At 36.8% G+C, this 69,677-nt stretch overlaps 9 protein-coding genes across 16 annotated transcripts; 5 read left to right on the top strand and 4 right to left on the bottom strand.

The window, feature by feature from the left end:
* Positions 1-4,603: 4,603 nt before the first annotated feature.
* On the bottom strand, positions 4,604-7,356 carry LOC120249978 (p-coumarate 3-hydroxylase). The gene is made up of 3 exons (XM_039258698.1): positions 6,810-7,356; positions 5,501-5,895; positions 4,604-5,390 (listed from the first exon to the last, which is right to left on the bottom strand). Exons 1-3 carry the CDS (start codon positions 7,306-7,308, stop codon positions 4,743-4,745), a joined length of 1,542 nt encoding a protein of 513 aa, XP_039114632.1. The 5' UTR covers positions 7,309-7,356; the 3' UTR covers positions 4,604-4,742.
* A 1,001-nt stretch (positions 7,357-8,357) lies between these two features.
* Positions 8,358-12,350, bottom strand: LOC120249456 (cytokinin hydroxylase-like). Its single transcript, XM_039257965.1, has 7 exons — positions 11,949-12,350; positions 11,498-11,697; positions 10,584-11,177; positions 10,097-10,247; positions 9,701-9,904; positions 9,251-9,417; positions 8,358-8,829 (listed from the first exon to the last, which is right to left on the bottom strand). The coding sequence occupies exons 1-7, from the start codon at positions 12,259-12,261 to the stop codon at positions 8,719-8,721; spliced, it is 1,740 nt and encodes a 579-aa protein (XP_039113899.1). The 5' UTR covers positions 12,262-12,350; the 3' UTR covers positions 8,358-8,718.
* Positions 12,351-12,699: 349 nt separating this feature from the next.
* On the bottom strand, positions 12,700-14,983 carry LOC120249457 (WAT1-related protein At5g07050-like). Of its 2 annotated transcripts, none has more exons than XM_039257966.1 (7): positions 14,649-14,983; positions 14,505-14,567; positions 14,295-14,411; positions 13,899-14,196; positions 13,446-13,607; positions 13,196-13,347; positions 12,700-13,106 (listed from the first exon to the last, which is right to left on the bottom strand). In XM_039257966.1, the coding sequence occupies exons 1-7, from the start codon at positions 14,834-14,836 to the stop codon at positions 12,872-12,874; spliced, it is 1,215 nt and encodes a 404-aa protein (XP_039113900.1). In that variant the 5' UTR covers positions 14,837-14,983; the 3' UTR covers positions 12,700-12,871. The 2 variants fall into 2 exon arrangements, with proteins under 2 accessions (XP_039113900.1, XP_039113901.1); XM_039257967.1 differs by having other exon boundaries at positions 13,899-14,178; positions 14,649-14,982.
* A 6,257-nt stretch (positions 14,984-21,240) lies between these two features.
* On the top strand, positions 21,241-27,645 carry LOC120250185 (protein DGS1, mitochondrial). The gene is made up of 14 exons (XM_039258978.1): positions 21,241-21,520; positions 21,987-22,101; positions 22,210-22,413; positions 22,702-22,839; positions 22,987-23,154; positions 23,918-24,112; positions 24,632-24,732; positions 25,760-25,849; positions 26,097-26,169; positions 26,240-26,268; positions 26,371-26,494; positions 26,629-26,739; positions 27,249-27,349; positions 27,433-27,645. Exons 1-14 carry the CDS (start codon positions 21,288-21,290, stop codon positions 27,551-27,553), a joined length of 1,803 nt encoding a protein of 600 aa, XP_039114912.1. The 5' UTR covers positions 21,241-21,287; the 3' UTR covers positions 27,554-27,645.
* A 498-nt stretch (positions 27,646-28,143) lies between these two features.
* Positions 28,144-37,103, top strand: LOC120249887 (protein FLX-like 3). Of its 6 annotated transcripts, XM_039258584.1 has the most exons (10): positions 28,144-28,281; positions 29,571-30,111; positions 30,208-30,353; positions 30,841-30,920; positions 31,025-31,155; positions 34,859-34,926; positions 35,008-35,085; positions 35,544-35,798; positions 36,601-36,739; positions 36,843-37,103. In XM_039258584.1, exons 2-5 carry the CDS (start codon positions 29,582-29,584, stop codon positions 31,109-31,111), a joined length of 843 nt encoding a protein of 280 aa, XP_039114518.1. In that variant the 5' UTR covers positions 28,144-28,281; positions 29,571-29,581; the 3' UTR covers positions 31,112-31,155; positions 34,859-34,926; positions 35,008-35,085; positions 35,544-35,798; positions 36,601-36,739; positions 36,843-37,103. The 6 variants fall into 6 exon arrangements, with proteins under 6 accessions (XP_039114518.1, XP_039114517.1, XP_039114516.1 ...); XM_039258583.1 differs by lacking the exon at positions 34,859-34,926; XM_039258582.1 differs by having other exon boundaries at positions 34,859-35,085.
* Positions 37,104-37,211: 108 nt separating this feature from the next.
* LOC120249888 (putative RING-H2 finger protein ATL69) lies at positions 37,212-38,135 on the bottom strand. The gene has a single exon (XM_039258586.1). The coding sequence runs from the start codon at positions 37,872-37,874 to the stop codon at positions 37,311-37,313; it is 564 nt and encodes a 187-aa protein (XP_039114520.1). The 5' UTR covers positions 37,875-38,135; the 3' UTR covers positions 37,212-37,310.
* Positions 38,136-39,723: 1,588 nt separating this feature from the next.
* Positions 39,724-42,780, top strand: LOC120249920 (cAMP-regulated phosphoprotein 21-like). 2 transcript variants are annotated; one of them, XM_039258631.1, is made up of 4 exons: positions 39,724-40,000; positions 41,502-42,114; positions 42,196-42,463; positions 42,531-42,780. In XM_039258631.1, the coding sequence occupies exons 1-4, from the start codon at positions 39,874-39,876 to the stop codon at positions 42,579-42,581; spliced, it is 1,059 nt and encodes a 352-aa protein (XP_039114565.1). In that variant the 5' UTR covers positions 39,724-39,873; the 3' UTR covers positions 42,582-42,780. The 2 variants fall into 2 exon arrangements, with proteins under 2 accessions (XP_039114565.1, XP_039114564.1); XM_039258630.1 differs by having other exon boundaries at positions 39,725-40,000; positions 41,570-42,114.
* Positions 42,781-54,506: 11,726 nt separating this feature from the next.
* LOC120249363 (agmatine hydroxycinnamoyltransferase 1-like) lies at positions 54,507-54,887 on the top strand. Its single transcript, XM_039257855.1, has one exon. The coding sequence runs from the start codon at positions 54,507-54,509 to the stop codon at positions 54,885-54,887; it is 381 nt and encodes a 126-aa protein (XP_039113789.1).
* Positions 54,888-55,210: 323 nt separating this feature from the next.
* LOC120249362 (tryptamine hydroxycinnamoyltransferase 2-like) lies at positions 55,211-55,816 on the top strand. The gene has a single exon (XM_039257854.1). The coding sequence runs from the start codon at positions 55,211-55,213 to the stop codon at positions 55,814-55,816; it is 606 nt and encodes a 201-aa protein (XP_039113788.1).
* Positions 55,817-69,677: the final 13,861 nt, after the last annotated feature.

The following is a 69,677-nucleotide window of genomic DNA, read 5'->3' as shown; positions in this document are numbered from 1 at the left end:
GGTTTTCTTCCTACCCCAGTACCATTCAATCCGCCCTTCCCAGATATGGTTCAGATCATGCTCCCATATGTCTTGATTTTGGCTCCCACACACCGAGACCTCGCATTTTTCGTTTTGAAAAAACCTGGTACACCAATGACCAATTAAGTTCCTTCATTCATGATTGGTGGTGTGAACCTAACCTTGAGGGCTGTGGCGCCTTTATCATCTCAAAAAAACTCATTCATCTTAAATCTCACCTCAAGGTTTGGGCCTCTGAAAATTTTGGTTCCATCTCTGTCCACAAAAATGCTCTGCTCTTAGAAATTAACTCTCTAGATTCCACAAGTGAGAGCAGAACACTGACTAATTCCGAAACTTTTCGAATTACCCAGTTGCGTCAGGATTTCTCTACCACCCTCAGAAATGAGGAAATCTATTGGCGACAACGATCCAGAATAACTTGGCTCAAAGATGACGATTCTAATACCAAATTCTTTCATACTGTTGCTAATGGAAGACGTAACAAGAATTTCATCCCTAGAATTCGCATAAATGATTCTTGGGTCGTTGGAAACCAGAATCTTGGTATTCACTTTTCGAATCATTTTGGTCTCCTGTTTGGAACTGCTAGATCCTCCCGTTTCATTATGGACTGGCAACACTTGTTCAACTTTAGAGATACAGTTGATCTCTCCACTTTGGACTTACCATTTTCCATGATCGAACTCAAACAGGCGGTTTTTGACCTGAACGCTGACAAAGCCCCAGGTCCTGATGGTTTCCCCATCTTTTTCTTTCAAAAGCACTGGGATCTAGTTAATGACTCCTTGTTTTCCCTTTGTAATGACTTCTTTGATGGGAGGGCTAACCTAGAGCGTATCAATTGGATTCATATCGCTCTAGTTGCTAAAATCAATTCTCCTGCAATCCTCTCTGATTATCGCCCCATCAGCCTCATCAATTCTCCCTGTAAAATCTTATCCAAAATCCTTGCTAATAGGGCTGAGTTACGTGATAAGTTCATCTGGTTGATGACTGCATGATCGGCATTTATTAAAGGGAGATGTATTGCAGACAACATTGTCGCTGCCCAGGGAACTTATTTTCCATCTTCAAAAGCGCAAGGTGCTTGGTTATGCTTTTAAAGTTGACTTTGCCAAAGCTTTTGACTCCCTTGATTGGAATTTCCTCTTTGACATTCTTGCGGCCCGCGGATTTAGTCCCCGCTGGATTTCCTGGATCTCTACCATCCTTCACACTTCCAAAGCTCGCGTGATTGTTAATGGAGAACCTCATGGTTTCATCCGCTGCAAACGTGGTTTACGTCAAGGAGATCCCCTCTCCCCCCTCCTCTTTGCTCTGGCAGCTGACACTCTTAGTGCAATGTTCTCACACGCACTACGGAATAGAATTCTTGTGGGTATTCCCATTGATTTACTTGACAGCATCTGTCACCTTCAATATGCTGATGATCTCATCATTTTCTCAGCTGGAGGCCAAGAGGACCTTCTTGTTATTAAGTTTATTCTCTACCTTTATGAAGGCGCCTCTGGTCTTACCATTAACTTTGACAAGAGCTGTCTCTACTCAACCAATTATGGATACCAACCCAACGCAACCTCGGCTTCTATTCTTAATTGCGCTAGGAATTGCCTTCCTATCACCTACCTTGGTGTCCCTATCTCCGGTAGGCGTCCCTTGCGCAATGATTGGACAAATTTAATCTCGAAGATCAGAACCAAACTTTCTTCCTGGAAAGCCATTTACCTTTCTCTTGGTGGTCGGCTGACCCTGCTCAACTCGGTTCTTTCATCAATTCCCACCTACTGGATGTCTGTCTTCAAATTACCATCCTGGGTAATTAAGGAGATAGATAAAATCCGTAGAGATTTTCTTTGGAAGGGTCCAGATCTTGGTTCCAAAGGTCTCCGACTTGTTGTTTGGAACAGAATTTGTCGACCTCGTAGTATGGGTGGATGGGGTATTCTTAACCTTCACTCCTTCAACAATGCTCTTCTAGCCAAATGGTGGTGGAAAATCTTCACTGGACAACAAGGCTGTTGGTCAAAAATCATTCATTTAAATTACCTGAGTAGAGGTCCCCCTGGACCTCTATTTCATTCTCCACCAAGGAATAAATCTTTTTTCTGGGCTGGCATCATCCCCATCCTACCCGCGTTTAGAGCTTGCACTTCTAAATCCATTCTCAATGGTGCCTCTACCTTTCTCTGGTTTGACAACTGGCTTAATGGCCGTGCGCCAAAAGACATTTGGCCTGACCTTTTCAATATCTGCCTAGCACCCTGGATTACTGTTCGACATCTTCTTCTGAACCTCTCCTCCCTTGATTCTGTTTTTAGTGAGGTTTCTTCGGATGCTCTTCAACCTCTATTACAATCACTTCCCCGATTGTTCTTCTCCCCAAGAAGATAGGAGCACTTGGACCTTGGAAAGTAAAGGCAACTTCTCGGTTCGTTCTTTCTACAAATTCCTTATCGATGGTGGTTTGCGCTCTCCTCTCTACCCTTCCTTCTGGAAAGTGGACTGTCCCAGCAAGATCACTCTCTTTTGTTGGCTTGCTAGCGACAATAAAATTCTTACTCTTACCAATCTTGCTAAGAAAGGCTGTAACTCCCTCATTGGGACGGACACTTGCGTTTTGTGTTTTAAAGACTCAGAAACTGTGGATCATCTTCTAATTCATTGTGATTTTACCTCGAGAATTTGGGCTTTTTTCATGAGTACTCTTAACCTACACTCACTCCCTTACTCTACTGAGCAGATTTGGTCCACTTGGATTCCTTCTCTAGATGTGTGTGTGCGCACTTTCTGGGACCTTATTACCAGAGCAATTTTCTGGAATATTTGGCTGGAAAGGAACAATCGTATCTTTAATCGTACCTACATTTCCACCGTATCAATTATTTTTAATATTTCTCGTATGTTATTTAATTGGTGCTCTGCAGCTAAAGACTCGACTCAACAAGTTTCCAGTGATTCCATTCAGTCTGTCAAGCGCTCCCTCGACTTCTTGAGCACCAGAACTGCAGACCTCGCCAGCGGCTCGACACAACTTCATCGTAGTAAGTGACTCTCCTAGGTCCTGCTGAGCTGACCTCTGCTGTCTCTTGATGGTCTTCGTCTCCTCAGCTCCTGGTCGTGGGTGTCCCTTGATGGTCTTCGTCTCCTCAGCTCCTGGTCGTGGGTGTCCCTTGATGGTCTTCGTCTCCTCAGCTCCTGGTCGTGGGTGTTTCTTTTGGTGTTTGTTTTCGATTGTTTTTTTATTTTCATTTGGTTGTGGACTATCACACCTCTGGTGTAGTGTCCTCTTTATGCTGTACCCCCTTGTTCTTCTTTCTGTTTAGTCTGTCTGAGTTGTCTGCTGTTGTTTTCTGTTCGCTTTTCAATAAATCTGTGGTTTATCCACTTTTTATCAAAAAAACAAATAATAGCGTTTAAAAAATCATCTAATGTATTTTGGATAAGTGTAGAGTTTTGTTGAAATATTTAAATTTTATTATAATATTCTGTTGAATTTTTGTAATAAATATGGACAAGGCACTTCGAAGTCTTGAACTCTGACTTGGAAAGTCCTATTATAACTCATATTTATATATATATATATATATATATATGCATTTCAGTATTTATAAAATATACAAATAATTTTAATTTTTTGTTAAACCCACATGTTTTCTTTTCGACCATTAACTGGCACTAGGGCTGGTCTAAGCATAGGTGCCTAAGGTCTAGGCCCATAATATTTTACAGGCATCAATTTTTATTTTCTTAAATCGTATTTAAAAAATATTTATTTACTATTATTTTATCTACAAAATTAAAATCCCACAATTTTCTAAAGCCCTACAATTCATTTTTTAAATTATATTTAAAATTTTTTATTTTTTATTATCTTATTCAATAGTTATAATTTTAATAATTTTAAGTATTTTTAAATTATAAAACTTAATTTATAATAATGCTAACATACAATAAATTTGAGTTATATGGCCCACAATTTTATAAAGCCTCACAATTTATGTTTTCCTTTCAAAAAAATTATATGTATCATTTCATTTACTATTATCTTATCCACACAATTATAATCTTAAAAATTTTGATTTTTTTTTAACTATAAAACTTAATCTATGATAATATCAATATTCAATAAATTTAGCTTTATAATATAGCCCACCAAAATTTGTAAGCCCCACAATTAATATTTTATTTTTTAAAAATTTATTTAAAATTTTTATTTACTATTATCCTATCAACATCATATTATGTGTGGCAAATAATTAAATAAAAAAATAGAAGAAGGATATCAAATATCTAGTTTTTTTTCCAGATCAATATTATTATTATTTTTTTTATTATTATATAATTTATTATTTGATAAAAATAATTTTTAAAAAAATATATCATAATTTTGGCTAGAAGTCCTAGCCTGTACACCATTTTCACTCCCTTGATTGGCACAGTTAGCAGGGAAACTTTGTTTGGTTTAGATTCTTAGCACAATTAAATTGATGACCACAAATAATCAGAAGAAAACTACAGTTAAAACACAATTAATAACTAAAAAGAACTACAACATTAAAAAAAGGAAAAGCAAAATATATAAAGTAAAACAACATCTCTTCTTATATATGACAATTAAAAACAAGGACCAACGTTGAGAGAAAAATAAAATAAAAGGCCAAAACAGAAGAACAAGACAAAGAGCCCAGCCCAGGCAGACAAGAGACCAAGAACACCGATCACATTTCCACAGGCACACGCTTATACAAGTCCACACAGTCCAACCTTGGCGTGGCCACGGCCTGTAATGGCGTATGCATGAAGGTCACCATTCCAGGGTTCTCCGTCATGTCCACATCCTCCGGCTTCATCCCCTCCGGCAAGTCCCACTTAAACTGGTGCAAGAGATGACCAAGCATTGACTCAACAAGGTAGATCCCAAGCTGCGCACCAGGGCACACTCGGCGCCCTGCGCCAAAAGGCAACACTCTGAAATCATGTCCCTTGATATCAATATCCTCTTCTTGAAACCTCTCAGGCCGGAACTCAAGTGGTTCTTTCCAGACCTGTGGGTCACGAGCAATGGCCCAGACATTAACATGGACATTGGAACCTTTGGGGATGTCATAGCCGGCAAGCTTAACGTTGGTGTTGGCTTTGTGAGGGAGCATGAGAGGGGTTGGTGGGTGCAGCCGGAGAGCTTCTTTAACCAGGCAGTTGAGATAAGGCAGGTTGGCGAAGTCTGCTTCTGTTATGATTCTATCACGTCCTACTACACGATCAAGCTCTTCTTGAGCTTTTTGTTGAACTCTTGGGTGCTTAACCAGTTCCGCCATTGCCCATTCTACTGTTATTACAGTTGTGTCCATTCCAGCTGTGATCATGTCCTGTTATGTTATGTAATTAATTATTAGATTAAAATATATAAATGTAATGATTAATGAATGTAGAAATTAAGAGATCGATGTGTAGGTAGGTAGCTAGGTATGTTACGTACCCAAAGAAGGCCAATGATGGTGTCTTCGCTGAGATCATATTTGGACTGGAGAGTGAGCAAGGCGTCGACGAAGTGTTGCTTGGCGCCGGACTGGGCGCGGGCGCGGGTGTGCTCGGCCATGATGGTTTTGGTTAGACGGTCACGGCGAGCACCGTGCTTGGCTATGGCGCCCTCGTTCAAGGGGAACATCCAGCGGAGCCATGGCACGTACTCACCCAGAGACAGTGAAGCACCGAGCTTGAGCCCGTTTTGGACGATGGCTTTGAACTCAACTCCTTGCTCGTCCATTACTCCAGCTGAGTTCATGAATCGCTTCCCGAATGCCAGTCTTGTTATGTTGTTAAATGCCACGCCAGCGAGATGGTCTTTTACTACTAAGCTTTTGCCTTGTTTCTCTGTGTTACAGATGGAGGTTTAATTAATCTCTTGATTAAGATATTAATATCGTTAATAAATAGATTTAAAGGGACGATTTTATTATTCTCATGTCCATTAGTATGGCCTTATGGGCCTATATTGATATGTAGATCTACATTTTTAACTAGAATTTAAAAAGCCCTATGCGCATTTATAATTGGTTTTTTTTTTTAATTAGTAGAAACAATTAAACAAATCCTTAATTTATATGTACATATATACTTTTATAAAAGTAGCAGGCGTTTATATAACAAGGGACTATAAACATTAAATAAATAATATTTACATAGTATTTTGTTATATATATATATACAGTACCACTGATATTAAGGATGCCCATTCACCATTTATTGTAATAATATATGGCACTAGCAGTCGTGGTTACAAATCCTTAATATTGTTAATTATATTTAAAATAAAGAATTTATATTTTAATTAAATTTAAATATTTCTTAAAAATCTTTAATTTATATAGCTATTTGATAATTAAGTTTCACCATATAGGTTGGCGGAAACCAATCAACCAACCGTTGGTTGTGATAACATGCATCTCGTTGAAAAACAATTAAATAATGAGGTATGAGCTTTTATTTTCTTACAAATTGTGACTAGTGACCACCATATTAGATTTTAAATCTAAACTAATATAAATATATTTACACACATTTTTATTCTAATCTAAACTTACCAAACACTGCCTAACTAATCAAAATAAAATAAGGCAACTCATACATAACTAACGGACAATACTTGGTCTATACATAGCAACAATTCAAGTGTAAACGCATGTCAGACATGTCAAATATCAATCATTACCCACAAGAAAAAAATCAATCAAATCAATCAATTAATTAATTAATTAATAGAGAAAAATCAAAGCATGAAAGAATACCAGGAAGAGTGCATTCTCTGAAGATAGACTCAACCATGGCGGTGACCTCATCCTCCCTGATCGGCCGGAGAGCCTCCAACCTCTTCGGAGCAAACAGCTCCAAATTACACACCTTCCTCACCGTCACATAGTGCGGCCCATAGTCCGCCCAGATCAAGTCCTTCCCGTCCCTGCTAAACCTCGCCGCCGATCGGCTCCGTGGTCGATCGGCGAGCTGCTGGTCGTTGTCTTTGAGAACCTCCTTCGCCAGCTCCGAGCTCGAGACCACTACATTCAACGTCGTCCCAAACCACACAGACATGATCGGACCGTAAGTTCCAGCCCATTCGGAGAAGCAGCGGAATCTCACCGGCTTTATGTCGTATAAGTTTCCGACCACTGGACGGGGAGGAGGTCCCGGTGGGAGTCTTGGGCGGCGCCGGAGGTATATTAAGAGAGCAGTGATGATGGCGATTAGGGTTATGGATAGTGGAATTAGGGGAAGGTTGGTGGTATCCATTTGATTTTGGAGAGGGAATTGGAGAAGAAGATGGAGTGGGAGAGATGGGATGGGATATTAATATTAATAATGAAAAGAAGCTATTGGTATTTCGTAGTAGGTGTGAGAAAAGTTGAATGGGTTTGAGCTGTGAGATATGGAACAGGGGAGGAGGTACAACGACTAATGAAAAATAGACGCGTGGATGTATGGCATGGTGTGTTCGAGTCTTGTACGGTAGGTGAGCGTAGCTGATCTTAGGGGTTATTAGTTTCTTGGTCTTTGTTGTGGTTGAAGATGGTGAGTGTTTTGTGGCTATTATTATTATTATTATTATTATTGGCTATTATTATTATTATTATTATTATTATTATTATTGGGTTAATATGTAGTTTTTTTGGAATTATATTTTTAATGAATGTTTTGGGAGAGAAAAAGGGTTGAAAAAATGATGTCAATAGTATGGCAAACATACTACTTCGCCTGACTTATTGCTGCTTAATTATAATATTCCCTCTAATGATAAATTTGTTTATTTAAAATAATAATGATAATAAATGGTCAAGCTTAATAGAAAGAGTGGAATGAAAGCAACTTTGTGGAATGGAAACTTTCAATTTTCATGCCTTGTGAACCACCTGATTGGGTGGTTTCAACCACACCCACCAACTTTCCCATGGAAAAAAAAAATCTAAGTGCTCGAAGATGAGGAACTCTGGTTTCTTTCATGCGTAGCTTGTTATCTAATGATTTGCATAGAAATAAAATTCACATATGAATTATAATAGATTAATGATTTTTTTTTTTTTAAATATATATATATATATATCAGATTCTGGTTATTATTCATACACTTGTGAAGTTGGTGAGCAAGAGAGTGTCCCACATGCGGTTGGTCAGAGACAACAACTAGGTAAGGTCAAGGATAGCTTTCCACTCATGAAAATCATATAACTGATGCTGTTCTCAGCATGACGCAAGCACCTGCATTGTCCTCTGTTAGTGTTTTTCAGATACTAATAATGCAACCAAACAAGGAAAGCATACAACATTATCTACATATAGTAGTATGACAGTCCAAACCATAGAAATTCACAACCATGGTAACAGTGGAACAGTTTTTACATTATTCTTGTAATACAAAAGTCTGGCAGAATCACAACATGAAATTTCAACCCCTTTGTAGAGGAAAAAAAGCCAAAAGACAAAAAAGGACCAAAATGTGACCCAGCTCCAATGATAGATGACAGCTTTTAGGGTGCTTCCAAACTCTGGAGAGGAGCAAGGGAAAAGCACTGAAGCTGCTAAAAACTGGGAGGAAAAGCAGAGATATCAGTAGATATGATGCCAATAGTAGTCCATGTACACCCTGGATGTTACACCAGAGAAAAAACACATTGGAAGTAACTTTGTATGGAGTATCAACTTTGTTCAGCTCTTGTTTCTTTTAACAAAGAAGATCTTTGGGTTTGGAAGATGATTGAGGAGGAAGTCATCTGCTGCAGGTTTTGGACTGTTTTCAGCGCAAGCTTGAATCCTCACCTGCAAGATGAGATGTTATACTAATAGCTGATCGCTGTTGGGAAATTGGCGTGTTGATGCTTGGAGGCAGAGGGCAAGCTCCTCTCTTCTATTCAACTTTAAAAAAAGCTTTAAACAATATGATGCCAATTACCCAAAAAAAAAAAATTTAAAAAATAAAGCAAACAATTAACATTAAGAAGCCTCAGTAGGAAGCTAGTTTATAAATTATGAAGAGATAAAGAAGCAATTCAGTGAATGCTTTGGTATCACAACAGGAGCAATGAATTGGATTGAACTTTGGACACCAAATTGCCACTACTACATGCAACAACCATTTAAATATGCACAGAGATCACTTGAACAATTTATAAATTAATCCCAGAAAAAATTAAATAGTTGTGCCGCAATAAGAAGAATTGAACATTGCAGTTTCACTAACCTCATATTCCTGAAGTAATGCTGCCAATAATGTTGAAATCCCATGCACCGTGAACTCCTGGCCAACACATGCTCGTGTGCCAGAACCAAACGAAAGAAACATATTTTTATTAGGTGCATTGAACCTAAATGTCGTTTCTTCAGACTCTTGGCAGTCTTGAGATGTGCCTGAATGAGAAACCAAAAAGGCATCAGTACCAACAGCCTTGTCTACACCAAATATTTCCATAAACAACTGATAGAAGTGGGTCACATATAGATACATGAAATGTTGATGATAAGAGTTGATTTCACAGAATAAGTCAAAAAAGATGAAACGATGTCCAATCAGATACTATGACTAGTCTATAATCAGGTAAATGGAAACCAGAAGCAAATAAGACAAATGAATGGTGCATACAAGTACCATAAGGAATAAAACTTATGCAATTCAGCTGGAAAATATGGCTACCTTCAAGTGAAGTCACTGACATTGGATCAGGTTTCCCTCCAACACGACTATGTCCATGGCAGAGGAGGGCCTTTGATAAGAAGCGATTAGGATTAAACTGGCATGCATCTTTACCCCAAATAGAGTTATCCAAATGCACGAGCTGTGGCGGAACAACAATGATTGCACCTGCTGGAACAGTAATGCCAGTCTCCAGACTCAAGTCTGAAAATTAAGACAAAAAAGATGGACAACATCAAATTTATGTAAGAGCGAGAAGTCTTATGGAGGTTGTCTCTGGAAGAAATTTAGCAGCAGTCCACATGGATCACTCATCTACTAAAAAGATCAGATATTTGAACAAAAAAGACATCCACATGTAATAACATATGCAACAGTATATTAAAGAGTTCATACCACAGTTTACTAAACATCTTTGAAGTAAAGATCCCGCAGGCAAAAGACGAGCTGATTCATACACAGTAGCCAGCAAAAAATGCATATTTCTCACATCATATATCTCAGGATTAGAGGAACCATTCTGCACTCTATCAATTTCTGAATACATCTGTAACAAACAAGAACATATAAGGACAGGAATTGAAAGCAAGTCATGGTGAAAAATAAGGATGTCAGAAATCCATTGATCTTAAAAATAGACATGAAAAAATAACAAACAAAACAAAGTCCGAGTTAATTGCAAAAGAAATAACCATGTAAAATGCGTGGTGGACCTCAATAAGATGAAACAAATAAATAAACAAAACACTTACATCATTACATAAAAACATAAAACTAAGCAAGATAACTGTGAGTTCCTTAAGAATATTATTTCTTCATGCACAAACATTACCTAAAATATTAATGATTTGGCATAACTACAATAAATGAAAAGGAAAATCACCTTTTCTAGTAGTTCAGGATACAAGGCTAGCCTTGTTAAGATGCTCCAAATCAAGCCTGCAGTAGCCAGGCAACCATGGAACATCATACCAAGTATGTCTCCACAATGTTCATCTTCTGAGCCATGATGCCCCACTATCTCTTCCAAAAGAAATTTGTTTGAAATCCCATCATCAAGCAGACTAGTGGCATCGACTGTTTCATTACTTTCAGCATAGCTTTTACTATGTTGAATTATGTCCAGAGTCAATTGCTTGGCTTCCTTGCACAAAGATTGATATGTCCAGAAGCGTCTCCTCCAAACAGGAGGGACATTGTATGAGGCCCAAAAACAAGCATCCTTAGCAATCAACATAAGAATCTCCTCATAAAAGATTGCATCTGACCAAGACAAGAATGCATCTCCAAAGAGTGTTGTTCCAAATAAAGCAAATGCTATATGCTGAGATATTGATCTACAATCAAGCACACCCTTTGCCATGATAGAATCAACTCTTCCCATAACACATTTTACAACCTTTGGGGCAACTGTATTCACCCTGTCAAGTAGCTTCCCATTAAAACATGCCGCTAACGATTTTCTTCTCTTATGCACCTGCAGGGAGTGAGTCAGCTTACAATGAAATATATGGTCATCATCTATGTGAATATGAGTTCAAAACACAAGGTTCCTGGTTCTCTCTGAAATATAATCATGTGTACTTGACCTGATTTTTAGACAATCATTAGCACAATGAGCATAAACCACATAAAGCTAATCCCCTTACAGCTAGAAATCATGGCAACTTGGAAAAAATGGTAAAAAACCCTAAACAGCAGCCACATGACAATCTGAGGTAATGAAAACCCAAGAAAACGGAGTGTAACAGACAACCAAACAAGTAGATTGCACCATTAGAAACAGGATCCCGTTACCTCCTCAAAGGAAGAAGCAAAGAGCTGAGATCGCCCAAAAGCCAATCGAAACACTCTCCTAGTCAATGGCAGCTTATCCTCGGCCTTCACAAGAACCTCCTCGATCATGGATGTCTCCCTCACAGATACAAGAAGCTGCATAGGTCCTAACCATAGTCTGACAATCGGTCCATACTTAGCATGCAACGTCGCTAGGTAACCTATCAATCCAAATTTATCATCAAGAAAAACAAGTCAAAATGAAATTTTTACTGCTCTCCTATGATACAAATTCTCAACTTTAGAACAATAAGTTCAATTACGGTGAGATTACAAGAACCATCAATAACACAATCCATCCAAAATCCAGTTTCCAAAATCCTACCAAAAAGCTTGCCTCTTTATCATTTCTAACAAGCCAAAAAAAAAAAAAAATCCTAATCACCAAATCAAGCAAAAAATCGAGATCTACCAGTGAGATTTCCGTCAGATCCGAGACTAGAGAAACCCTTCAAGTATCCGAAGAAAGACGGAGCTGGCGGACCAGGGATCCTGTTCCCAAGGTTCCAGAGCCTCACCAACCGCGCAAGCTTCCGCGCAAGAAACACTGTGACAGAGATAAGCGCGACCCACAAGAACGCATTAGTAAACCTCGCAACATAATCCCTCAAGAAGCGAGATCGAGCGGCGTCGGAGCAGGAGCTAGACGCCGCCGGCGACGACCCACCGGCGCGGATCAAAGACCACAGAAGGATAAAGGGCACAGCCGCATCACACGATTCCATTGCGAAAGAGGGAATGGCTCATCGAAACCCTAACCCTAAGAAAAGGAGAATGATATGAGGCTATGCCCGGCTCGCTGACCTTGGAGGTGGATGGAGACGGCGAGATCTTTGTATCACTATCTTCGCAGGAACAACATGGTTATCCTTTCTCATCGACACGTGGCCCAATAGAAGCACTTCAGAGACGTGTACGCCTCAAACATTGTGCTCACTAGCGAATAGGAGCTTGCCACGTAACAACATTATCCTACACTGCTGAGTTTTATCCTTCACTCTCCCTCGCCGACAAAGAACTATCAAGTGACTGCTCGGAAGTTTTGTTATAAATCTTTTTTTTTAAAAAAATTTGATTGATTATTTTTCAATTTTATTTCGAAATTATTATTATTATTATTATTATTATTATTAATTTTCATAAGCATGAATCCGAGAGAAAAATAAAAGAAAATGATTATGAAATATGCATTAATAAGATTGGATAAACATTACATGAAGAAAGACAAAAACATTGAGAGGTGAAAGACAAAAACGACCCCCAGAAACCAATCTACCCTCATTAATAGTATTAAGGTCATAATGGGAATTTGAGGAAAATGTGAGAACGTGAATACTAGTCATTGGTGGAGTCATTGGTGGATGGGGCCATGCAAGCATTTGGGTGTGACCTTCTCTCAGGGTCTTGTTCATCAATAATGGCTACCACATCCATCCTCTTCCCATTTTCAACAGTACTTCCCTCTTTCACTTCCAATTCGGTCACTTGAATGTTCATGGCTCCCCCTTCCTTGTATTTTCCCCACAGGACTGAGTAGAGGCCTACCACTATTAGGACTCCCCCAAGAACACTGAAAATACAAATTATTTGTTTAATTAGTTATAATTATAACTATAATTTTATATGTCATATAGTGTTTGGAGTCATGGACATATATACCCTCCCAAATAGATTTTCTCAGCAAGGATGAAAGAGCCCATGATGGCCACTATGATCATCATCAATGGACTGAATGCTGAGGCAAACACAGGCCCTTTCTTCTCCATTACCAGTCCTTGAACATAGTAAGCAATGCTGGATGTCACAATCCCCTACAAAATGATTACAAATATAATTAAACAATTAGATTTTTAATTTTTCTAATGTATATATATACATATAAATATAAGAGGGATAATTAAAGAGTTACAGCATAAGCAGCAGCAAGGAGGTTGATATCCCAGCCAACCTTCCAAGCTGATGGTTTATTATGTTCCATCACAAGAGTGACAGCAATGGCTTGGATAGTGCCCACAAAGCATATCAGTGATGTCAGAGATAACTGAGCTGAATATTTCTTAAGAGTGGCAGCCTGAAAAAGTAACAAGATTCATATATGTACATATACATATTAATATATATATATATATATATAAGAATTTAAACATTAAATATATATGTGTCTTTCTGATCGAATGCATGGTTTTATAATTATATATATGTACCTGGAGGACAAAGAGAGAAAGCCCAATCTAAAGTAGCAATAAGATTCATATATGTACATATATATATATATATATATATATAGAATTTAAACACTAAATATGTATATGTGTGTGTGTGTGTGTGTCTAGATGCATGGTTTTATAATAATTATATGTACCTGGAGGACAAAGAGAGAAGCCCAAGCTAAAGTAGCAATAATGAGAAAAATAGAACCCTTGAACCAATCCTTGTCACTTGATTCCTGGGATGCATGAACTTTAGAAGGATGAGGATGAGGATGAGGATGAGGATGAGGATGAAAATGAGCATACTTGCTCTGTAGCATCTCTACAACAGGTCCTTTGTATAGTGTCATTAGCATGGCTCCGGCCACTGTTATTAAAGTGCCTGCCACTTTTGCTTGGCACCTCACCTTCTTTATATCCACCTTCTCCATCCTAAAATAATAATTAATACTAATAATAATAATCATCATTTTTGTTATGAAATCTATCTAATTAATGTGAACTAATTAATCATGCCTGCGAGCATATATATGTTTGTGTGTGTGTACCTGCAAAGCACTGCAATGACAAAGGTCATCGCAGGCAGGATGTTGCTCATGGCACAAGAGAAAGTTGGTGAGGTGAACTTCAATCCAGCATAGTACAAGTTCTGGTCTATCACAGGCCTTGAAAGAAAACCAACTTGTTAATCAGTCTCACTAACTATATATATAAAATATTGTATTATTAATATCTGGAGAGAAGTTGTAAGCACTAACCCAAGGAGACCTAACACAAAGATCCTCATGAAAATTGGAAATGTTAGCTTTGGCCTCAGTTTCCTGTCACGGTGCATGCCAAGAAATTAAGAAGTTAGCTTAATTAATTATGAACCAAATGATAATCATAATATATATGTATACCTCTCAAGGATAAGAGCAAAGGGAGCAATGGAGAGGGTAGCAAAGGCATGGCGATAAACAACAAGGACGTAATGGCTCATGCCATGATTGAGAGAGACTTTAGTGATGATATTCATGCCAGCATAACCAAACTGAAGAGAGATCATGGCTATATATGGTTTGCAAACTTGGATGAAATGGCTTGCCATGTTTGACTACTACTAATTAATTGTTAGTCTTTAGAGGAGAAGGAGAAGAACTTAAACAAGGACCTTTCTTTAAGTTCTCCTGAGAGAGAATGGAGAAGTTTTGCATGTATTTATAGAGAGGACTTTAGGTTGAGGAGCCCATGCATCAAACTCAACTTGGAAGATTAAATAACCAGGGTTTAGAAATCATATACATATATATATATATATATATAAGTACGTTTCTAGAAGAAAAGGACATAAAGCTTGTATAGAATATTATACATGAGAATGATAAAGAGTACTATAAACCATTTAATAATGAGCATTGATGTAGACTATAACTAGCTATAGCTAGCTATATATCACTAAGTAATGCTTTCAGTATATGTTATAGTTTAAGCTCTTAATTTCCATCTTTCCACCATTATTTCTGGCTTTGCATTATTTAGTACTACCTTTGAGAGAGTTGCTTCCCTTCTCTTGAATATTATTTCTTGCATTAATGTGATCATCTAGAGCTAATTGTATCACACACACACGCACTCACGCACGCGCACACGTGTGTGTACGTATATGTATACTTGAGTATATTTCCATGCATGCATAAGCTTGCTAGTTTTTGGTTTTTTGTCGCATCAGACCTCTTTATCTTGCCCAGCTGATATAGAGCAGGAGGACGACTTGGTGCATTTTCTTTTTCTTCTTTTTTTTTTTAGTTTTTATTCAAGAGAATCAAATTCTCGCATAAAGTTATGATCATGACAAGAATATCAGTTTCCCATATATCTTTCTTAGCACTTGGGTACTTATTAGATTGCATTAAAGATTTATATTGGATCTTGGTTACTAATTAGTTTAGGATTTATTCTCCTTTCTGGATTTTCTTTCAAGAGCATGCACGTATGTATATAAACCTATTATATATATGTTTTCAAAATCTTTGTGTCACTCAAATAAGAACCTGAGGCGATTATATAAATATATATTTTATGTAATTTCATAAATTTCATTTATAATAGAAAAATGTCACTTATCAATTTTCATAAATTTCATTCAAAAATTTCATATATTTTATGACCAGGAGTAATCCTTCTCTTTTTGTTGCTGGGCAGGCCTGTGTCTCCAGACGGTAGTCTTCGCCCGCCCAGCTTTTTTCATTTTCTCTCTCTTCTTGTATTGCTTTTACTCAATGTTCTCCTCATCACTGGTGAGAATTCCAGTATGTTATTTACTTCTAATTAAAAATATTTAATTAAATGTTCAAAAAGGAAGAAGAAAAGAAAAAAATTCTCTTATCTATGCTTGTTCTCTTAAGTGACTAATCCATAATGCCAAAGCATTATGTTCATCTCCATTGCATGATTGAAGCTACCCAAAAGGCAAAAGATTCAATATATTTTGTCAAAGATCCATCTCCCTCAATGCTAGGATACCTTTATGTTCAATCAAGTTAGCAATCAAACCAAGCTTTACTACTTTTCTCCCCTATGATCACCAGACACCAAATCTCATCCTTTTTCCCTTCAAAAGCTAGCTCACCTCATCTAGCTAGCTGCACTCCATCTTCTAATTCAACCACTCTAATCATACACTAATTTCCTTTTCAAAGTCATAAAAGAGAACACACACTTAAATCACCATATAAGCTTTCTCTAAAGTTTGTCAATCAATGTCTCAATGAAACCATCTCAATCTAGAGATCAATGTTCATATATATGTATATATGTCATGTAGTTGATTAATATATATAGAGATAGCGCGTTGGTGCATGTGTTCAAGAGATTTAAGTATGATTTGAGAAACATTGCAAAAAGAACGGCGGGGATTAAAAGAACTTGTATTGATTAATTAGTTCTTGTCATCTATTCCTTTTTTTCCCGTAAAAAAAGTAATCTTCTTTTCTTATGTGTATGGTTGGATGCAGATTCCATGGCCCAGAGGTATCTTGAAGGACAGAATATGGAGATGGAATCAATGGACCTTTTTATAATTGCCATTCTAATTAGGTGCTTTTATATATGTTATATATAATAGACAAATTAACATGTAATTAGTTCTTTATTATGTATATAATTCGTTGTTTATTTAGACAATAAAAATTAATTTCACAAGTAAAAATTAGAACTCTAATTGTTTCGATGACTAGTCAACTTACTGGTACTAGATCTCTTGAGTAAAGTGTTTGTGTTCTTATCTAAATGAATTGGTTGATTAATTGTGAAATTAATCACTGTATAAAAAGAGTCATCAGTTAATACTAACAACATTTAGTCTAATCAACATGGTCTTATAGCGGTAGTTGGAAACACTTTAGAAGCAACTTGATTTTTATTTCTACATAGTTAGCCAAATGTATCACGTTTTCAAGAGCATTAAGTTATAGCGGTAGTTGGAAACACTTTAGAAGCAACTTGATTTTTATTTTTATAAATAAATGATAATGCCACATTATTAATTAACAATTGCGATTCATAAAATAATCTGGGCGAATGTGGTTTTGATTCTAAACTTTTTTTTAATGTATAATTTTGTACCGCTTCTTGGCCAAGCATGCAAATGCTTGGAATAGACTAGTGTTTTAAGTAAACACTTAGTGCGTCTTTCCATGTCATACAGTACTGTTATAAGAACCATGTTCCAGCTAATAAGCCACTACGACAAGCTGTGATTATATACATTGAAAGCGCTTTTTAAAATGGATAAACCACATCTATTAGTAAAAAGATATAACAGCAAAAAATAATATAGAGGCCCACTAGCTGTGGAACACCAAACACAAAATACAAAAAACAAAAGGAGACAAACCATCTCCACAAGACCACTAAGGCCACACCAGGAGCCCACTAGTCAGCACAGTGATCCACAATCGCCTCGGAGGATGGCTCCTCCCCAGTCTCCTCTGTAACTACATCAGAAAACTCCAAGCTCTGTCGCACAATCGACATAGATCCCTCCATCTTCTCCTTAACACCATCAGTAGCTGCTTTCGAGCTCTCCCCGCATGTTCCTTTCTTCTTAGTTGATCGTGGTGGCTCGGACACAAAACCCACCTCCTCATTGACCCTAGAGGAAGGTTTCTTGTGCCTCTCACTCTTCCTGGTGCCTTGCAAATTTTCAGTAGATCTCCCCTCTGAGCCCGAATGAAAACTTGGCAGAATTACCCTGAGGTTCCTTTCAAACTCAGAGAAAGAGTCATCCGATTCCATATTAACCTCCTGAAAATCCTTGACTAAAGAATGATTCCCCGGACTAACAGGATCCTTACCCCTTCTGAAAGATTGTCCCCATCAGCGGACAACGGAACACTATCCGGAATCATGGCCCAGGTACCCCATAAATTGCCACTTGAAACCCACTAGAGGCTTCAAGGGTGGCAAAGAATTCTTGTTGAGATAAATATCAGATGAGAGAGCCAAATTCTCATTACTGGGCTCAACAGGATCGGGCCCTAAACACACCACATCATCCCTCATGGCCTTGGGCCCAGACCCCGGCCCAAATGGCCTGAGGCCAAGTCGGGCCACCTCACAATCCTACAGGATCAAATTGGGTAGCAGGATGCACTGAGCCCAACATACCCAGGCCCAGAACCAAGCCCAAGCCATTATTCGAGATCAACGGGCCTTTTTTCATGTCAACAAATCTAAATTAGTTTTTGCTTCGATCCATACATATATATATATATATATATATCATCATGAAAATGATATATCCATGACATTATATTAATTGTTTATCCACAAACAGTTACACCTTTCGAGTATATGTTCCATTAGTGGCCTAACGGCCGGCTCTAAGGGCACGTGTATGGGTTACTTTCTTATGTGGCTTTTTTTTTTCTTTGGGTTTAATTAGTGAAGTCCTCGATGGGTTTTCAACTTTAATTTCCCTCCTATTTTAGGAGGTCATTGCTTTGGAAGTAAAGCACTCGAAGGAATTAATCCATTCCTCCCTCTCAAGGAATTGTAAAGGTTGTAACAATTGCAATTAAGTCTGGATTTTATAGACCAATGACCAAGTGATTTATTGATAGTTGGGTACCCAATAAAACCTTTCACAAATGGTGAGAGTTTGAATCTTGAGTGAAGGCACATTTCTGAGAGTGTGAGTAGTGATTGTATGCGAGTGGTCCTAGCATCCATGTGTGCGTGGGTCCCGCTCTCGCTTGTTCCGCCGAGATTTATGCATACCTTTGTCTTTCTTAACGGCTAAGCCGCTCATCTTGGCAAAAAAAAAAATTAAAATAAAAAATAAAAAAAAATCTAGATTTTATAGAGGTTAACAAGACGTTTTCAACTAAATCATTATATGGCTTTCTTCTTACAGAATGTCATTTGATATTGCTACTAGGTGACATGTTTTGTGATAGTCCTTACCTCTAGAAATGATTGTATTGTTCTAGCTAAATCACGCAAAATTTCCACCTTATACAATCTAGGCAAGCAAGGTTGTAGTGGAGTTGTGGTGACCACTTTTGTCCTTTGCCTCGTAGTAATTTAAGTGACATTAAACAACCCACTCTTGTATTTGTCCATATGTCATTCATATCTGGATTTACTTTGGGCAGATTTTTGGTTTCTCAAATTTTTCCAAATTTCATAGCTCAGGTCTAAACATTTTGGAGACTTATATAGTCTTTGGTCGCAACACTAGGACATTTGGGAAATTCTTGTTTGGGGTTTGTATTTTAGAATATTTAATTTGAGAGAAATAATTAAATATTTAATTACTACCACCTCCTTCTAGATTGCTAAACTATCTTTTGTGGTTGTTTCCCCAATGCACATGTTTACAACCTTGTGTATCAATCATCATATGTATTTTTTCTTGTTTTAATATATTTATGGTGATTTATTTATTTTTTATAAAATAAAAGTTTTTATTTTGTTGAATATATATGAAAAAATAGCCTTTTAATGATGAGTGAAGATTAGATTATGTGCTTATCTTTTGAAGAAAAGAAAAAACGAAAATAGTGCCCCGTGAGCATAAATTGGTGTATATAACTATTGAGATCAGGAACATATGCTTTGCATTCTCTCACCAGCCTGATTATATGTTTTGTAATACTTTGTGACTTTGTTCTTCGTTTTAATTTTATTTTATTTTTTTTAACTTCTTTTAAAATGTGGTGTATATATACTGTAAAAAGTAGCAAATTAAATTTGTAACCGAGTTTTATTTTAAAAAAACATAATAGATATCTCATAAGTTCAAAATTTGAACAAATTTAATTATGAAATTTTGTGATTATTATTAAATACAATTTTCATTTCTCATGCAATTGTTATGATATTTGTGAGAATTCTTCTCCATTTATAAACTCTATTAAAGACACCGACAGATAATTTTTTTTTTTAGTTATTTTCTTGAAGTTATGTCATGTTTTTTTCTATCTTTTTTTTTTCATTACAGATCATTCAACTATTTTTTATGAGTAACATTTTTTTTTTAATTCTCAATGTTCTTGACTTTAATCCTAACTCTTTATATTTGTATTTTTTTTTTAATGTATTTTTGGTGGTTTGTCCCCACATATATATATATATATATATAACCAAGCCAGAGAATGAGATTTGGTGCCCATTCTTCAGATACAATGACAAACTATGTTTTGCTTGGTGAACCAAGCATATGTAAGTATATACACGCATTTTTCCTTGTTTCACTTTAATCCATACGATTTAGAAATTTTACTTTTTTTTTTATTAATATTTTTTGAATATTTATGTTCATTGTCGGATCCTCCCTTGAGTTTCCGTAATATTAGGTATTTTAAATTATTTTAAAAATCATACACATATATTCATATACACATTTCTTTGTCAATTTTTTTTTTTCTTTTTTCATATTAGACAAAACAATTGTTCACTGCTGTCCAGGAGTAGTCATCCTCTTCTTGTTGCTGGACAGGCCTGTGTCTCCAGATGATAACCTTCGGCGGCTCAGTTTGTTTTATTTTCTCTTTCTTCTTGTTTTGCTTTTGCTCACTGTTCTCCTCATCTCTGGTGAGGATTCCAGTATGCTATTTACTTTTAAGTCTTTTTTTTGTTTGCTGTTTCCTCTCTTATGTACTCCTCCGTTCTTTTCTTTTTTAATAAATTCGTAGTTTATCAATTTTATTAAAAAAAAACAATTGTTAAGTTTTGGGAAAGGCCTGTTAGTTATTTTATTATTTTTCTATTTCCACTTAGTTTTACTTTTATCTATTCCACTCCTAGTTTCTAGTGGATGATTGGTTTTTCTTTTATTTTGTTGTTTATAGAGATTTGTTGTTATGTTTTTAATTGAAGTAGTTTATTTTATTTAAAAAAAATCACGAGGATGTTTTTGAAAAATTAGCGATTCAAGCAAATTTCAAAAGTTTACAGGGCTAATTAGCAAGAACACCAACAAGAAAAAGAGAAATAGAGAGAAAGAAGTGGCCCCCGCGTTTGAGGCCGCCAGTCGGAGAGGAGAAGCATCGTCAATGGCGTCGTCACCGCCGGAGATCCCCAGCGAGGAGCCCACCGGCGCTAAAGCCCTAATCCACTCCTACTCCAATCGCATCTGGAGGTCTCTCCTCGGCTTCTTCCCATCCCCCGACTCCAGCTTTCTCGCGAAGATCTCCAATCTTTATCCCCGCTCCCAGTCCTCACGATCTCGCCCGCTGAGATCCGGTCTTCCCCTTCCTCTACATGCCAACGCTGTTCGATCTCATTTGTAAGCGATTCTTCGTTCCTTGGCTCTCCGCGCGCTCATTGTTCTCGAATTTGTTGATGATTCAACTGTTGCATTTTTGTTGAAGTATTATTTGATTGTAATACGTTCTGAAGATTTCTTATAACTGTTTGTCAGTAACCATTAAATCTCAAAATTCATTCGCCATGTCTCGAATTGAATGAAATGATCGAAGCTTGTCACTAGATATATGAAATCAGATGTAATGTTTATACTATGTTATCTTCTTGGTATTTCTCGCATATTGTTTCATAGCAGACTACATATATTGTGTCTGGAGTTTAATATATGATTCTACGCCCTGGCACGTCAATAAATGTGCTTTCATTTTCCTGAGTTGTATATTGTTTGAGTTGTCATTAGTACTGTAACAAGTTTTGATTTGAGCCTGTTGTGCTTTCCTATTTGGAACGCTTTCAAAGTTTGTTTTGTTGTACATTTTTTACAGGATTGCATCTGAAGAGTCGAAAGCTTTTATTGTATTGGAAGATATCATGGAACACAGCTTATCGAGTTTGCATGTTATTCACAAGAGTTTGCTGTTCTGGCAGTCTCTTGCAGAGGTTTCTGTGACTTATGATGTTTGCTATGATTACTTGATGTCATGCCAATTATGTGTGGTTCATGTGGAATGTGTTCCAGAAGTGTTTGAATTGGTTCTGCTTTTGCAGGGAACAAAGACGCAGAAAGTTTGCTTCATGATTTTTAGAAGAGGTCCCAAGGCCTTGGTTAATGAGACATGCAAGATGTTGAGCACCTTGAGAACAAGTGGCTCTCCAATCCCACATGTGTATCATTCGGCGGCAGAGACTATATCGCAAAGAATATCTATATTGACTAGTTTACAATGTTGTCTAGCTAATTTTCTTGCAGAGGTATGTGCGATCCTATGTACTTGTAATTCATGTTGCATAAATGCTATTTTATTTTGTCTTGCAAGGCTTCTATTACTGCATGGTTACCTAAATATGCATGTCACCTTTATTTGAAGGTTTACTAGATTTATTGTTACTGTTTATGGATCAGAAGCATCTTTTTGTTAACATTTCTTTTACTGGGATTCTAGCATCTTTTTTTTGTTAAAGTCTGAATTTTAGTGAATTTCCTAATTATCTCTTAAATCTTCTATACTACATTCACCGTCATGTTGCTGGTTTTTGTAGGTTTATTTGGAGGTTAACAAATATAAGGATGTGCTGGCTGAGAATTCAGAGAAGTCATTACCCTCACTATTGATTGCCATCAACCGACTGTTTTCAAAATTAGAAGCTTCAATTAGCCATCCACCAGAAATTTACAAGGTTGTGTGCCATGACTCTCTGCAGAGTTTAAGATGTTTCATCTAATTTTTCTTGGTAACCATTGCAATATTTCAGAGAAGTAAAATAATATTTATATTTTACATTAACCATAACTATAACTTTTGAATACTTTATTTGGTGCTCCAGAGTGATAGTTCCTTCTCTAAGGATGGAGATAAATCATGTGCAGTTGTTTTCGAAAAATTACCGGATGTAGATGAAGAATTTTCACAGTGGACTGATACTGAGATAAGGGATGCTACAAACATGATCTATCAAAATCTTCAAAAATTAGATGCATATCTTTCTTTTGTGGTAAGTGGGCTTCTGAGCTTCTCCTATGTATCTTTGTGACACTTTCTGTTAGTTTTATTGCATTTTGCTAGGCAATATGTTATGTTGTATGACAATTATGTATGTGTGATCTGTATTGTGACATTTACTGAACTACTGACTAGGGTGGAGATAAACACAAAAGCAGTTGCTGCTTACAAGTTATCCATGACAAGTTCTTGCAAGCAGTGATGATTTTCAGGTCACTTTATGTAGCAAGTTGAAGTTAAGGCATGAATCAACTATAGTTACTTGCACTTGCAAATGCAAGAATACAAGATACTTTAATCAGAGTTCAAATAAGGTTCAAATTCATAAAATGCTAAATTGCATATTTCATGTTAACCTAGTGGTGAGAAATAATTGATTGTGCATGGATTTGGACATCATAAAACTCTTAAGCTGTAGTTTATGACTACAACACCACAGACAGCACATCTGCTTGAATGTTATAGTACTTAATGTAAATGTGCAAGATTCAGATTTCATGCTATTCTAGCTGCATATCTCTATTGTTATAGTTTATTAGTAAATTTGAAGAATCCATTAAGCCACAACTCGTCTTTCAGCTGGCCTTCACAGGCTGCAGTTTGCAATAAGATAAGGGTGCTGAATCAATTCATTTTCATGCATTATAGCATGGAGTTCTTATGTATTTTGTGACATGACCTTCTTTTATCATTTGATTTTGCTGCAATCTTTCAAAATTCAATTATTGAGGAATATTGTTTTCTGTGATTATTAGCTCTCTCACAGTCAGAAGCCGGGGAAACTGACTTTATACTGGTTACGGTATACATGTGGAGCTGTTGGCTTGTCTATATGTTCAGCATGGCTCTTACGCCATAGTAGTTTGATGGGAAGTTCTGATATTGACAATTGGATCCGTGAGACAAAGGAATCAACAGCTGGATTTTGGAATGACCATGTGGAGCAACCAGTAAGAGTTCTACTTCTGTTAGATTTTGCTGCTTTTTTAAAATATATTTTTCTTAACAATCTCGATTACTCATTACCTACCATTGTTATTAGTGTGGAACAGGATACTTTCATGTTTCTAGGTGCTTTTATTTTTTCAATTTTTTATGATGGAGCTGCCTTTGATAAGACTGAATATTGTTAGAGAAATGTCATGCTTGCATATGTGTTTCAGGAATTAAACATAGTTCCTAGATTTTGCAAATCTCATAATCTCATTAATCAGCAGCTTTCTTTTTACTAGAACTTGATGTGTTATATATGAAAATTTTAGTTCTCTTTCTCATGTATCCTATCTTTCTGCACATTGACATTGTTATTGATGAATGTTTGTTGAGAGTTCATGATCAAGTTTTATTGCTTGTTTTTTTTTGCGCGGAAGTTCCTTACCATTCTAAATAATTTTTAAATACTGATTTCACAGATAGAACTGATGGTAAAATAATCTATGTTTACATAACTTAAATCTGTCAATTTCAAGCTCCTAGCAATCAGAGATGAGCTATTTGAGACTTTTAGAAGGAGGCACAAGGGTGTCATGGAAGTTGAAGAGGTGCAGTTGACTGCAAATTCTCTCCACAGGTTAACCTCTTTTTATCCCATTTGATTTATTCTTATTTTTATTTTTAAAATACCTTGTTATGGTCATCACACTTCCTTGGTCCCTCCCTGTCATTGCTTAAATGTGGATATTTATGACCCAAATTTGCACCTTTATGGTTAAATACAGCATAAGGGGAAGAAAACTAACAGACAGACAAACCTCTTGAATTTTTATTTCCTAATTTACCTTTAGTTAGTCTGGTTTCTATGATGATAATTTATGCAGACTGTAATATGCCATTTGTTTATCTAAATAGCCTTTAAATATATACTGAAAAGAAAATGTACAATTGTGATTGCTTTCTAATGATTTACCTTGACATTAAGTTATTACCACCAATTTCAAGGAAAGAGAGGGAGAATCTGCTTTCTAGTTGCATCAAATGTGATAGGGGCTCTGTGTCTGCAGTACAATTTCTTGGATGATATGCTTCTCAGCTGGTAGACTGCATGGGTGGTGCTGCTGGATTGTCCTGTTGCTCACTGGAGTATGAGCCATTGCTTAATTGACTTCATACCCCAAATCCTGTCTTGATTCTGATGCAACATACACTAGGTCCAATTGGATCAGCCTGAAAAGAAAAAATGATCCAAAATTTGCTTAACTTTAAGGCAGTGGGAGATATAAGAGTGCCTGAGTTTCCATATTGTTATTGAGTGCGTGTCAATATAAACCATGGAAAACCAACCACCTCAATTACTTTGGATGGGGATTGTCACATTCCATAGGGCACTTAATTTATCACTTCTCATAAAGAGAGAAAAAAAAATGGATGATAAGTTGAAAAGGCATGGTTTTTTTGACTGCCCAAACTCCATAAATTTTAAGACCATATATAGCAGCCGTGTGGAAATCGATGTAGTTGCCCTATTTACAAATAATTATTGATTTTACTGTTACCTTGGAGTTAAAAGTGCTATATTTAATGAAGTTTTCTGCAATTCAAATTTAATTTTAATTGATTTTAGATTTTCTCAGTTTGGAATTCAATAAAGCTAATTGCAGGATGCTGTTGGCCTTTGGTGAGCAAACAAAAGGTCAAAAGCTACCAGAGAACATAGCAGACCAGGAACTCCTAGAAATTGTGATGTCCAGGTAAAATCCATTTTTTCCATTGTGAAGATGTTGTATGTTTATTATCCATGTGGACAAGTGGATGCTCTACACACCGGCATTAAACTAATAATGATATTGGATATATTTCTCAGTTCTTCCGCATGCAATTCATTACTCTACTTGATACATGATCATCTGTTACTAATTATTGGTTAATCATTGATTTTTTGATCCCTAATGCATTTTTGGTTTATGCACTCTTGGTAATGTAACACACGCAATGCAGATATGAGAAGGAGGTGATGCATCCGCTTCAAAATCTTCTCAGTGGGGAGCTTGCTCGTGCCATGCTTATTCAGGTGTCGTTTGTTACACATACTTCAAATTATTTTGTGTTCTTTTTGCTTATGGTCCTTTTGCTTTTTGCAGATTCAAAAGCTAAAACTCGACCTGGAGACGTGAGTCAGATAATTCCTACCACATGAGGATTTATTTTGAAAAAAACTGTGTCATTTTTTCCTGGTGCTGGAGCTATCTAATGTGATTGTGCTGTTGTGCAGGGCAATGCTTGAACTGAATCAGATTCTCAGGGCAAATGAAATAAATTTTGCTATTCTGGCTGCTCTGCCTGCCTTTTTTCTTTCCCTTCTTCTGCTCATGCTAGTAAGAACATGGATTCTGCAGGTGATGGCCAATGAGCATTTTCTTAAATTTGGACTATGCTAATTTTGTTCCTATACGTCATGTTGAGCTGTGGTTTGCATTAAATCTTTTTAATGTAAGGTGTCATTCAATCACATGTTATTTCTGATAAACAGGACAAAGGCGCAGAAGGTAAAGGAAGGATTGCTCGTCTTCAAAGGAGACTTCTTGTTGTTGAAGTCGAGAAAAGGATTATGCAATTCCAGACCTGTATTGATCAAGGATTGGTATGGATGTTATTTTCCAATTAATTTGTGATAGGGTATGCATTTCTTACTAACAAAATGTTGATTCTTAATTCACCAAATGTTAGGAATATTATTGACAAAGCATGGCTATATAAGATTTGAAGTTTGAGACACATGAATACAGGGTTGCATCCAATTGCATCTGTGCTCCTTTTGACAGTAACATATACCTTTTTTACCATTAAATTGGCTTTCATGTGGTTATAAAAGCTAGATTTCCATGTCCCAATGCATCCCCAGGGCCAAGTTTAGTTTGACCCTAGGCAGTCATAGCTTATGCAGATCTAATCAAAACAATGATTCTAGGCAGTCTTTTAAACTCTATACAACTATCAAAACTCAAATCATTGTTGTTTGTAATATTGACTTCTGTTGTTCCTGTGATATTATTGTAAACATACCATAAATCATTCAGGTAATGACTCCGAGATCATTTACAGAAAGAGCAATCCTCGCACAATCAATCACCCTGCCTTTTCCTTTTACAGGTGGAAGAATCGAAATGCATGTTCGGATTGCTGCTGTATAGCTTGGATCGATTGTTCAAAGCGGTAGAGAGACACGCGAAAGAAACCGGTGAATGGTTAAGGTTTGTTGTTAACTCAAATGATCATTTTTCAAAACTGGGAATCAAACACGGCAGGGCAAACTGATGATTGCGTTGTCTTGCAGTTTGAGACAAGATATTGTTGATCTAGCCAAGCCAGAATTGAAAACAGAGTACAAACTCGCTGTAACTTCTCGTTTGGGTGGAATGTATGACTGCCTGCTTCCTTCCTCCAAACGGCGCTAAATTCATCTTTGTTTTGTTTGTCACCTCAAATTGATGGCAAAATTTTTGACTGAAAGACTCTTTTCTGTACTAGTAACTTATTTTCCCCTTCATCTTTCTCTTTTAATGAAAGAACATATCGATCCATGTTTTATATGCCAAAGGATCTTTAGTCAAACAGCATTTGTCCTGCCAAAAATTTGATTTGTTAAATTTTCTTTGTTTAAGTTTGAAATACATTAGACCCAATGGTTCCCGGAGTCTTTGACTGAGGGTGTAGATTTGCAACTCAATTCTTGTATTGGTCAGGTGAGAGGCATGGACAAATCATTATCGGCTCACTGTGCGCATGCCGAATCATTCTAAAAAATAAAAAACACGTTTTTTTGGCTTCTCTCAATATATATATGTATATTAATTTTTTAACCAAAAAATAACAAATTCATTTTTTTTTTAATTTTTCTAACATTCTTGCCACATGGAAAACTCTCTTTCCTTAAAACAAATAATAATAAAATAAAAAATAAAAATCCAACTTCACTTTCCACATATAATCCCAGCGCATCTTGTCCATTGAAGTGAATCAACCTCTAATCCACCGTCCATTTCGTCTCGGGATAAGATCGAACACGATGGCACCTGGTTTCAAGAGATATATTCAAGAGGAACAGCACAAACAAAAAGGATCATAACCTAAAACTTTGGTTTTTCGCTTTTGAGGAACCAAGAAACCCTCACGATCTTCCCAGGTTGTTCTTGCTCTTCTTCTGATCTGTAAAACCCTCAGCATCCTTTTTCTTTTTCCTCTCTCTCTTATTTGTCTTTGATTTGGTTTACTTTGATCTTTATTCGGTAAGTTCGAAGCCACGGCAAAGATTCACACAAAGGGTTGCGTTCATCGATGATGTGATCGCTTGTTTTCGTCGTTTCTTGATGGAATAATTGATTGTTTTACTTTAAATTTAGCTTAAAAGTACTTTTGTTGAATATCTGTTGTGATGGTTTGGTACTGGTTTGTTTATCTTGTTTGAGTTGCTGAGTTGCTGGTTTTTTCTTATTTAATTTCTTTGATGTTAGCAATTTTGGATTGTTATGGTTTTCTGGTGTTTTGTCTTTGATTTAGGTTCTAATTGTGAAATTTGGTTTAGTCTGATACTTTTCTTCCAAGATATGATGGTTTTAGGGTTTGGCTAGAAGTTTATGATCTGATATCTTTCTTGTAGCCTAAGATAAGGATGCTTTTGGATTTGGTGAAGGCATGGGTGAAGTTGATGCTTGGAAATGTTAGATATGTGATGAACTCAGTTATATAGAACTCATAGTTTGGAAAAAGGGAAACCTTGTTGGTGTATTTCCTGTGTCATTTGTTGTGATCTATCTTGTTTTGCATTTCTCTGCTGAGGTGTTTATTGAAGTTGAGATATAGCTATAAGCTGGTAGCCTTTCTCAGATAGAAAAAAGATGTTCAATTTCTACCTTGAATCCTCAAGTGAAACCATTTTTGGATTTTAGAAAATTCTAGATACGGGATGAATGAAGTCAGGTATTTAACTCATAGTTGGCATAGAGGGAAACCTTGTCTGTTTTGATCCCATCAACTGGCTTCCGTTTTGTAGCTTAACGGACTCTGTCTGGTTTGGTGGTTCTTTTGGAGGTGCTTATAGAGTGGAGGAAATAAGCGGGTAGCCTTTCTTAAATAACATAATGTTTTTGTGGTATATTTTTTTAGCATGGAAACAAAAAAAACCGCGCCATGTGATTTTTTGTCACATTGAAAACACAAAGTTTTACATCAGATTCAGTTAGTCATTAGTTATTTTGTTGCTTTGCTTTTAAAGCATATAGAATAGATTAAGTGCTTAATCATTGCGTATCTTCTGCTGGTTCCACACTTGTAATTAGAGTATTATGTATGAATTATGATGTTCCTGAATAAATTGTCTTTGTGTTCTCTGACCGGTACTTTTAATCTTCTTTTGGGATTTGGGTTAAAGTTAGGGAGACTGATGATACACAACCTTTCTTGCTGGTTTTTCAGCATAACACAGGATGGCTGGAAGAGGTCACGGACCTCGCCATGTTATGAACAGTCGCCGTGGTCATCCTAATGCCCAAGAAGTGCCATTTATCCGTGGTCCTGCTCCTCGTCCACCCCACCCTGTGTTGCTTGAGGAAGAGCTTGAATTGCAGCACATCGAAATCCAGAGACTTTTGGCGGATAACCACAGGCTGGCTGATGACCGTGCTGGAATGCAGCGGGAGGTGGGTGTTCTGAAGGAGGAACTCCATCATATGAACATTGTTATTGCAGATTTGAAGGCAGAAAAAGAGGCACAGTGCAGGGAGCTGCTTGAGAAGGTATTGAAGTTGGAAGCTGATGTTAGAGCAAGCGAACCTTTAAGAAATGAGGCAATACAGCTCCGCAAAGAAGTTCAAAAGCTAAATGTCCTAAGACAAGACCTCACTGGGCAAGTTAATACTCTTACAAAGGAATTGGCTGTTGTGCGGTCTGATAACCAGCAAATTCCTCACCTGAGGTCAGAGATTGAGGGCCTCCAACAAGAGCTTATGCATATCAGGTTATTCTTATTGAATCTACGGCGTGATGCGGCCTGTTCATTTGTCTGATTTGTTTCAAAGAACAATCACTTCAGCATGGTTCTTTTATTTGGCAGGAGGGCATTTGAGTATGAGAAGACAAGAAATGTGGAGCTTATGGAACACAGACAAACAATGGAAAAAAACATGGTTTCAATGGCGCGAGAAATTGAAATGCTGCGAACTAATATGGGAAATGCTGAAAGGAGACCTATGGGAGGTGGTAAGTTCTGTCAGAGCAGAACCCCTGGGAGCTAGTTATCAATGCTACCATCATTGTTGCCTTAGTGTTTCTATGCCTGCTTAGAGTGATTTTTTACTTTCCAGTCCAAATGCCATATCGTGTGCTTATGATGACTAATTTCATCATTTATGGTTCTTTTTCACATATAGAAGCAGTATGCTATAGCTTCTTTGGTACTATGAGGAACTATTTTTTGAGGCTTCCATTTTAGTATTCAACTAAGAGACCACTGAGTTTCTTTATGAATGTGCTTGTATGATGAACGTGGCTGTTTCTGGTGAATTTATTTTTTGCCGCTATGCATCCCTTTAACTGCATTTGTATTTGAAATTTGTTTCTTTTAACACTATTCTGATCTTTTAGATTCCTTTGGTTGCTGATGTTAGTCTTCATGTGATTATAAAGCTACTGGTTACTTGATTTGGATACCAGTGTGGACTTTGATATTATCTACTGTTGGTTAAAGGTCGCGCTTACGGAATGAATCATGTTAATCCCGAGGGCGCTTATCCTCTATCTTTTGGGAGCGCTTACAACCCTCACTCGGTATGGTTACTTTAAAGTGTTTTGGCATTCTCATAACTCATACTGGTTAAGTTATAATCACTTGACTTTTGACCTATGAACATATTGTACATTTGCCTTACTAGGGTGTTGCTGAGCAGGGTCCTTCATATGGTGCTGGGTCTGGACCATGGGGAGGCTTTGATAAGTCTCGTCCACCACCTCGCCATTAGATCTCTCCAGCTAAATGCTTTTTTTAGTACAAATAGAATATTTGGTACTTTCTTGTGGTTTTCAATATTTTATGGTTAGTTGGTGAATGCTTGTTTGGTATTCTCCATAATGAGTTCTGGATTCTTATAAGTTATAAACTAACATGTTTTATTTCTTCCATTATGATTCTATGCAAAGAATGATGCTATCAACATATTTTGGTGACTGGAGGTGGTTCTGCCTTTTCTGAGCTTGTCTTTTGTATTTGTTAAAAAGTTCGTTTACTGTTTATTTACCTTGATTACTATCAATTTTGCGGTCCCTTAGATTATGTTCCATAAATGAGTGGCTTATATTTGGTTCGCGTAGGAGAAACTTTCTATCACTTTCAGCAGTTGCCACTCTAAATTAGAATTTGTGGCTTTTTAATGGTAGATTTGGCACCAAAGTTTCAGATGCCTTACTAGGGTGTTGATTGTAGTAATTTGGTTGTGAGTATTTCTTAATTGCCTTACAGTAACAATTTGGATCTTGAGATGGTTGATTTATCTTTGTAGTGTTCTAGAAGGATCAACTCTTGGAATGGTTGATTCATGTACATTCCCAATTTGGAATGATTTGAGAAGCTGCTAGAACTTATAAGGCTACCTGTGTTAGAGTTAGGATGCAATTGTATCGGTAGATACTTGTGAACTGATAAAATAAAGCATTAATTGATGGATGCTGTTGCAATTATAATTCTATGGTAGAAGGTGCTCTTGACATTCATTGTTTACTTGATCCGTAAGTTGTCAGTGTATCATCTAGTTAGGTTATTAGTGCAGCAAACAATTGGTATGTTAGATTCTATAGCACTGTTGTGAATAGTTTATCTTCACTTTGATCTTGTATGGTGAACAAATGGTACATGAGATTCTATCGAACTATTACGAATGGTTTATCTGAACTTTGATATTGCATGTGCATCATGCTGTTCAGAATAATGGAATTGCCTACTTTGAAATGTTCGTAATCATCCATTGGTTACTAAGTATCAATCATTGGAAAGCTTGAAAATACTTTATCTAGTTCTTTCCAACTGATTTTTTACGTGGCTTTCATTTATAAATTATCGCTATTATTTAGACTTCATAACAGGAGGAAAGGATTTTTGGTGCAAGTATTGCTCAACATCTATGGTGATGTGTATGCAAGGCTATTGGTGGGCTGATGGCGGTTGTGAGAGTGAAAATTCTGGTGGTTTAATGCCACCTGTATTTGTATAGCTTAGCAAGCATTTGGTATCACCATGGTAATGCTCTTGAAAATTTAGCTGAGAGGTATAGTGCTTGAGATGAGTGTTTGTTGTGGCAAATCCGCTGTAAATTGCAGAGTGGCTTCAGGAGGATATCAGTTGAGGTAACTGATGGGGATAACATATTCAGATTTTATGTTCCTGTTCGCATTGTTTACATCTTGAATTTTGCGGTTCAAAGGTTATCTGTTTCTGATATAGGCTGAATTTTGACATTTGAAGCCTTGTCAGCAAGTCAATTTTTCAACTGTTTAACAAGCTGGGTTGATCATAAACGTGGATGATTGTATTGAATTGACTTAGAGTAAGGTTAGATGATTCTGCAATTCCTTACTATGGTTGTCCGACAATTGATATCTAGGTCGGAACCCAGAAGGAAGGCCATAGTTTCCTATAGGCATTCTTTATCAATATTCCTATCATGTTTCTGTTATATTTTTATGCTTAGGCTCTAGGTTTCTATTTATTAGGATGTTTAAATGTGTCTGAGCTTAGTTATCAAAAGAATATCATCGCCTCCATCAAAGAAAATCTGTCATTTTTGGCTAGAGACCATCTTGGAGTTGTCTTGCAGATCACATGGAGATGGATTGACTACTTATGGATGGTACTTTTGGAGGCAAGTTATTTTTTTCCTTTTACCTGAAGTCTATATCTGAAATTTGTTGGTTTTCCCTGCCTTCTGATGTATCTTTTCAGAATGGCATTTCCTATATTAGTTATTCATAGTTGCACATCTATATTACCTCAGGCAAAATCTGTATCAGCCACTTATTACTTATTTGAAGATAGATTGCCCTTTTGATTTGTTGGTGGTTTTTTTTTTTTCCTGAGTTTTCAGCTGCATAAGGTCCAAATATTTTTAACAATGAAGCTATGCTCAGTTTTGTGTGTCCTTTTTATCATGGAGTTGTTAATTGATATGGCTTTCACGTGACCCATTGTTTTGTGTTGAAACTTGTGAATTCAGTCTCACCCTGTAATAGTTACGAGTATTGTATTGGAAAGTTCACTGGTCTGAGGAGATTGGAGAACTTATTATATAAAGGGTTTCGTGTGGATGATAATATGTGCTCCGATGTTGCTGATTTGAAGCTATCTGTTCTCGAACTGGATAAGGCGGCGATGAAGGCAGAGCTTAAACACAATCTCGGAGTGGTAGAACTCAAACATCTAGCAATTATGACCTGTTGGCAATTTTTGTGCCAGTTTTGGCTGCATTTTTGCAAGATGTACATTGAAAGTATGCTGGTCAAGAGGTATGATACATTAGGATCATAATGTACAATTGGCTAAATGATTGTATGATTTATTTGTTTCTTTCATGTGGTGATGAAATCACCAAAGAGTGATGTAGTTGTTTTATATACAAGGAAAATCCAGCAAATGGCCAACATATATACGATCAGAGTGAAAGCACTTGGGTGGAATATGAACTGTGGTATGACAAGGTTAAGGAAGCAAACCATAGTCTGGATCAAGCAAGTCTTGACATTAGGAATTGCTTTATTATTGGAAAATACTCATCGTTGATGCTGTGTAGTGGTGGAAAGTGTGCAGATTTAAGGTTGGAAATTGACAATGACCCTCATGGCCTTGTGTGAGAGGAAGGGAGAGGGGGTGTGGGGGTGCGGTGGAAACTCTACTTAACAGGATATGCAGAAAATGCTGAGGGTATGATGTTACTACCATTAAGTGTCATAAATATCTATGAGAGTTGATTGGCCTACCTCCTAAATTCTAGAATCTTTTTCTAGATAAACAAACGCATGATGTTTTTAGGGGTTAAGGTTTGTTCCTAACCTGTCAAGAATCAAATATAGATACAATTACTAATGGATTGGGTTGAAGGTACCATTAGCACTGCATGTCTGGAATGGGTTGAAGGCCTGGATCCAATTTCATGATTGCTGTATTGTAGATGTCATGGGGATTTCGAGGGTTTCATATGCATGCTTAGCTTGCTGGATAAATGATTAGTAAAAAATTGGCAATTAGATCTTGTTGTAGTTATTCTTGTTTACTTTTTTTTCAAAAATACCCTTGTTTGCGCGAGAAAAGTGGGAGGGGTGAGTCTTTAGACTGTAGGAGGCTTGTTAGTTGGGACAATTGTCAACGCTAGTTGAATGTTAATGAAATGGCCCTTCCTTTATGATGGAGGTATGAGATATTTAAAAGGTCAGTGAACTCTGATTTTTCTTAACTATTTTGGTTTAGAAGAGCTGGAATTGGTTCAATATAGCTATTTGTAGGAATAAATGGGGAAGGATTATAAATCTTCAACTGAGTTTTATGTATTTAGGCTGTATGGTGTTTGTCTGATTGGATTTCATATATTTATGCCATCCAAAATATGCTAGTTGATATATATCTCTACAAAATTCATAATTACTTGTTAACCCCCTAGACAAGATTATTACATATACGCCTCTGCATTCCAATGTTGATGACAGCATTTATTTTGCATGCGTAGGGTATATTCAACGATCTTGGGTTTGAAGTGTATAATTATTGCATATTTTGCAGGATGAGGTTTTATAGGTTTGATTTATGCAATAAACCTTGTTGAATTTTGTCTTTTTGATTTTAATTCATTGACCACTTTCATTTTTGTCTTTTTAGGCTGGGATGTTCCCTGTATGGCAACCACTTGTTTTAAGGTACAACTTGTTGACTGAAGGGCCCAGAAAGAAACAAATGGTAAGATTGGGGTATTTTGTTCGAAAACAACCTATTCAACTGTTTATGCTGTTTTACATGCCATTGAGCTATCCCTTGTTAGTATCAGTATCACTGAAATCTGATTTAAACAAAATATGTTAAATTCTGAGTTATAGTCTCGAGAATCTGCACTTGACCCAGTTTGCATGTCCTATTTGTCCCATGCTAATTTTTGCCGGAGTAAGTAATGTGTAGAAGTCCTTGATATACAGAGCTCTTATAAATGAAAGGAAATTGGTTTTTAGTGTATTCTCATAATTGAATATTGAGGGGCATGCGTGTGTGTGTGTGTGTGTGTGTGAAATGACATGGTGGATAGCTCTTTGTAAATTTTCTCATGCATCTTGTCACGTAGTCCTTCCAGTTCTCTTAATATTTCTTAAATGAAAGATGTTCGTCCCATGAACTTTGAGGTGACAATCTTCTCTTTGGGACAGATGTGTTAGAGGTTGGCAACTTATCCAGCTGGCATCTTGGGTCTAGGCACATTTCGAGTTGTTTAAATCTTTGAAGTTCACAGCAGAGCATCTTAGTTCATTTTACCTTGTGGACCTTGACTTCATGATAAGCCAACATGTTGAACTCAATGAACTCATCACTGGGGTGACGTTTTTCTGCCAGAGCTGAACTTTGAGCGTCCCCGTAATGCAGTTAGATCCTCCATTGTTCATGTCCTTCAAGATCCATAGCAGGTCTGTTTTTCAACTCAAATTTTCTTCATCATTTCCTTCTTAAAACTTGATGAAGTGGGATAGTTTGTTGCCATTTAAGCATAAGTTTAATGTCACTAACATTTATAATCTTTTATGATGTTGGGGATGCTAATAGGTAGGCTTCAATAGTATTTGGGTACAAAATCAGCACTTTTGATGGTTTTTAGCCAACTTTTTGATCTCTGGTCAATCAGTAGTCATAACCGCGAGATAGTCACTTGGTGTTTCCACCTTCTAGCATGTTTTTGCTCATCGAACCATCCTGTTTTAAATGCCTCCATCCTTAGAGTCGCCCACTTGATGAAGTGGGATAGTTTGTTGCCATTTAAGCATAAGTTTAATATCACTAACATTTATAATCTTTTATGATGTTGGGGATGCTAATAGGTAGGCTTCAATAGTATTTGGGTACAAAATCAGCAGTTTTGATGGTTTTCACGGTACTGCTTCTACTAGCAACAGAAAATGGGATCCTTAGAATGATAAAATGTTGGCACACCTTGTTTCATATGAATGCTTATAATGATAGAAGTTGGTGTGTGTTCTGTTGCATATGGATCTTTAGAATGTAAAGTGTTGGTTGTTTTGTTACACGTGGATGCTTATAAAGATAAATGTTAGCATGCTTTGTTGTTAATGAACCCTTCGATGACCCATTTGCCAGTGACAGCATTATCAAAGTGAATTGCATCACCATGGATAAATTACTTGTGTAGCATTTAGTCTTTACTTAAACTTCAATTTTTTAATGATGCAATTTCATTCTTAAAACTCGATTCAGCCATCATCACATGAGGATGCTGCTCCGAGCAAGAGTTAGCAGATAGGAAGCCGTTAATTGAGTGCTTGCTCCTACCGGACCAGATACTCAGTATTCTTGCATCCAATTTGTGATGAAGTCGTCATTTGATGAAACTGAGGTAGTATGGTGCTTATATTTAGTTGAATCTCTCAAATGCATTGACAGCACATGTACTGCAATATGCTTCACATTTACTTAGCTTTTCCGTCCATCTATTCCAGGAATTTGCTCAGTAAGCACAGTGACGGTACCGATTGGTTCTATTTATTGTTTGGTTGAGAATTCAAGTTTTGAAGCAGTACTGTCAGACTGATCCAGTTCAAATATGTGCTACGATGATAATAACTTATGTAATACTAATAAACACCGCCACCACAAACAAAGCTAAGTTAATAAGTGTATATGCTTAGCAGCATATATGGAAGGCACAGGGAAGGAATATGTATATTTTCTACTGCAGATATGTGTTTTTCGTTTCATCATCTTTGAAACCATGAGTTGGTAGGTCTGCGAGCACTTAATTTTGTATTTAATGAGATTCATGAGTTAGACATGTAAACGAGTCGAGACTTTGATCTTTAACAAAACTATGAAGCAATAAGAAATGTATTCAATGCTGCAACAACCGCATGACCACCTAATAATGCCAACCAAGATAATGAAGACAGAGACAAGAGACCCCCAAACCATCATCTGGAGTGCACCGCCAGCGGTATGAGCTCCGACAGCGGCGTGGCCAGTGGGGTGGACGCTGCCGATGGCACCGGAGAGCTACGGCAAAGCGGGCATGAGGCACTCACCTGAAGCCACTCGTCCACGCATCCAGCATGGAAGCAATGGTCACACTCCGGCACACACCGTATGGCGTCTCCGGGCTTGTACTCTGAGAGGCATATCGGACATGGCCCAGTGATTGGGCGCTGGAGGTTTACTTGGGATCCGAAGAGGAACTTGGGGAATGACTCAATGGTCGGCCGATCAAGGCCGAGGGTGAGTGTTGTGGGTGCTGCTGTAGCGGTGGTGGTGGTTGTGGTGGTGGTGTTGCTGCTGCCACTGTTGGAGTGATGGTGGTGGTGCCTGGTGGACCGGCCCTTGACTCGGACACAAAGGTAAGAGGCGAGCATGATGGTGGAGACGAGGACTAGGATGCCGACGGCGATGGCTATACCGTAGCCAAGCCCAACGCCGGCGGCTGTGGCGGTGGCGTTGGCTGTGGCTGGAGAGAGTGGGGTAGAGAAAGAGGCTGTTGACATGGGATGGTAGTGCTTGGTTGCATGTGTTTAGATGATGTTCATGGATGTGATCGTAGGAAAAGAGAGTTTGAAAGTTGGGAGAGGAGAAAGAGGAGGAGGGTGGTGGAGAGAACATGAGGGAATTTAAGACTTGGTAATAAATGAGTGTTGTGGACCTGTATTTTTCTTTATAGTTTTGTCTATATTTATTATTCGTATATGTTACTGTATTTCTCTCTCTCTGTGTGTATTGTTGCCGTATTTCATTTAATGTTAAATTTAAGATTTTTTTTTTGGAAGATATTCATAAAAAAAAAGAGTTTTGATTTAGTTTATATTGGGAAGATTGCATAGTTGATTGTGCGGGCCAATATATATATATATATATATATATTATTTTAGAAGGTACAATATGTATATATATATGTGTGTAGATGAAGTTGTGTAGAAAGCGAAGTTCTAATTTAGCCTTTTGTTTGAAAGTTTCGATATTATTATTTTTATATGAATTTTGGCGTACTTTATTCAAAAGATATGTATGTTTTGTTGTTGTGTAATAAATAACAAATGAATCATTGCAAATATTGTAAGAGAATTGACACACACCAGTTCAATATATGAAACCAACAAACCACCAAATTCTACCAAACAAGGTGCTATTGAGAGCTTAAACAATTATGTCCATTGTATTAATAAGGGAAAGAACTTTGTTTTGTGCAATAGATAGAAATCCAAATTACGAACCAAAAAAATACAAGAGTACTAAATTTTTTCAAAACTTGGCACAGGGACAACAAAAACATGGAATGTATAATTCAAAGTTCTGTTTGGGACCCAAAATGAAGTTTTCATAAGCTTCATCCATGTGATGAGCCACATATTATACAGCTCATATTTTTCAATTTATTTCTGCAGCTAACTACATGGACATGGCCACATACCAGCAAATCAATACAATCATATGTTTCTTCTTCTTCTTCTTCTTCTTCGATTTAAGAAAGAGACAAGAGACTCTTTATGTTGTCTGGATCTGATTAAATAATAAAAAAAGAACAGTGACTTGCATTTGACTTCTCCAAATAAATTAAAAAAAAAAACATTGTTTTAGTTTAATGAGGGTGAGATTAATATAATATCAAGAGTTGGAAAAGAATCAACAGGTTGTTGCCTCTTTATTCGCTCAAAAAATTCTATAGAAATAGATCTAGCCTTTACCAGTTTACCTTATCAAAATGCAAACATATTGTGAGAGAATTCCTTTATCCATGGAGCTCTTCTTCTTAGGATTTCAGACTATGTTTAAATAAAAATAATTTTTCTTTTTATATTTCTATTATTCTTTTTTTTTTAAGACTAAACTAGTTTGTTCAAGTATAAAGGATAATTACATTATTATCCAGAAATAATTGGATATAAAAAATTATAAAATAAACATTTACATCATTCTAAGATCTAAATCTAGACACATAAATGTTTTTTATAATCATCAAATAATGTATTACTTATAACTAAACACTCGTAGGCGCAATTTACTCAAAATCAAATGAAAGTAAAATGTATTTAATCAATTTATAAAATAGATAAATAAAAACTAATTATTACATTATAAAGCAAGCCCACAAGCCCACGGCCCATCTTAACATAATTAATTATCATAGTTAATTAATTTAATTTTTTTTATAGGGAATTGAATAAAAGACAGAAATAAATAATAAAACAAAATAAAAACGGATCTAGGTTCGCTATTAGTTAACATATCCCCAAAACGGACGGTGGAGATGTCCGCAATGATTGGTCCGAGATCGAAAAGAAAAGATCTGGGCCGTCGAGTTTCGGTGTTCTAATCCGAGTAGCTCTCTTTCTCTTTGTTGTTCCTATATCCATCGAGCAGTGGGATCGGGGGGTGGTCTTCTCCCACGTCGAGCGGGGGAGGAGCGGGAGAGAAGAGGGATCGAGGTGTTCCCCCTTGCTTCTCTCTTTCTCTCCCTCTATCTCTATCTCTAGCTCTCTCGTCGCCATCATGGAGGTTCCGGAGATCCATGGGGTCGTTGTGGAGAAGGTGGAGGAGGGTCGTGTTGCTCATCCCCAGCCCCGGGTGGATCCCTTCCTCGTCGAGGCTCTCCAGAATCCTCGGCATCGGCTTACAGGTTTGTATTTATATCTCTCTTTGTATTCTTTGATTGTTGGATGAGTTTAGTGTTCGTAATCTAGGGTTTGGGTTTGATGAATTTGGTGACTTAGATTTGGCGCCGAGTTTTTTGGGGTAGGGTTTCTTTTGGGGATGATTTTGTTTTTTTTGTTTTTTTTAAATTTAAATAATTGGTTAATTTTCGTGGTTACTGGAATTGATTGCTTGGTTTTATTTATCTGAGGGATTTGTGATGCTTTGAAAGCCAATTCTTTATCTAATATAATTTTTGAATTTGAATTTCGAAAGTTAATTTCGTCTTTATGGTGAATTATTATTTATTTATTTTCAATTTATATAGTTCATGTGAGACGGAATTCTTGTTATATTTTAAATAAACAAGTTCCTTTTTTTTTTTCATGTATATTTATATGGAATCCAAAGTATTTTTGAGGAGTTAACTGTGCTTATGACGGATTGATGTATTGGGTTCATAAATAAAAAACGTATCTGTTGTCTTCTTGATGATCTTTGGTTTTGCATTCATATTTAAATTTCATGATATAAACTTAGAAAGTCCATGTGAATTATAAGTAGGAATGACACTATACAATATATTTTGATTAGGTATACAGTATACTTATCTGTTTATAAGTTATTATATCTAAATGGGCCACTAGATCTGTTCAAACTTCAAATCTGGGTTATCCTTATGAGTCAGATCATTGGATACTTTGTTTTGTTGGCAAACTATTGTAGGTGGGTTCCATGTTGAAATGTTTAGGTAGGGACAATGTTTCCACATTTGCTCGCTTCCTTCTGAAATCACCCAATGCTCTGTAATCCTAGTTTTATTTTACCAATTGATAGAAAAGCTTATGGTCAGTGATGGCAGTGATGTATATATTTTATTGATATCGCACTTTTCTACTCCTGGAGTATGTAGTAAGTTGCCATTTCTCATCCTGTCACTACTACTCTCGGCTTAGATTGTTCATTATTTTTTTTGCTAGGTTGGTTATCATCAACTAGCTTTTGTTGACCTAGTTGAGGTTATGCTTTTCTTTTAGCTCCTACTCTTGAATAGTTAATGATTGATTGCGAAATTAACTTTATGGATGGAATTGTAGATTTGTGAATGCTGTTCTCAAGTGTTTCCTCATATCATATATTAGCTTTGTTGCATGTGTGATATTTGAGAGACTCTCTTGTGTGCCTGCTGTTTCAGTTCAAGTATCCCTGCATTATATTTTAAGTTACACGGACTAGTTTTGGGGTTTTCAAATAGATATTGTGACTGGTTTTGTGCTGCTTACAACTCTTAACAGCGTGGATATGGGAGTCAACCACATGATGGGATTAAAAAGATGTTTTGTTTATTGCATACCTTTATTTCTGAATGTGTTGAACTGTAGTTGTATACAACAACTTGACACAGTTTGAAGTTATGACTGTCATGTTTCGTTTTGGAGAAAATAAAGGTAGATAGTCAAAAACTAATAGTTGTAATCAAATCGTAGTTTTGCGGATGGAATTGGATATCCAAAGGTTCATGCAGAACCCTGAACAATATCAATTTGAATTCCAGCATTTTCCCACATCATATCTTCGTTGTGCTGCACATCGTGTTGCTCAGTACTATGGTCTACAGACCCTATTGCTAGACAATGGTTTAGATGGTTCAGGCAACAGAATATTAGCAATGAAAATACCTGAAAGTAGATTTCCATCTGTCCATCTATCGGATATTCCTACGAAACAGGCTGAAACTGAAAATATTGGACGAGTTAACATTGCTATTAAGGCGAGGCCAAATAAAGCTTCATCTGGCGGTGGAGTTGACCTAGAAGCAAAGAAGAGTCAAGTGAGAACTGTGGAAGAGAGGAAAGAAGAATATGACAAAGCTCGAGCTCGCATTTTTAGTTGTTTTAGCAGTCCAGAAGTTGAGGGTTCTTGTATGGTTGCAGCTGAAGATGGAAATATTTATGAAAGCGCAGATGAACAGGAAAATTGCAGGACTTGGGCTGATGAAGGTGAAAAGACCAGCCCAAAAGATGGTGCTTCCAGAGTGGCCATTTTCAGAGACAAGGAGAAGGATCGAAATGATCCAGACTATGATCGGAGTTATGACAGGTATAGCGGGGCTATTTGCTTACATTTTGCCATTTCCTATTTGATCAATGATGCCGAACGTGCTGTGTGAATGGGATGCAGATATGCAAGGAGTTTCTCATTTAGCCCAACCTTCGGTGTGGGGGCATGCAATGTTGTTCAGTCTCCGTTGATGCCATATGAAGCGGGTTTCCCTCAGGTGCCTAGGGTCCAATCCTCAATGAGTTTTAGCCAATCAAACCCAGTTAGAGGCCCATTTTGTGCTTTCGGATGCAACCAGACTTCCAGGGATGCTGTCTACATGCAATGGCCTAGCACTGCCATGTTTTATGCCCATTCCTATGAACATTTCAGGCATGCCGTGTTCCAGGTAGGCACTTTTAGACTCAGCTTTTGTTGAACATGGTATTGCTTTAATTGTTTGCCGTCTTATGCAGGCTCCGTTCTATCAGCAGCCTCTTAGCTTTGATGGAAAGCCTCAGCAATGATGTATCATCTCTTTACTAAACTAGTGGTAGAGTAGGCAATATTTCAGATTGAAAAACTGTACCCTTCTCTATTGTTGTAGGTCTTGTGATTGTAGTGGACCTGTTGTGTGTAAGTCAACCATTCAAAACTATCTTTTTAGTATTTTTTTTTGTTTTTGTGTTTTGGGTCTTGTTTGAAAAAGTGCTACTACTACTACTATTAGCATTCTTTTGTTTTTCAGTCAATGGTGATTTGGCTCTTTTAAGGCATGTGTGTTTCTAGTGCATTCCAAGGGCATGGCGATTGATGCCGGCTGATATGGGCGTCATCTTGAGCTGTGAAACACATCTTGTGGCATGTCTTATATATGCCTTCTGATATACTGAAAGGGATTTTTTTTTTTTTTTGAATAAAGTGGATAAACCACAAATTTATTAGAAATAAAGAGAGGGACAGAGAGTATCGGTACGGAAGTAAAATAAACCAAACTGACAAGCAACAATAAGAGAAGTTGGTATCCTCACCAGGGATGAGAATAACAGTAAACAGAACTAGAAAAAAAAGCAATAATGAAGGTGAGGGAAAAGATAACGAGCTGAGCTGGCGAAGTTCACCATCTGGAGACAAAGGCCTGTCGAGCAACAAAAGAGAAGCAGATTACTCCCGGTTTGTGGTATGCGCCAATTCACCTGAAGAATCAGTGGATCTGGAGCTCAGGAAGTTAAGGGAATGCTTGATCTTTTGGGCAGCATCAGATGGTTCTTGCTGAAAAGGCACCGAGTCTGCAGAAATCCAAGAAAGAAGCATGTTAGCTGTCTTATAGAGTATAGAAATAATGGATGAATATTTTTGGTTAAAAATACGATTGTTGCCTTCCAGCCAGATATTCTAGAATATGGCTCTAGTGCATAAGTCTGAGAGTATCCTTGAATTAGAATTTAAGAAGGGGATCCAAATGGTCCAAATGTTTGTTGACAGAGGATGGGAGAGTAGCAATATCAAACAAATATCGGAAAAAAGACCAAATTCTCTCCGAAAACGAACAATCAATAAAAAGATGATCTACTGTTTCTGAGTTATTATGACTTAGAATACATGTGTCAGTAGCATTGGGATTGCAACCTTTTTTGAAAAGGTTATCGAGAGTAAGAATTTTGTTTTCTCAGGCAAGCCAATAAAATAATGTTATTTTGCTAGGGGTATTTGTCTTCCAGAATTTGGAATAAAGTTGACTGCGAATTCTTCCATCAATTAAAAAATTATAGAAAGATTTGACAGAGAAGGTTCCGTTTTTATCAAGAGGCCAGGTATAAAAGTCCTCTTGATCAATTGCACAGTCCGGAAAAAAAATTCATTAATACGGTGAAGTCATCAACGTAGGCTGTCCGGAATAGATTACAACCGGAATTAATTATGTGAATGAATTGTCTTAAAGTAATCCAAGGATAAGAGCAGTCCAAGAAAAGTGATGTCCAACGGTCTTTTGGGGATTGACCCTCAAGCCATTTATCATACCAGAATAGAGTTTTGTCACCATTTCCAATTGATTTGGATATGCAGATTCGAAAGGAGGGTAGAATGGCATTAATTCCAGCCCAGAAGAAAGATTTATTTCTTGGTGGGATATGATATAAAATATCAGGTGCATCTCTTATCACATAGTTGGCAAAGACAATTTTTGACCAACAGGAGACCGGCTTGGTGGTGAGCTTCCACCACCACTTACCTAATAAAGCATTATTGAAAACCTAGAGATCAAGAATTCCCCAACTGCCCATGCTGCGGGGTCTACAAATTCTTTTCCAGGCAATCAACCTTATCCCCTTAGATCCCAGATCTGGACCCTTCCAAAGAAAATCTCTCCTGATTTTATCGATCTCATGGATTACCCAGGCTGGTAATTTGAAAACTGACATCCAGTAAACTGGGAGAGATGATAAAACAGAGTTGATGAGGGTAAGACGACCCCCCAGAGAAAGATAATTTGTTTTCCTGGGAGTGAGCCTAGAACGAATGGATTCAATTAACTTTGTCCAGTCTTGTCGTCTAGGTCGTCGACCCGTAAGTGGTATACCCAGGTATGTAATTGGTAGACAATCTCTATTGCAATTAAGTATTCTAGCTGAGGAAAAGTGTGGTTGGTAACCAAAATTAGTGGAATACAGACAGCTTTTAGAATAGTTAATTGAAAGACCGGAGCAACCTTCGAAGAGATAAAATATTAATTTGATAATTTTGAGGTCCTCATGTCCTCCAGCCGAGAAAATCAGTAGATCATCTGTATATTGTAGTTAACAGATGCTGTTTGAATAATCAAGTTGAACTCCAACCAAAACTTTGGAATTGATAGCATGGTTGAACATAGCACTAAGAGTATCAGCAGCTAAAGCAAATAGCAGAGGGGAAAGAGGTTCACCTTGTCTTAACCCTCTTTTGCATCGAATATAACCCTGAGGTGTACCATTAATGAGTATTTGTGTTTTAGCAGTTGAGAGAATGGTGTGTATCCAAGAAATCCAGCGATTGCCAAAACCTCTGGCCCTTAGAATCTCAAGTAGAAAATTCCAGTCTAGAGAATCAAAAGCTTTAGCAAAGTCCACTTTAAAGGCAAAGCCGAGAAGTTTCTTTTTTTGGAGGTTAAAAATCACTTCTTGGGCAGCAATTATGTTATCTGCAATACATCTGCCCTTAATGAATCCAGATTGAGAGTTATCAACTAGATCCCCAATCTTGTAACTCAGCCTAGAAGCAAGAATTTTGGAAATGATTTTACAAGTAGAGTTAATAAGACTGATGGGTCTAAAGTCGGAAACCTCAATTGATGCATTTGATTTGGCAATAAGAGCAATGTGAACCCAATTAAGTCGTTCAAAATTAATGGAACCGTCATAAAAATCACGACAAAGGTTGATGAGGTCCTCCTGAATGAGGCTCCAGTGTTTTTGACAAAAAAAAAATGGGAATCCATCTGGACCTGGGGCCTTATCCACATTTAAATCAAACACGGCATTTTTAATTTCTTCAGTTGAGAATGGAAGTTCAAGTGAAGAAAAAACAACTCTATCTTTGAAATTAAATAGATAATGCAGTTGAGCATGAAACGATGAGTAATTGGGGTGCCAAGTAGGGCTTGAAAATGTTCAGTGAAGACTTCCCCAATTTCTTGATTTCCTTCAATCCAACTCCCGTTACTTCTAATGCGGGGAATAAGGTTTTTATTCCTTTTGCCATTAGCAAGTAAGTGAAATTTTTGTGTTTGCATCTCCCTCTTTAAGCCATGTATTCCGGGATTGCTGCTTCCAAAAGATCTCCTCTTGTTTTAGTAAAGTGTATAGTTCAGATCGGATATGAGTTAAACGATTGGAATCATCCTCAGAAAGTGTCCCTCTTTCATGCAAGGAATCAAGTGAATTCAGTTCAGAAAGCAAACTTTTTTTGTGAATGTTGGAAGCTCCAAAATTTTCCTTTGCCAACGGCGTAGATTTGATTTTAAAGAAGCGAGTTTTTTGGAAATTATGTAAGCACCACAACCAACAAAATTATGATTCGACCACCATTCTTGAATTAAAATCTCTAATTGGTCATTAGTGTACCAAAATTTTTCAAGTTTGAATATTCTAGCTCGAGTGGGATGATTACCAAATTCCAGGTAAATAGGGGAATGATCAGAACCAATTCTTGGTAAAGCACTTTGGTAGGAACTGGGAAATAATAGCGGCCAGTTGTGAGAGTAGAGGAATCTATCTAGTCTGACCCAGATTAGATCAGGTTGTCCATTAGTCCATGTGAATTTACGGCCATGTAAAGGAGGATCAATAAGATTGAGATCACCTAGAATCTTTTGTGAATTAGCTATATCCCTAGGATTAGGGTCTCCTTTATTTTTATCTTCCGAAGTGAAAGAAGTATTGAAGTCTCCACTGATTACCCAGGGTAGATTGTGTAAGTTTCTTATTGTGCGAATTTCGTTCCAGAAATCAGCCCTGATAAAGTTTGCATTATGTCCATAAACACTAGTGCAAACCCATTTAGTGTTTGTGTGGAGATTTGTGAAATCAATAGTAATGGAGAAAGTTCCTTTGTGAATTAGATTACCATAAACATGGGCGCAATCCCAAGCAATAATGATGCCACCTGCGGAGCCTATGGCAGGGAGAAACTCGAAAGAGTTCAGTCTCGAGCCACCAATAGATCTCCAGATAGAGCTATGAATATCTTGTAGTTTGGTTTCTTGTAAACATACAATATTTGCTCGGGAAGAAAATATGATGTCTTTAACTAAGTGGCGTTTAGAGGGTCTGCCAAGACCACGAACATTCCAACATAAAATAATCATTAAATACAGTAGGGTTCTAGCAATTGGATCTCGAAGGAGATCCAGTTGAAGAAGATGAAGTTCCAGCCCTAGCAGATTCAAGTCTACGAACTTTATCTAAGCATTCATACTTATGGCGAGGAGATCCTTGAAATTTAACACCACAAGCATTGCTATAATTAAAGAATTGAGCATCAGTCCAGGACGAAAAAACAACTGCATTAAAGGAATTAGACGTACCGTCTCTGGGATCTTCCGGGACTTTTTTCTTTGATGATCTGGGTGGATGAGGAATAAACCCGGCATCTTCGTTCCAACGACCAGAAGGTTTCTTAGTGCGATTGCTCCTCCTAATTTGTTTCTGATTCTGAGGAAGCGTGGAAGGATTTGCAAGTTGCTTATTAGTTACTGAGATGTCAGGAGCCGCCTCCACAAGCTTAATTGAAGAAGAATCCTTCTCAATGAGTGAAGAGTTCCCGGGAACAGTCAAATGATCTACAAGTAAATCTTCTTTGAGAATGTCAGTTTCTAACTGTGAAAGATTCTCCTCACTCAGAATATGATCATCATCTGCTAACACATCAATAGGAAGGTCGTCATCATCACCCCAGTCAACTAGCTCTTCATCAGAATGATCATTCAAAGGGGTAATAGGGGGAGATGGATCTTGAGAGTAGAACTTATCTGAGTTGATACTAGGAATCAAAGACCAACCGCCATGAATAAAGATCCATTTGTACCCATCTGGAATGGAAATCGTCGGCGGTAGGGGTTTCAAGTGAGCCGGTAAATTATCAATGTTAGAGATATCTGGATCCAGCGGGATAGAGATCTCCTTTCCTTTAGATTTAGGTAGATGATCGGGAATTAAAGGATCATGATTAATCTCTGGATTAGGATCCGCAATTTGATCAAGCTTGATCAAAGTTAGATTCGGGTTCACTGAATTTGGATGAGTTGAACCAGTTTGAGAATCAATTGAATTAGCCTTATCCCGAGGCAGACTTAATTCATCAAAAGGGGATGAAATGATCTCAGTGGGAATCAAATCACGAGGCAAAGAATTCTCATTTGAGATCAAGGTTTGAACTGAAATTGATTGGGTTGAATCAATTTGAGAATTAATGGGCATATCCTTATCCCGAGGCAGAATCAGATCAGTAGAAGAAGATGATCTTAACACAGTAGGAATCATATCCCAAGGTTTGTTCTTCTCATCTGAGGCAAATGCATTAAACTTAGTGTCCTGAGATGGCTCCAGGTTTGAATTATTGAGAGAATCTGTAGAGTTATGATCTCGAGGCGAGTCAGTCACCAGCAAGGTTCCAAGATGATCCGAAGAAGCATGATCTTAATGCACACCGACGGCTGTTACATGACTGGCCATCACGTAGCCGGTGCATGAGCAGTGTGTCCCCTTCCTCGTTTCTCTCACGAGAGACCGGAGGAATCTGGGGGACCACTGTAGCAGGGTCACCGGAACTCCGACTCCCCTTATCTAACATGAAAGGGATTTTTGTTTTTGTTTTTGTTTTGTTTTTTTGTTTCTTTTTGTGGGTGGGACGTATAGTTGGCAGCCATTGCATCCACTCTGTGTAATGTTCTGTTGTTAGTTTTTTTTTTTTCAATGAATGGTGTGAACATGATTCCATATCATTCCAACCATTTGATGAGAAGCCATAACCAACATTATTATCTCTTGGTTTCTATGATTCTTATCCCGGGAGGTGAAGATATTCATAGGTCTATTGCCAGTCAAATTTTAACACTGTATACAACCTGCTAAGCAAGGAAAGGAGGTAGTTTTTTTTTTCGTTTAACAAAAAAAAAAGGGTACAAGGTACAAGGGAGTACAAACACCACACAAACACCATTAGAAATGAAAGTTCAAATCATTCCGTCAATTAGCGACACAAAGTTTAATAAGCTACACCGGTTGGAGATACATGCAGACCTTAATTAGCGCCAGTTTTAGATGGTTGGTCAGCAGTTTCGGGACGAGGGGCTCATATTCAAAGGCTTTTGAGTTAAGAGTAATAAAAATGCTTAAATTTATCTCATTTGAGCCAATTGGTGCAGGACACCTTCAACCTTAATTCCTCGCATAGGAAAACTAGGTTTCAGCTGTGATGGTTGCACTTGATCGACCTATGGAGGAACTGATTGCACCAAATCAAGTTGTAATAATCGCGTACGGGTGTGCATGTGGGTTGGGCTCACTGCACATGCATGTTTTCAAGACCTTTTCGCGTGGATGCACTCCCAAGTCCCAACCAATGAAGTCTTGATAGGCACTCAGTACTGGCCATCATTATACACTATACAGACCTGCCACGCTGCCCGTGGGCGTTAAGGTGGACATTTTTTTTAATTAAGATTTCTTTCTAAAAACTAGTATAATTTGGTTTAGTATCACTAGCCATACTAAAGACTGTTCTTAAAACTCCGTACACAGATTAGAAAGGACATCATGGATACATTTCTAAAACCACACGCGTAATACACACACAAAATATAGTGTAAAATGAAAAAAAAATTTACATATTGTTTTGTACTGTGCATGTGTGTGCAGATATATATCTGTAATATGTTTCAGTTAATCATTGTGTGTGTCGATATATATATATATATATATATTTAGAAAACATCATCTAAGTAAGTACTTAGATAATATTTTCTAAATATATTTGATTAAGTTTGTGTTGTTTTTTTTCTATTGTTTTTCACTTTTATGAAATGTTATATACTGTTTGGTATTGTATATGAATCATTATAACTGTTAAATGTAAATCCAATGATTATTGTAATGTCTCTAAATAATGTTTTCTAAGGAGGTCCCCAGATGATGTGCCCTTATGTGTGTATATATATATATGACTTTCCTTATGTATAGCTTCATAGATGGACCTTGATGCTTCCTCTTTTAAATTTTTAAAAGAGAGAAAATGTCTAATCTCATCCACATTACATATATAACAAACAGTTTTTATATTTCTGATTCTATATATTCATGGTAAATCATGGTATTGATAATATATATTAGGGTCATTTGTTTTGTTCTATGAGTAGTTATTTGCTGCAGATGATGACCCAATCAAATTAGATACTACAGCATTACATAACAAATCAATTAATAAAGTAACCCCTCAACAAATTCCGTACACATATGTATAAATGATTTTATTTTGCTTATTAGATATGGCTATTAATAAAAAAACCAGCTAACTATAGTTTGTCATATACAGAAATATGTGTTAGTCAAATCAAATCCTATTATTAAAAATGTTGGTATTGCTTCACATCAGTTGTACGTGAGGCATCTAAATTCTTATTGGGTTGCTGGAATATTATTCATAGTAAGAGAAAAACGTGCATGTTTTTTTATTTATAGTAAGAAAAAAATGGTTTTCTCCGCTTGTAGGCTTGTAGCAATTAAAAATAAAAAAATAAAGGTTTTCTGGTACAGAGGTGGCGGTGTTTGTCTCCTTATTGTGGCCCAAGCTCTCTTGTTTTGAAGTTTTTTGGGGCCTGCCTGGTGTGTCTTGCTTGCATGTGAGATTACTTTGTTCAGTTGATTACTGACATTTTATTATTTTATTTTTTAATTCTTTCTTCAGTCCCTCGCTTTATACGTCTACAGATTAAGTGTCACTTGCATTTCAAAAAAAGATTTAGGGTCACTAATCACTATCATCCTATAAACCTGTATCGTTAATTCAGGAATGTTTAATAAAAAACAGAGCACATGTGGGAAATGCAGCAGTATAGAATGTGGAGGAAGCAATATCATTGCAACAATGTCAACGCATCACTGAAATTAATGATCTGGAGTACTGTCATTTCAGCAATGTTTTTTTCCTTAAATTCCGTTATTTAGTTTTTTTTGTTTTTTAAAAAAATGGATAAACCACATTCATTGAAAAAGACCAACTCAGTACAAACCTCTACCAAAAGTAGAGAAAGAAAAACAACACCAACCCACAGACAGAACCACTAGTAGTGGTTACAAAACAACCCACACAAAACCCCACGGAGGCCGGAAGAACTCTTCCCACCCAAGACCACCAAACCAACACCCACTCCTCGCTTGGCAAAAGTGTCTCCCCGGTCGTCGGAGTCTCAGACATATCCTCAGCGCGGGGTCCTAAGAACTCCAAGCTCCGGCTGATACTGGACAAGGAGTCAGCCATCTTTTCATGAGAGCGATCTGAAAATGAAGAACACCATAGCAAAACCATACGATCAATTCTCAGAATCACAGTATGGACATGCAGAACAGTGGCATTGAAAATACAATCATTTCGAGCAAGCCAAACATTCCACAACATAGCTTTAATCACAAGATCCCCAATGACCCTTAGAGAATGTCGAACAGACATCCTCCAAGAATCCCACAAGGTAACTAAAGATATCGGTGGTTCAGGTAATTGCAGCAAACACGTAAATTAATCCCAGATGCGGCAAACAAAAGAGTAATGGAGAAATAGATGATCAACTGATTCGATGCCAGAATGACATAACACACAAGTAGCCGTAGGCATTCGATTACACCTCCTCGACTGGAGGTTCTCCAGTGTTAGGATTTTGTTTTTCCAGGCCAACCAATTGAAAAGATTAATCTTTTTCGAACATTTGCTTTTCCAGAAGAACCTGGCCACAGGGTAGCGCAACCCCCCGTCCTTCAAAAATAAGTAAAAAGACTTAACTGAAAAATCACCATCTTTGGTGAGCTTCCAAGTTTTAATATCCCTCTCCCCGTCGCTCCCAGCATTGAGTTGGTCAATAAATCGCTGGATACCCGAAAATTCCAAGAAAGGTATAGAAGACAACACTTGAGCACAGTCATGTACCGTCCCGTTTTGTTGCCGGGAGGAAAAAAACTCTCTGGCCAAATAAACATAGGGGCAACATCATTTAACCAGGGATCCTTCCAAAAGGAAGTTTCCCTCCCGGAACGAATCCCATGAGAAATACACGCCCTCAGTGCAGGCACATTGCTAAAAACTCCTTTCCAGAAGAATGAGAATCGGCTTGACCTCCTAGGGAACAAATCCCAGTGCGACAAAGCATAATTGAACTTAATCACATCCGCAATCCACCAATTCCTGATAGACAAGAATTTCCACCATCATTTGCCTAAAAGCGCCTGGTTAAAAGTGGACAGATCTAAAATCCCCCACCCTCCTAGATCACGAGGCCTACAGAGACTCTTCCAGCTGACTAACCTACAAGACGGGTTGTCAATATCCGGACCAGTCCACAAAAAATCTCTCCTGATCCTATCAATGTTTCTGATCACCCAAGAGGGAAGACGGAAGACAGATATCCAGTAAGTAGGCAGAGCCGAAAGAACTGATTTAACCAACGTTAATCTTCCACCTAGAGAAAGAAATTTTCCTTTCCAAGATGCAAGCCTACTTTTCATTTTGAATATCAATCCCTCCCAGTCCTGGCGCCGGGGCCGCTTTCCCGAGATTGGTAAACCCAAATAAGTAACTGGCAGCCGACCAACCTGACATTGTAACGTCTCAGCCGCATCCAATGCCGGAAGCTCGCCCCATTTACTAGAGAAGAGACAAGTCTTCGCGAAATTGGTTTCAAGACCAGTCATGCCCTCAAAAACTAGAAGAAGTAATTTAATGATTCTAAGATCCTCCAGCCCACCCGTCGTCAAGACCAACAGATCATCCGCAAAGTGAAGATTACACCGACTCTTAAAGTTTCCCAGAGGCACTCCTACTAAGACCTTTGAATTTAGCGCATGGGTAAACATCGCACTTAGGACATCAGTAACCAAGATGAATAAAAGGGGGGACAAGGGATCATCCTGTCTGAGCCCTCGCATGTAGCGAATATAGCCATTTGGAGATCCATTGATCAGGATGTTTGCCTTAGAGGAAACCAAAATGCTTTTAATCCAACCAATCCACCGCTCGCCAAAACCCCTCACTTTAAGCAAATCCAGCAAGAAATCCCAATCCACATGATCAAAAGCCTTAGCAAAGTCAACTTTAAGGATGTGCCCCGGTAATTTACGCTTATGAATGCTAAATAACAATTCATTAGCCAGAGCACATTCTCTAGTAAACACCTACCTTTAAGGTAGGCCGATTGCTCCACATCCACCAACACATTCATAACTTTGGCAAGCCTAGACACCAATAATTTAGAGAGGATTTTTAGCGTGGAATTAATGAGACTAATGGGTCTATAATCACCCGGCCCTTCTGGACCCGCCACTTTAGGAATAAGAGCGATACTCGCCCAATTAATCCTCTCAAGGTTGGCCCGACCCGCAAAAAAGTCCTTATAGAGATGAAAAAGGTCAAGTTTGATTGTCTCCCAAAATTGCTTAAAGAATTGGATAGAAAAGCCATCCGGGCCCGGAGCCTTATCACCACCCAATTCAAAAACAGCGGACTTCACCTCCTCAATGGAGAAGGGGTCTTCTAATGACAATAAGTTCACCGGGGACTTATGAGCCAGCAAATTATGTAGATCCACATTATATCTAGTAGCCCTCCTAGTCCCAAATTGACTTTTGAAACATTCCTCAAACATGGAACCAATAGCACGGGGATTGATGACCTCACAACCATCATGTCTCAAAAGGGCGATGGAATTTCTATTTTTGCGCCCATTTGCCACCGCATGGAAGAATTTTGTGTTGTCATCTCCCTCTCTCAACCACTGTAAGCGCGAGCACTGCTTCCAATAGATCTCCTCGAGCTTAAGCAACTCACCAATTTTGTCCCTAAGATCCTGTTCATGCTGAACTTCCCTAGGTTCCAACCTTCTGGACTCCTTCAAGACATCAACCTTATCAAGTTCATGCAACAGATCTAATTTCTTCAGCTTGATAGAGCCAAAAGATAATTTGGCCCAACGCCGCAGGTGGACCCGCAAGGCGGTCATTTTTTTGGCCATCACAAACTCACCACAGCCCACGGGTGACTCCGATTCCCACCACTGATTAACAAGTTCCTTGAATCCCTCCGCCGAAGACCACATCAATTCATAACGGAAAGGCTTAGTATTGAAGGAAAGAAGACCGACCTCCAAACGAATTGGAATATGGTCAGATCCCAATCTAGGGAGACATTTTTGAATCAACTTGGGAAAGAGCACCAACCAATCAGAGCTGACAAGAAAACGGTCAAGCTTAACCCAGTTCGGATTCTCCTGCCCGTTAGTCCAAGTGAACCGCCTACCGACAGTGGGCGGTTCCAGTAAATTAAGATCCTGTAGAAAGTCATTCGGAAGTCTAATGTCCGCTAAATTACAAGGTCCAAACAATTTATCTTCCTCCGAAAATATCACATTAAAGTCCCCCACAAATCAACCAGGGGATACCCTGAGATCCCCGATAAGATTTCAGCTCATCCCAAAAAGCCAGCTTAAAGTTACGATCAGTTGGTCCATACAGTGCAGTACAACGCCAATTGAAATTCCCCTTTAACAAAAAAAGTCAACTGACAAACAGTCTTTACCCACGTAGGTAGTGCGACCAGACTGGGTCCCGCTATTCCACCCTAGTTCACCATCTATAAATCATTATCTCTTTCTCTACCCCCTTCCATTCACACAAAACAAAGAACAAGAACCCATAGAATTCATATCCCACAAATTAATGGAAGTGAAGGTGACAAACTCCTCCATCATCCTCACAAGCCCCATCTTTCACCCTTCCGACGTTCCCTTCACCATCTTCGACCGTTTTGCCCTCAACTACCACATCGCCGTCCTCTATGCCTTCACTCCTCCCACCTCCACCAACGTTGGCATCATCTCCGGCCTCTCCAAGACCCTCGTCCACTTCCCAACTCTCACCGCCAACATCTCTACTGACTCACGTGGCCGCCCTTCTCTTACTGTCGGAAGACCTGATGGAGGTGCGCTCGTCGTTGAGGCTACTGTCTCATCCAAACTAGAAGATCACCTGCCTCTCACTCCCTCACCGATCTTCAGACTCCTCCATCCTGATGTCAATGACGCAAAGCACTTACTATAAGTTCAGCTCAATCGGTTCTAGTACGGGCTGGGTCGGTCATTGGCGTCACCTGCCCACCACCGTGTCGACGGCCGAGTCCATGGTCTCTTTCTTGGTAGCATGGGGGAAGATGGTGCGTGGTATCCCCATTGATCCACTTCCGGTCTATGATCGGGTCATGGCTCAAGCCTAGGGATCCCCATCCGGTGCAATTTGATCATCTGGGGGAGTGAATTCATGCCCCTATCTCCTCAACCAAATGAGTTTATTAATATCACTAGGGACTGATGTTGATCCTAGTGAGATCACCAACTTGTCTGTTACACTTTTCTCCGGACTTTATCATGAAGCTCAAAGCTCAGACCAATAAATTAAACACTGAAACACACACCACGTTTGAGACACTAGCAGGGTATCTATGGAGGAAAGTGACGATAGCACGACAGTTGGATGATGAGGAGTGTACTATGTTGAGTGTACCAGTCAATGTCCGGCGTCGATTACAGCCTCCGGTGCCACTGGAGTTTTTCGGTAACTTGCCTTTGAATGTATATCCGAAAACAAAAGGAAGGGCATTGATTGAAGGAGGGGTGACGACTGCAGCGGGGATTGTTCGTGAGGCGGTGAGAGTTATGGGAGATGATTATTTCCGGTCGTTTATTAACTTTGGTGAAGTTTACGGAGATAGAGATCTTGTGGCTTGCAATGAGAAGCCCGATAATGTGCTGTCACCAAATATGGAAGTTGATAGCTGGTTAGGGCTTGTGTTCGATGTGGTTGATTTTGGTGGAGGTGGGAAGCTTTGTGGTATTTCGTTGACATGGATGCCTTTTGAAGGATTGTCAATCCTCATCCCTTCTTTGTCTCCGGATGGTGGCGTGGATGTTTTTCTTTCTCTGCTTGAAAAGCATGCAACGAAATTTAGGGAGATATCTCACTCTTTGGATTAGGGTTAGAGTTCGTCTGGCTAATCAGTTTCTTTTGGAGCACTGTTAAGTTTGATGGTTAAATAAAATCTTGCTTGTGATCAAAATAAAATATATATATGGAATGGAGAACAGTTCTAGTTTATTCTTTCTTTTCTCTTTTTTCTTGTTCTGAGTGCCTCGCCGCGGGTGAGAGATCTCAAACTACTTCTTGTTCTAAATTATGTCTATTCTTCTTTATGTACCTGTTGTATTCTTTTTTTTTTCTTTCTTTTTTTTTAATAAACCGATGGTTTATCCACTTTTTTTCAAAAATGAAAAAGTCATGTAGCTCACCATTTCTCGTATTTAAAGTTTGGAGGAGATTCAAAAAACATAAATGGTTTACTTTTATATGTGCCTTTGATATTGGGGATTGCTTGTCCCCTATTCGTTCCAAAAAAAAAATTATATGGAATATATTAATTTATTATCGTTTGATATTTGTCAACTCTTCAATTGATGTTGTAGGAATGTATGGTACATTGTTGGTGTGGAGGCTCAATCTAATATTTTGAGTTTATTATACTGGATTATTTTTATTTTTATTATTTCTAAATAAATGTGGATAAATTACTGATTTATTAAAATAAAAGAACGATAGTACAAAGTAGGGAACATCTCTCACCAGAGTAAGGAGATATAAAAAACAACAAAAGAAAAAGGACAAGCGAAAAGAAGAATCTTAGTAGGCGAAAGACACTGTCTGGCATCTCAGACCTGCCTAGACAAACAGAAGGAGTGCCTACTACTGAGAATCATCGGGGTCAGAGTCGCCAGCTGAATTTGAGACTCTGGCACTAAGGAAGTTGAGTGAGTGCTTAATTTCTGAGAAGCTTCATTGAGTGATTGCTGATGTCTATCAGCAGCTGTTGAGAACCAAGAAAAAAGCATATTAGCGGTTTTAAAAATAATGTTGTAATGCGGTAAAGCATTCAAGTGAAAAATACGAGTATTTCGTTCAATCCAGATATTCCACAAGATTGCTCAGGAGATGAGGTCCCAGAGGATTCGGTGTTGAGAGATAAGAGATGGTAACCAAGTGGTCCAAAGTAAAGGGATTGACTGTGGAGAAGAATTTGAATCTAAGACATGAGAGAAAAATGCCCAGATATGTTCACTACAAGAGTTAAGATTTTTAGTGACAATATTTTTGTGTCACGCGGTTATTTTCTCACAAATATTAGGTTTTTTGTGTCAAAAAATTTAATAGACACTATTATTTAACTTAATTGTATATTTTTTTCACTATGTTAAAAATTTCTTGATGAGAATGATATGAAATTGTGACAAGAAATATTGTTGTCACTATAAATCTTTATTTATTGTGAAGAAAGTATTCTCCATCACTCAACATATATTTTTTGTTACAATAATTTTGTCACAAAAAATTCAACCATTTAGCAATGTTTTAATAACCGGACCGGTTGTCGAACCGGTTAAGCAACCGGTTCCGGTCCAACCGGTTGAACCGGTTGAACCGGCCGGTTCAACCGGATTTAATTTTTTCAAATAAATAAATATTTAAAAATTTAAAAAACATTAAAAATAAGTAAAAAATAATTTCAAAAATAAAGAAAAAATAATAAAAAAAGATACAAAATTACATATTGCAAATTTAAATTACCTTTATAAGGTCATAAAGTTTTAACTTTACATAAAATTAAAATTTTCAAAATACAAATATACAAAAATACAACTATACAACAAATATTGAAAAATAAAGAATTAAATAAAATATAAGTCTACAAGTATACAACAACAACAATAATGATTAAAAAATTAAAACCAAACCATTCAAATATTTGGTTTAACACTTTAACTTTAATGAGTTTAATTATTGATTAGTGTAAAATTATAAGTTAATCATAATAAATTAATAATAATAAATTATAATATATTGATATTTTTTATGCATTTTGTTTTTTATTTTTTTGACTTTTTTGTCTTTTTAAAATTTGGACGGAGTTAATTAGTTTATTAAGTTGATATAAGTTTTTAATTATAAAATAAATTAATTAAATAAATTAATTAAATTAATAAATTAACCGGTCCGGTCCAACCAGTTCACCGGTTCACTGGTTGAACCGGTTGAACAGGCCGGTCCGGTTCTTTTGTAGTATATATTACTAACCGGACCGGTTTACCGGCCGGTTCTCGGTTGAACCGGTTGAACCGGCCGGTCCGGTCCGGTTTTTAAATCATTGCCATTTAGTGCCCACTAGATATTGCCATAAAAATTAATTTTTTTAACCATGCTATTGGCTTTTTTTTGCTAAAAAAGTTAACCGACACAATAGTTTAGATTAGTTGTGACATCTAATTATTTTGTCACTATTACAATTTTAATTGTGACAATCTAGTATCCATCACAATTATACATCTTACCTTTTGTGTCGATAATTTTGGATACAATGGTGTAGCCCCGTATCTACAATGCAAAGAAAAATATTATATATATATATATATATCAATCATTTACCAAATAAACAACTATTTTTCACATAAAAATACCAAAAGTAACAAAAAAAATTAAAAAAATAGTATAAATATAGGCCGGACTTTCTCCAATCTAATTTTAATATACAAAGTAAATTATGCTTGTACTACAAAATTATATCATCATGATTTTTTTTTTGTAACTATCAATCATTTTGTCGCAAATATGAAGTTTTTTGTGATAAAAAAATTAATTAACACTATTGTTTAAGTTAATTGTGATGATTTTTTTTTGTTAATAAAACTGTTATATTTGTGACTATTTAGGATCTCAAACAATTACGTTGTCACTATTAATATACCTATAGTGTCGTAAATAATATTTTTATTTGTTGTGACGAAAGTGTTCTTCGACAATGGTCATTTTATTTTTTTGTGATCACATTTTTTGTCATGAAAAATCCAACTATTAATATCTACTAAATATTGTCACAAAAAAATCTAAAGTATATTTAACATATTTTAGGATCAAATTCGATATGTGTGTGTCTATATATATATATATATATATTTATATAAACGTCTTTTTTACAAGAAAGACTATTCAAATTTTAAAAGAAAAACTATTCTAATTTTAAAAATATGAAATAAAAATCAATAAGAAAAATATCCTCCGAATTCATTGTTTTGCAGTTGTTATTGTTTACCCAATCCCTAAAATTGATATTTTAAGTGATAGAAAACAAGCTTTTAATTTTGATTATACCTAGGATTTATAGGAATAGAGAAAGATTTTAAAAATTGAAATTAAATAGAGATTTACCAAATCTCACAAAACAAAATCTAGATTATATAATTTTTTAAAAAAATTAAAATTTAAAAAGATATATCTTCAATGAATTTAACATATAAAAAGAATGATGCCTCGAGTAATTATGTGCCTATGGAGATCAATGGCAAGGGTTCACCTTCATTTGATTAGAAGAATTAAAGTGACTCAACTAACCTTTAATGTAAAGATACATGTTATTGATGGCCACAAGATTTGCTTAGTTTTATTTTCTTAAATTCTTTTGCTTATTTTATGCAATGGATACGAGATAATTATTTTTTTTTTTTGTTTTGCGTTTTCTAATCTTCAAAGTTAGGTTTTATGAATTTTTTCAATGATGATTGTTTGTTAGTGTTTCTTTTTCGATACTTTAAATCTTGGATTCAAGTTCATCATAGGAATATATTATTTAGATTTTGATTATGTGATTTTTTTTTGATGATTTTTTTACTATTGAAAATCACAAAAGCCAAATGCAACATGGAATTTGTCTCAATTGAGAAGAAACAATGATATGAAAGTTTAATTAAATTAGAATTTTTTTAATTTTTAAAATTATTTCATTAGGTTCTTACTTTTTCCCTAAATGTGCAGAATAAACATCAAGGAAAGTGAATAACATTAAAGTCCCAATAAAGGAGTCAAATTCTAGCCGAAGTTGAGGATGAAAAGTAAAAGTGAAGATTCAAATGCATAAAAGAGTACTTCATCTCCAAATTTAGGATAATTTTATAATCTTTTTTTTAAGGATAATTTTATAATTGTATTTTGGATATCAAAAATTCCAATTTTATATATTCAAAATTGAATTTCGTATATTGTGATGACATGTATTTATTTGTTTTCATATAATATTAAATACTTTATTTGCTTGTGTGACAATATTTTTGCTACTAAAAATTTGTTTTAAAAAAAATATCGAAAATATAACTTTATATTTATCACAAATAATTAATTATATTAGTGAAAAAATTAGCATAATATAATTTTTATTTAAGTGACAATATTATTTTAAAATTAATAATTTTATTTGTGACAATATAAACATATAACTATATCTTAAAGTAATATTAGTAATAAAGTAGTGGTCACTAATAAAAATATTACTATTGACAAAAACATTTTGTCATTATTGAATTTTTTCAGAGTCAACAATTTTGTCACAATAAAATAGATTATTGTGACGACTTTTTCGTTACAATTTAGCATTTTTCTTGTGTCAACAAAATTGACACAACTGAATAAATTATTGTGAGCACTTTATTAATCACAATTAAAATTTTTTTGTGTCAAAAAAATTGACATAAATAAATAAGGTTATTGTAGCCACATCGGTTTGTCACAAATATTAAATTTGTTAGTATCCTGAAATTGGTCACAAATATATGGAGTAATTGTGACCATTTGTCTGAAATGGTCACTCTTATTTTAGCATCGGAGGTATTTGTGACGGGAGGTGACGACTTCTAAAATTTACTACTATTACTAATTGTGATTAAAATGAATGCTTTTAGTGATAACTTTTGTTTATCACTAAAAATTGAATTTGTTGTAGTGGTTACTGTATTATTTTCTTTCATGCCTTTGTTAGAATGTGATGTAATAAAAAATTAAATTAGTTAATGAACAGCCTAAATGCTAAACAAATTAAAATCTTTTAAAAACTTAAAATTTAATTTGAAGCACCATTAATTGGATTTGATTTTTCGAACATAGAGAAAAAAAAACATGATTAATTGGTTGTGATTCTAACAAAATCAGAGTTATTAAAAAAATAATATGCTTTAGTATTTTTTAAAAAACATTTTTGAAAAAAAAATAATGAACATCTTCCATGAAAAATAATTTATCCCCCATTAATGTAGCCAATGATCATAAATCCTTGGCCCTATCTCATAAATCAATAGCATTTATAAGTGCATACACCCAAACAAACATAACAAAACAGCCGGTGTTAATTTTGTTCTGTATCTATCAAGAGTAATGCTATATAGAACGAAAACATCACACGAAACCAGCCACACGAATGACGTGGCTGGTGACGTGTTTTTTTTTAATTAAAAAAAAAATTAAAAAGAGAAGAGAGATCACGTGTTCTCTCTTCTCTCTCTCTTTCTCTCTCTCTCTCTCTCGTTTGAGTGTATGCTCCCGGCCGATCTTGGTCTCCCCGTTCCGGCCCTCAGATCTGCTCTCCTGCTCCCGCCCACGTTTCTCCCTGCCTCGGCCCTGCCCCCGGCCCGCTGCCCATCCCCGCTCCCAGGCCCGTCCCGGCTGCGGCTTCCTCCTCAGAAGACCAGGAGAGGCGCCTGGTCGCGGGGGAGGAAAGAGGCAGCCGGTCGCGATGGAAGGAAGAGGCGACCGGTCGCGGGAGAGGGAAGAGGCAGCCGGTCACGGGGGAGGGAAAAGGTGGCCGGTCGCGATGGAAGGAAAAGGCGGCCGGTCGCCCCGGAGAGAAGAGGCAGCCGGTCGCCCCGGAGGGAAGCGGCGGCCGAGACCCACACGAGAGAGAGCCACATAAATGAGGGCAAGTTACGATTTTGCCCAAGGGAAGAGAGAACACGTGATCTCTCTTCTCTTTTTAATTTTTTTTAATTAAAAAAAAAAACACGTCACCAGCCACATCATTCGTGTGGCTGGTTTCGTGTGATGTTTTCGTTCTATATAGCATTACTCATCTATCAAAATAGTTGATTATTTTACTTATAAAACAATTTGTGTAATAAATATTTCTAAACTCCTCTAGTAAGGCCTTTGGAGTAATTGGTTTCTCCAAATCTAAACAACTCCAGCAAAGCCTCTTGATCCCTACTAGCAAAAGTATTCATTGATTTTACATGTAAGTAGCTGTAAGTAGTTGTAATGTAACTGATTTTACATATAAAATACTGTCTAATTTTCTGTAAAATGAGTTTTATATGCAAAATATTTTGTACTTTATTATACTTTTGCAGCATTTCAATTTACAACCAAATTTGCTGTAAATTAAAATGCAGTGATGTATGTGGTATCTATTCACTGTTATATTCATCTCATATTTAATTATAATAATATTTAATAAAATAAATCACATTTAAATTTAATTATAAATTTTTTTATGAAATCAAATTAAAAAATATTAATTATTTCTATAAACTAATATTTATATAATTAAATATTTTTACGACAAAACATTTTATAATTGAAAATATTATATTGTTTTTAAAAATTAATTATAAATTCTTTGAAGTAATAAAATTAAAAAAATATTATATTTGTATAATTTAATATCTATATAATTAAATAATTTTATAATAAAATATTTTTATAATTGAAGATATTATAAAAATAATTAATGGAGTAAGTGTATTTAAAATATAATTATAAATATTTCCAAGTGATAAAATTAATACCACTTACATGGTAATTATAACTTTAAAATTATATAAAAAAACAAATAAAAAGTAAATTGAGCATTTTCAGTTACAACAAACAAAACAGCAGTGATGTAAGTTGAAATACATCTCTTTCAATTACACTGTAATTTCAATTACAAACAACCAAACAACCCCTTAGTATATTTGGTAAATATATTTTCAATTGCAAAATTTTAATTTTCTACTTTAGTCATCTAAAAAATAAATCTCATATTTTCTTTTGGGTGGATGCAGCCCCTACTAGCAAAAAGCAATAGTTGGAGCACTCTATAGCAACGGTACAAAGGAGCATACAATTTTCAGGGCCTTCCATACACAAGAAGACAAGCAACCTTGATTCACATTGATTTGACTGCCGGATGTAGGCTAGCCTTAATGTTTTCATCCGGGTATATGTAGAAGAGTTATTTCCACTATAGGCATCCATGTTCTTGTTGTACTCTTTTTCCTATTGGTTACTTTTATTTACTAGTTGTTAAAATATTTATTGTTATTTACTTATGTTAGTTGTTTTGATTCGATTGCTGGCATGTAGACTGCCGGCATGCTTCTCTGACGCCTTGAATGCACTCTGTGTGGGACACAAGGAATTGTATGGGTTTCTAGCAATGTCATGTGGCTTATATGTGGGCATATGACCTCCTTTTTTTAGTGTGGAAAACTCGACAAATGCAAACAACGATGCAAATACACTAATTTTAGTGTGAAAAACCTTTCAATTCCATGAAAAAAACCATGTGTGTGTTGTTTGTGAGCATCTTGTTGATGTGTTATGCTTTTTTATTATAAACTTCTAGTTGTATCTAGAGAGAGAACCCTCTTGTTATAGGATGGTAAAGATAAATTTAAAAATTATCACTTTAAATTATTATTCTCATTTTACCCAATTTTTTTATTAATTAAAGTTTTGCATTTAAAAAAAAAACAGTAGTGTAGAATAATATATTTAAATAGAATGGTAAAGATAAATTTAAAAATTATCACTTTAAATTAGTTATATAAATAAATAATTAAGGACATAAAAAAGTTTTTAAAAATGTATACTTATTAAGGCCATTAATGAGCTACTCCTCCTGACTTCCTTTGGTGCAATGGTATGTTATAAGTATTTGAATGAATGTATTTGATTACTATTATTTATAACACTTTGTATGAAATTGTTGATGCATGATTGAATTTGATGCTTAATTAGCTTCTATTTTGTTTTCAGACTAGAATGACGACATACAGGTAAAGAAGAGCAAGTTTGAGGTGATTTGAGCTAATTTTTGAAGAAAAACAAAGATTTTAGAGTGACTTATGGTCGGGTCATTACGAGCATTACTATAGCAGTGTGTTGTTCATTGTACTGTTATAAATCACTATTATGGTATTGTTACATGCACTGTTACGATCGTAAGCATTAAGCCGTAATTACCTATGATCATAGCCGTAAGAACCCCCAATTTCTATGTTATAAATGCTAGAAATTAGGGCTTTTGGGGATCTTCTTCTCTACTCTTTGATTTATGGGTCTTTTATTTCATATCTTGTCCGAGAGAAGAGAGAAAGAGGGAGAGATTAGACTAAGTTCCAAAGCTTCAAGGGAGCCGTTCGCGGAGAGATTTTTGAGGTGATATTGGGGAATCTTCGAAGAACTTCATCCATCCAAGGAGATTGCGAGCTTTGAGGGGGTTTTATTATTCTCTTCGTGTATTTCATTTCATTTGGATTGGATTGTTGCTCTACTTTAATGGAGGATTAATTTTGTAAATGTTTGGGCATAGTTGAACTCTAAGGTTTAATCTTTCAATATTAGTTGTGGACCTTTATGTTTTAATTGTCTTCTTAATTGCAATTCATGTTATTTGAATCTAATTGCTCATTTGAATGCTTGATTTCTATTGTGGCGAAACCTTAGTTATCATACTTGATGTACTTTGTGACAAATAAAAATACTCACATAGTATAGACATACTACGATTAGAGAGAATTGTGAGTAAGTTTAGAAATAAGGTATTTTGGAGACCTCGTCTCCCTCACTTCTCCCGAGTGTGTTAATGAGAATTTCGGTGCTATTTGCAATCATGTGGAATATATTTTAGGAGAAATCAAATCTCTATTCTGTATTCGGATTAGGGGTAATATCTCTTCACAAGAGAGATTACCTATTTAAGAAATTTTTGTTAACTAACATTGAGGTTTCACTAAGTGTTAATATAATTGTGTGGTGACTACATCAACACTACACCGATTCAGTTACTCTTCACCCTTGAAAAAGGGGTTTAGTATAATTTAGAAACCTCTTGATTTAAGTTGGATTGCATGTTTAGACAACATTTTCCCACACTTTATAAAACCCTAAAATGATGCTATGCTTGGGCATCGTTTCTTCTCCTAACTTTTCCTCATGTTCGTATTTCTTGCTTTTGTTTTCTTTTATTCACACATGTCACTATTTTTTGATTAGGCTAATTTTCTGAATTAGACTAAGTACTAGTAATCTCATTCTTCCCCGTGGATCGACATCATGCTTTTAGGCACACTTTATTACACGATCGACATGTATACTTGATTCCATATCAATATGAAATAAAGACGGCATCTTTCTGGGGGCCATTCATGGTTCTGTCCCTATTTACTGCTGACTTAAACCTAACTGAGGTCTTAGCCATCATAGAGTTATTCTTATGGTTACTAAGCCGAGGGTGGTATCATTTGGAGGTGAAAATAGATTCTCTCACAGTCTTCACATAGTTTAATGCCAACAATTTCACACATGGTTCTTTACGAGCAATTATACTATAGGTGATTGTGTTGTGCTGCAATGCATCTTCACTAATGTCCAACTTGTATTCTTCGCAAGGAGAGCGGCCAACCATATGCCACATAAGATACCAAAGCCTATCTCACAGTGTGATGCTTGGGAGCCATGGGACCTATCTCCCCCTCTTTTTATAATTTTTGTATTTAGAGGATGATTTGGTTTAACATAAAGCCTCCTATTTTTAAAAGAAAAGTAACAGGGCTGATGGAGTAAACCTGTAAACAAAGCAGTCGAGTTAGATGCTTTTTTCAAAAGGATAAGCCATATTCAATATTTAACAGGAAAAAAAGTACAAAAAAGGGATGACCAACACGGCATGAATACTATTAGAAGTAGAAGAACAAATCACAATCATTCAGTTAGTCAAGGGTGAGATTGAATAATTATCAAAAAGAACAAAGGAGAGAAAAGAGCGACACAAACTTAGTGATGAGTCACACAAGTTGGAGATACATGTAGACGTTAACCAACGTTGGTGTTAAATGGTTGGTCAAGCGGGTTCAGGGCGAGGAACGAGGGATGGAAATGGGCTTGCATTCAAAGGCTTTGAGTTGGAGTTAAAAAAGATTTGTCTAATTTGAGCTACTTGGTGGAAGACATATTGCAACCTTTTAACTCTTCGCATAGGAAAGTTGTGTTCTAGCTGAGATTGCAGCACCGGATAGATATTTGAAATGTCAGGTCGTCCTGACTAGTGTGTGTGGGAGTGGGCTGCACCAGATTGACTTGTGGGGGAAATGGTTGCACCAAGTCAAGTTGTAATGATGCATATATACAGGTGTACATGAGGGTTGGGCGAGCACCGGACGTATTGGCAAGACCTCTTCACCTAGGTGCACGCTTAACGAATGAAGTCGTGATAGAACTGATAGGCACCACTGGCCATTATTGTACGCGCCTGCCAAGCCACCAGTGGATGGGAGGTTGACATTTTTTTTTTAATTAAAATATCTTTCTAGAAAGTAGCATGATTTGGTTTAATATCACTTGCCATGCTAGAATATATCCACCTATGTAACTCCCATGCCATACTAAAGAGTAAAGACTATTCCTAATACTCCACACAACTGACTATAGGACATCATGGATGCATTTCTAAAACCACACTTGTAGATACACACAAACTAGTGTAAGATGAAAAGAAAAGAAAAGACAAAATTTTCATCACTGAGACAGACATATGATTTCTACTAACCTTTTGGTATAAATGCATTTTTTGTATTAACTATATTTTTATATTTGTTCTGAATCATAAATCTCAGAACTAGTCGCTCACGTCTAGGGTCAGAGCTGCATATAGAATTGTGTCACGACCTGGACTCGGCTCGGCCGAACCCAACTCGCGAAAAAATGACCGCATACCCACAGGGCATGAACTCCATAGGACTGCAATGCCTCAGAACCTAATTCATAGTAGATAAATAAGATAAACCGACAAAGTTACAAAATTGCAAACTTCAAGGAGTACAACACAACTAGGGTGTACTTGATCGAGTTCGATTGAAAATTTGGTACTTGATACTCGGCTAGAGTTCGATCGAGCATTCATTTTATAGCTCAAGCTCAACTTGGTACATAAATCGAGCTACTCGAGCTTGCTCGACTAAGCTTGAAAAGGCTAAACATGACCAATAACATTATGCTCGAGCTCGAAAGCTTTTCCCCTTGATTTTCAGTAAATAAAACTAATATTATATATATACATATATGCTCGATTAGGCTCACAAGCACTTGAGCCAAGTATCACAATACTTGAACTCGGCTCGCTTGACTGCTGGAGCTACTTGAGCTCGAGCTCGGCTCGACCGCGATAGAGCTGAGTTCGAGTTTTCACCGAGTCGAGCCCGAGTAGCTTACGAGAATAGGTGTATCGTTTATACCCTTAAACACAAGCTGGGGATACAGGAGAAAGATTCAAATTCTATAATAGAGGAGGACATTATCTACTAACAGCCTTTTTAAATCCACTTCGGTCTACCACTCATGGTCTGAAAAAAGATTTGAAATAACTTTATGAGCTTACTAGCCCAGTAAGTAATCCAAAAGTTTAAAAACAAAAAAAAATTCAGTTCTGAAATATACACATAAATCAATGACACATAAATAGTGTAAGTGAAGAAAATCAAAATCAAAAGGCAAGGCAGAATGTAACAGATTCCCGAATAATAGTGTAAGTGAAGTGCACAATATTCATGAATTTTTTTCCTCAAATATTCATACAAGTAAAAATATAGAATTTTAGGATCTCACTTTAGGGAAAATAACGAAATAGACAGAAATTACTTACAAAATTGAATAAATAAATCACCAAATCATTAAAAAAAACCAATCACTCTGTAAAATTACAACTCAAATTCCTTTCTGCATGTTAACACTTCTAACATGTGTCATTTCATGAAAACGCGTAACTCCAAGAACATGCTATCAAATGCAAAGATATTTTGCTGTAAGAAACTTAGGACAACCCAGATTTTCTTTATTTAAAACTTTCCAAATTTAGTATGCAAGAGTGAGAAAATCATGTTAAAGTTGAAGATTCCGTATAGAGATATCATGCTCTACAAGTCACCTTAATTTTTAACCAGCAAAATTTTAAATTTATTGGATTTGCAAATTAGGAGTTATTATCTATGCTGAGCCCTCTGTTGATGCATTCTCCTACCTTGTTTGTATGGCCATCACGTCTAGTATTATTCCAACAGCGTGTTGCTTCTCATTACTCATAAGACATTTATCTTCTCCGTTTGGTGGAATACAAGCTGGACTAAGAAATATAATTAAGAAGATGTCAAACACGTTGACCTATTATTCAATGTATTCTCCTACCTTGTTACTACGCCCATGGCGTCTAGTATTACTATTATTCCAACAGGCTGGTGTTGATCCTCATCAGTTGTGAGGCATCTTCTTCTCTGTTTGGTAAAATATATTTGGTCGGAGAAAGATCTAAGTCTTATTCACAACAGGTTTTTCTGGGGTACGTGCAAGTGGTGGTGCAACTTGTGCTTTTAGCTTGGAACTCGGTTTATGATGGAGGCTTACTAGTTACTACTCTCTCATCTTTTTGTTTGGTGGTTTTTTTTCCCAGGTGGGTTTCTTGGGTTGATTGTTGACAAGATATTTTATTATAAGAACAGTGTGAATGTGAAATGCTCATACCAATAAATTGAGCACTGACAAACATACCACATTTGAAACACTGTCAGGGTATTTGTGTTGATGGTGATGGGTGATTGAAGGTGAGATGGTATGCCGGCATGGTGCTGCAGTGACGGCCGGCAACCATGCTCGAGATGGCTGGGGATGAACAGGAGCATGCTGAGTATGGAGAAAGGAGTGGAGCACTGTACTGAGGGCAGGAAGGTAAAATCACAGGAGTTAGTGGGTTATTAAAATATAGTATCTAATGTTTAAGGATTCAAGCCAATAGGGTTTGAGAGAGTGGATGCTGACTGACCAATGGGTTAGTGTTTAATGTGAGAGTTTTTGACTTTTTGGGGTGTGGTCCGTTGTAATAGATAAAAGGGTATTTTGTAAGATTGGGTCAACTAAGCTTCAAGAGAACAACGCCTTCTCTCATTCTGCATATCTTTTTGGTTACCAAACTTCTTTCTCTTCTTATCCTTCTTCGCAGGATCCTCAAGGTGGTGCTAGAGAGGCTGGACTGCTCTTCAACAGTGTGGTATCAGAGCCTGGTCGGAGACGATGGCAGTTGAGAGTCTGGTGAGCCTTTCACAGCCTTGTGTTCCCATCTACAAAGGTGAAGACTATTGGCGATGGCAGCTGAGGATGAAGACTGTGTTCCGGTCTCAAGAGCTCTGGGAGCTCGTTGAGAAGGGTGTACCGGAAGGAGAAGATGAAGCAAAAGCAAGGGAAACCAAGAAGAAGGATGCAAAGGCTCTTTGCCTCATCCAACAGGCGGTTGACGGGTCTATTCTTGACCGGATTGAGGAAGCAGAGACAGCGCATGATGCGTGGGCGATAGTGAAGAACCTATACCAAGGAACGTCGAAGATGATGACCGTAAGGAAGCAGGTGTTGAGGCAGAGCTTCGAGACACTCCAAATGGAGGACAGTGAGAGTATTCAAGCTTATCTGTCCAGGGTGGTGGTGATTGTGAATCAGGTGAAGGCCCTTGGACACAAGCTCTTTGAGGCCGAAGTGGTGTCCAAAGTCCTACGCAGCTTGGCTCCTAAGTTCGACTATGTGGCGGTAGCGATGGAGGAGTCCAGAGACATGTCAACTTTGACACTTGATAAACTTGGGGGGTTCTCTCCAGGCTCATGAAGTCAGGGTGAACAGATCGTTGGTAAAGAAAGGAGAAAAAGCACTGATCATGAAGACGGAGAGAACAAG

The sequence above is a fragment of the Dioscorea cayenensis genome, chromosome 19 (genome assembly GCF_009730915.1).
Source record: "Dioscorea cayenensis subsp. rotundata cultivar TDr96_F1 chromosome 19, TDr96_F1_v2_PseudoChromosome.rev07_lg8_w22 25.fasta, whole genome shotgun sequence".
In the NCBI taxonomy this organism is placed as follows: Eukaryota; Viridiplantae; Streptophyta; class Magnoliopsida; order Dioscoreales; family Dioscoreaceae; genus Dioscorea; species Dioscorea cayenensis.
Note: the sequence above shows the minus strand (reverse complement) of the source record. Positions and strands in the feature narration are given on the sequence as shown.

Bases quoted from the DNA above. Each gene is read 5' to 3' on its own strand.
- LOC120249978 (XM_039258698.1), bottom strand. From the start codon at position 7,308: ATGGATACCACCAACCTTCCCCTAATTCCACTATCCATAACCCTAATC. The intron at 5,896-6,809 runs GTATTCTTTCAT...TCTGTAACACAG, and splicing joins CAGAGAATGCACTCTTCCTG to AGAAACAAGGCAAAAGCTTA. The intron at 5,391-5,500 runs GTACGTAACATA...ATAACATAACAG, and splicing joins CCATCATTGGCCTTCTTTGG to GACATGATCACAGCTGGAAT.
- LOC120249456 (XM_039257965.1), bottom strand. From the start codon at position 12,261: ATGGAATCGTGTGATGCGGCTGTGCCCTTTATCCTTCTGTGGTCTTTG. The intron at 11,698-11,948 runs GTAGATCTCGAT...TTGGATTGATAG, and splicing joins ATCTGACGGAAATCTCACTG to GTTACCTAGCGACGTTGCAT. The intron at 9,418-9,700 runs GTAGCCATATTT...TTTCTCATTCAG, and splicing joins GTCAGTGACTTCACTTGAAG to GCACATCTCAAGACTGCCAA.
- LOC120249457 (XM_039257966.1), bottom strand. From the start codon at position 14,836: ATGGCAAGCCATTTCATCCAAGTTTGCAAACCATATATAGCCATGATC. The intron at 14,568-14,648 runs GTATACATATAT...GCACCGTGACAG, and splicing joins TTTGCTCTTATCCTTGAGAG to GAAACTGAGGCCAAAGCTAA. The intron at 14,197-14,294 runs GTACACACACAC...TATTATTATTAG, and splicing joins GTCATTGCAGTGCTTTGCAG to TATTAATTATTATTTTAGGA.
- LOC120250185 (XM_039258978.1), top strand. From the start codon at position 21,288: ATGGCGTCGTCACCGCCGGAGATCCCCAGCGAGGAGCCCACCGGCGCT. The intron at 23,155-23,917 runs GTAAGTGGGCTT...TGTGATTATTAG, and splicing joins ATGCATATCTTTCTTTTGTG to CTCTCTCACAGTCAGAAGCC. The intron at 26,269-26,370 runs GTGAGTCAGATA...GCTGTTGTGCAG, and splicing joins CTAAAACTCGACCTGGAGAC to GGCAATGCTTGAACTGAATC.
- LOC120249887 (XM_039258585.1), top strand. From the start codon at position 29,582: ATGGCTGGAAGAGGTCACGGACCTCGCCATGTTATGAACAGTCGCCGT. The intron at 30,112-30,207 runs GTTATTCTTATT...TTTATTTGGCAG, and splicing joins CAAGAGCTTATGCATATCAG to GAGGGCATTTGAGTATGAGA. The intron at 30,354-30,840 runs GTAAGTTCTGTC...TGTTGGTTAAAG, and splicing joins AAGGAGACCTATGGGAGGTG to GTCGCGCTTACGGAATGAAT.
- LOC120249888 (XM_039258586.1), bottom strand. From the start codon at position 37,874: ATGTCAACAGCCTCTTTCTCTACCCCACTCTCTCCAGCCACAGCCAAC.
- LOC120249920 (XM_039258631.1), top strand. From the start codon at position 39,874: ATGGAGGTTCCGGAGATCCATGGGGTCGTTGTGGAGAAGGTGGAGGAG. The intron at 40,001-41,501 runs GTTTGTATTTAT...ATCAAATCGTAG, and splicing joins TCCTCGGCATCGGCTTACAG to TTTTGCGGATGGAATTGGAT. The intron at 42,115-42,195 runs GTATAGCGGGGC...AATGGGATGCAG, and splicing joins TATGATCGGAGTTATGACAG to ATATGCAAGGAGTTTCTCAT.
- LOC120249363 (XM_039257855.1), top strand. From the start codon at position 54,507: ATGGAAGTGAAGGTGACAAACTCCTCCATCATCCTCACAAGCCCCATC.
- LOC120249362 (XM_039257854.1), top strand. From the start codon at position 55,211: ATGAAGCTCAAAGCTCAGACCAATAAATTAAACACTGAAACACACACC.